This window comes from Corticium candelabrum, chromosome 12 (assembly GCF_963422355.1).
Source record: "Corticium candelabrum chromosome 12, ooCorCand1.1, whole genome shotgun sequence".
NCBI lineage: Eukaryota > Metazoa > Porifera > Homoscleromorpha > Homosclerophorida > Plakinidae > Corticium > Corticium candelabrum.
In genome coordinates, this window is record NC_085096.1 from 4,014,823 (window position 1) to 4,086,911 (window position 72,089).

The window sequence follows — 72,089 nt, forward strand, 5'->3', positions numbered from 1 at the left end:
TGTGTGGCACGCTGTCATAGGCTTCCTGGTAGTCCACCCAAGCCATGCTCAAGCTCTTGTGCGTGGTCTTACAGTCTTAGGTAGGCAGCTCTTTGATCAAGAGCTGATGTGTTGCACCAAAAGATCCCTGTCGACAGCCCTCCTGCTCCGGAACCATGAGGTTTCTCTGAACCCAATGTCCTGCGATCCTCTGCCTGATGACTGAGGTGAGGGTCTTATACATGTAGAAGACAAACAGGCACGTGATAGGCCGGTAATTTTTGGCCTGGTCAGTCTTGTCATTCTTAGAAATCAGAGTGCTTATTTCTTGAGACAGACAACCAGTTCGGTACAGAGTCTGGATTCTGAACCAGCAGGTTGTAGTTACGAGTCAGATCAGTGTAAAAACACGTGATACGCTTGACCCAGAAACCATAAACCTTGTCTGGACCAGAAGACTTCCAGTTCGCCATCCTTTTGAGACACGATGTGACCTCATTGTATGAGATAGGTAACCACTGCTGCTCATCTCTACGTTGCGTCTTGCCATCGGTTTAACGTCTCAGCCAGAAGGCAGACTCATTGTCATGTACCTTAGTTATTTGGATACCACCCCAGTACTGCTCGATCCCCAATCGGATGGTGGGTAAGTGACCTAGATAGTCTGATTAGCCAACTGTCTGTAAAACCCTGCAAAATCTTGTTGAAACAAACCGTTCTGGCGAAGTCTCTTACGATTCTTCTCCAGCCAACTGGTCCGCTCAACCTTGGACTTAAGTTCCATTTTGAACCGATTGATGGTGACCTCACAACTCTCCGAAAAGGAGATGCCTAACGGATGCGGGAGAAGTCAGAGTTCATGTAACATACGAATGCCCGATGAACCCTTTCTAATCTCTAGCAACAGTGAAATCGCATGTTGAAGTGTGAGAATCTCCGTAACTAGCCTTTGTCTCTATGTCGGTGTTTGAGAATTGGTTGACTTCGTCGTCTTTAAACCTCGCCTTTTGGACACTAGCGAAGCATCAGAGTATACCAGGTAACTGATTTCACTCATATCTAGTTTGTCATTCAACGAATTAATGATCGTGTCAAGTTCACCAATAAGTTTCAGGTTTCCACTGTTCACAAAGGTTCTTGGAAGGCGTTGTCTCTCACAGATAGGAAATTGCCTGACTTTCAGCAACTCCTCAAAAACTCTCAACCGAGTACTGGGTCCACAGCAGCATCAATATCAAGCGAAAGACCATCCTCCGTTTGTCAGCAGTCTGGACTGAGTTGAGATTTAGGAGTTTCTATCCTTTCTAGCCGAGAAGCTATACTAGGATGTGTAGTCATCAGATCAGAGCTCACAGAGTCAAAAGGGAATGGTGCTTACCTGATGGCACTGCACTGAAATGAATCCAAAGTGTAATCTACGGATAGGATATCACCACTATCTCTTGCAGATGAGCAGTCCTTAGAGAGAACAGTGACTGACTGAACAAGGGAGCTATCTTCCAAGTGATTAGGAAACTCATAATCCTCTTGCATCATTGACACGACAGGTTTCCCACCACGTGCACCAGGCGCCATCCTGACTGAAGCCATGCAAAGTGACAAATTGTCAAGCAAAGGCGTGACAACTAAACTATCAGCTGATAGAGCAGAAACCACATCCAACGTCGACATCAGCACAACAGGAGAAACAGCAGTAGTAACAGATAAAAAACCTGAGACTGGATTTCCATCTATCCTGTTCGGCCTCGTGTTTAATCTCCTCCAACTCTGATTCAGTTAGACTTCCAGAAGTTAGGAGATATCGCTTCTGGTTTGCCAAACGCTGCTCAAAGACGTCCGTCAGAGAAGGATTTCGCTCACAACACAGCTGATGCATCTGTTTTCTGAAAGAAGAGAACTTGCATGACAACAGATCGTGGTAATAACAAAACATCACTTCCATATTCATTTGTCGCGTCGATTTCCTTCGTTTGTTGCATTGCCGTTCCTGTCAGCCAAAACACAAGATTCGCTAAAGAGGGTAGGCATCACAGTAGCCTCGTCAGGGGGATTTGAAGCCAAATTCAAATCAGACACTGCAAAAGAGATGGTTCGACTGGTCGCCCTACGCCCAGAACTATTCATGGTCTTCCGAACAGTTCCAGTGATTACAGAAGCCAACTTTTCAAACTCTGTCCTGGTTTCACTACAAGGAACGCGCTTCTCAGCCAGCTCTGAGACGAGCGATATAGCTAGACGTCCGTATTCCATCAATATCCGGGACATATTATTATTATTAATATTATTATTATTATTACGTGTAGTTACGCCCCTCAATGATGGGCAAGTGGTACTTTTACCCCCATCTAGGCGCCCACCAGCCCGGCAGGAGAACCCAGCCGGGTGCATGTTTTTGTTTAGTCCACATGGCGATCAATGACTGGCCAATTCGATATAGATTGCAGGCATTACGGTGACCGCGAAAATAGCGTCAGCACGCTATGTGGATATCAATGGCCACCAGGAAAGCACTGAACGTCATCGTCAAAGGACAGTTCGCCAGACCACAGAAACTCCTCAACGACTGAAACGAGTCATAGTCTCATGGATAAAGCTAGAGAAACATGAGAGAGAAAGACAGACAAGTTTCATAATTTACTGTCGTCACTGGGGTTTGAATCCCGAAACCATGGAGTGGCAGCCATTGTCGCTAACCACTAAGTCACGGCGATGACTATTGTTATGTGTGTCGTGCTCAACCAGATTAGTCTGGTTTGTAAAGTCTATTACAAGTACCGAAAGCAAAACCTGCTTCAGAAGTACTCAGACCCTCACGGCTGTCTAGAAAGAAGACATGACTTTACGAAGGATCCGAGTAGATCCCAGAAGCACTGTTTTCTGTAAGTGCTGCAGGTAGTGATGACCTGGAATAATGTCCAGCCACCGTGAAATACCTGCAAGCACTGTGCCAAAAGCTCCCAAGACCACTGGAACCACCACTGCTCGACAATGCCACATGCGGATTTTTTCCACTCGCAATTCGCTGTACTTTGCCAATTTCTCAGCATGTTTCTTGCCAATGTTGCCATCAGCAGGACAGCTGATATCAATAAGAATACAAGAGTTTGTCTTCCTATTTCTTAGGCAGATGTCTGGAAGATTGGCTTTGATCTTCCTGGCAGTGGGGATGGTGGTATTCCAACTCATAGTAATGTTATCTGTCTCCATAATCCTATAAGGATGATGACAGCACCATCAGCTCTCCACCGGAACCCCAAAAGTTGCGAAAAACATCCCAGTATGATGGACGCCACCTGATTGTGTCTATCAGTTTAGTCCGTCGGTGTCAAAGCACTACAGCCTGCCACAATGTGGTTGACTGTTTCCAGGCCTACACAGCACATGCGGCAAGAAGGAATGACATCAAGAGGTTGAATCTTGCCCTCATAGTATCGAGTCCGAAGAGATTGGTATTGAGCAGCAACAACCAGTCCATCAGTTGCAGGAGGAAGATTCGCTGCCTTTAGCCATCTGTAGGTCTCTTTCATGTCCACAGGCGGTTGTTCAGTGAGACGGCGATACTGCTCGTGCATAGGCTTCCCGCGCCAGGACCGCACACAAACAGAACTGCAACACGTACGGTAATGTCCCGCATCTGTTTCAGGCGCTTGTTCGAACCTCCTTCAACCGAGATTGATGCATTCCTGTGTAAGTTGTGCGAGTTGCCGTCCGAAGCAAGACTCCTTTCCAGCTGTGCAGTAAACCGACAAGCCATACGCTTGATCGAGCTTGAAGATTTTCCAGAGTCACACTCCCGTATCATCTGCATGAAAGGATCAGAACTGTTAGCAAGGTAACAGTTCAGCGTCACAATACAAGATTGATATGTCAACTCAATCTGTTGTAACCCCTACGCCATCACTGAAAGGAGCGCACAGTGGGTCAACGTCAGCAGCAGGATGGTGGACACCGTGCATAGAGATGAGCTTTCTGGTCCGTCGATCGAGCTGCTGAAGGTCCGTCCACCCCCAACAAATGATGCCAGAAACGGAAGTGAGAACCAGTAGTGCAAACCCATAGATGGCTAGAATCTTTTTCCGACCATATAACACAGTCCGGAGAACCACCTTCACTCTGCGCAAGTACTCATGACGGAGTCTCTCCCGCATCATGCTGTGCTGAATACCGTTACTCTCATATAAATCCAAGTAATTGTAAATTTGACCCGGCTCCAGACAGTTGATGGTGTCCGTTTTTCCTACCGTTACTTCAGAGTTGTGTCCAGATAGCCTACCGTTGACAAAGTGAGCAACAGCAAATTTGTCCAGACCAAACTTCATCTGGATGTCATCAGAGAAAGTACGAACCGTGTGCAACAACCCATCCAACTGATCAGAGTTTCTGCCATACAGCTTCAGATCATCCATGCAAAGTAGATGACTGATGAGCTGACGTTTGGCAGTCTCACCATGCCCAGTGGTCATCCGGTAGCCGTAACCGGTTCTGTTTAGCTCCTTGCTCAAAGAGATAGAGAGCCATACAGAAGAGAAGTGGAGAAAGTGCGACACCTTGGAAAATACCCTCCTGATCTGCATAAGCCTTGTCTTGATCTTACTATTCCCGCAAGAAAGCACCATTGATGTCCTCCAACTCTTCATCAAACGTGACAGGAACCCACACAAGACTGCACTGACCTTATGCAGATAAATGCATTGGAGCAACCAACTGTGTGGCACGCTGTCATTGGCTTTCTGGTAGTCCACCCAAGCCATGCTCAAGCTCTTCTGCTTGGTTTTACAGTCTTCGGTAAGCAGCTTGTTGATCAACAGCTGATCCTTTGCACCAAAAGATCCCTGTCGACAACCCATCTGCTCTGGAGCCATAAGGTTTCTCTGATCTAAATGCCCTGCAATCCTCTGCCTGATGACTAAAGTGAGCGTCTTATAGAAGACCGACAGACACGTGATAGGCCGGTAAGTTTGGCCTGGTCAGTCTTGTCATTCTTAGGAATCAGAGTGGTTATTCCATGAGACAACCAGTCGGTACAGAGTCAGGATTCTGAACCAGCAGATTGTAGTTACGAGTCAGATCAGTGTGAAGACACGAGATATGCTTGACACAGAAACCATAAACATTGTCTGGACCAGGAAACTTCCAGTTACCCATCCTTTTAAGACACGATGTGACCTCATTGTCTGAGATGAGTCACCAATGCCGCCCATCTTTCCGGTGCGTCTCGCTATCGGTTAAATTATTATTGTTATTCATGTGTCGTGCTCAACCAGATCAGTCTGTTTTCTAAAGTCTATGAAAAGTAACAGAAGCAAACCCTGCTTTAGAAGTACTTAGACCATCACGGCTGTCTAGAAAGAAAACATAACTTCAGGAAGATTCGAGCAGATCCCAGGAGCGCTGTTTTCTGTAAGTGCTGCAGGTTGTGATGACCTACAATAATGTCCACCCTCCGTGCAATACTTGCGTGGACTGTTCCCAAAGCTCCCAAGACCACCGGAACCACAAGTGTTCGACAATGCCACATGCGGCTTATCTCTACTCGTAAGTCGCTGTACTTTGCCAACTTCTCAGCATGTTTCTTGCCAATGTTGCCATCAGCAGGACAGCTGATATCAATAAGAAGACAAATGTTTGTCTTCCTATTTCTGAGACAGATGTCTGGACGATTGGCTTTGATCCGGCAGTGAGGATAATGGTATCCCACATCATAGTAATTTCATCCGTCTCCACATGCTTATCAGGATGATGCCTGTACCATCTGCTCTCCAATGGAACACCAAAACGGCGACAAATATCCCAGTGAATGATGGACGCCACCTGATTGTGTCGATCAGTGTAGTCCGTCGGTGCCAAAGCACTGCAGCCTGCCACAATGTGGTCGACTGTTTCCAGGCCTACACAGGACATGCGGCAAGTAGGATTGACATCACGATGTAGAATCTTGCCCTCATATTACCGAGTCTGAAGAGCTTTGTCTTGAGCAGCAACAACCAGTCCCTCAGTTCCAGCAGGAAGATTCGCAGCCTTTAGCCATCCGTAGGTCTCTTTCATGTTTACAGGCGGTTGCTCAGTGAGACGGCGATAGGGCCCGTGCATAGGCTTCCCGCTCCAGGACCGCACACGAAGAGAACTGCAACACGTACGGTAATGTCCCGCATCTGTTTCAGGCGCTTGTTCGAAGCCACCTTCAACCGAGATTGATGCATTTCTGTGTAAGTTCTGCGACTTGCCGTCCGAAGCAAGACTCCTTCCCAGCTGTGAAGTAAACCGACAAGCCATGCGCTTGATCGAGTGTGAAGATTTTCCAGAGTCACACTCCCGTATCATCTGCATGAAAGGATCAGAACTGTCAGCAAGGTAACAGTTCAGCCTCACAATACAAGATTGATATGTCGACTCAATCTGTTGTAACCCCCTACCCCCATCACTGCAAGAAGCGTACAGTCGGTCAACGTCTGCAGCAGTATGGTGGACACTGTGCATAAATTTGTGGTCCATCGATCGAGCTGCTGCAGGTTCGTCCACCCCCAATGAATGACGCCAAAACCGTAAGTGAGAACCGCTAGTGCAAACCCATTGATGGCTAGAATCTTGTTCCGACCATATAACTCAGTCTGGAGAACCACCCTCACTCTGCGGAAGTACTCACGACCAAGTCTCTCCCGCATCATGCTGTGCTGAATACCGTTACTCTCATCTACACCCAAGTACTTGTAGACTTGACCCGGTTCCAGACAGTTGATGGTAGCCGTTTTTCCTACCGGCACTCCAGAGTTGTGTCCAGATAGCCTGCCGTTGACAAGGTGTGCAACAGCAAATTTGTCCAGACCAAACTTCATCTGGATGTCATCAGAGAAGGTACGAACCGTGTGCAACAACCCATCCAACTGATCAGAGTTTCTGCCATACAGCTTCAGATCATCCATGTAAAGTAGATGACTGATGAGCTCACATTTGGCAGTCTCACCATGCCCAGTGGTCATCCGGTAGCCGTAACCGGCTCTGTTTAGCTTCTTGCTCAGAGAATTGAGAGCCATACAGAAGAGAAGTGGAGAAAGTGAGTCACCTTGGAAAATACCCTCCTGATCTGCATAAGCCTTGTCTTGATCTTACTATTCCCGCAAGAAAGCACCATTGATGTCCTTCAAATCTTCATCACACGTGACAGGAACCCGAACAAGACTGGACTGATCTTATGCAGCTGAATGCATTGGAGCAACCAACTGTGTGGCACACTGTCGTAGGCTTTCTGGTAGTCCACCCAAGCCATGCTCAAGCTCTTCTGCCTGGTGTTAGAGTCTTCGGTAAGCAGCTTGTTGATCAACAGCTGATCCTTTGCACCAAAAGATCCCTGTCGACAACTCTTCTGCTCCGGAGCCTATTATTATTATTATTATTATTATTATTATTACTCTTGTTATTATTATATCGCCGCTGATAGATCAACTTAAATTTTACGGAGGAATATACTGTAAAAATACGTCAATTATTTTTACAAATAGACTAAATTTAGATAGCAACATAAAATAATATAACAACATTTGACAGCTATAGAAGACATAAACATACCAACATCCAATTTTGCTAAGAATGCCTTGACCTGTTCCACCGTTCTCTGTTGGTGAACAAGTGCAACAAGTTGCCTCAAACTTTTCGACAACTTTCTGGTGTCACTTTTCCTGTCTTCTAGTTCCTTGCTGCTCACATGTCTTCCTGAAGACAGCAATGACTTCTGTTTCATCAAGTTCATTAGAGCTGTAATGACTGTGCAGCAATGTAGCTGCTCCTGTCTTGCTTCTATTCTCTTCTGACCCTTGTTGCTCACAACATTGCCTACAACTTGTATTGCAGGAGATCTAGTAGTTTTCTTTGGCTCAGCAGAGTAATCTAAGTCACAAAAGATTTAAAAATATGTTTTAACTGACATATGAATTTTACACCCAAATTAAATTTAACAAACACAACATTAAAAATTGTTATAGTGCAGCGCAAATCAGTTTAGCAAAATTGTCAACGCATGCGCAAAACATTGTTCAACTGTAAAGTAGCTATTAGCCCCAAGGTGAACATCAACATGATGTAACCATTAGAAAATGAAACGTAAAGCATGAAATAAGATGGAAACATTAGTTTACTTATATAAAATGTTATTCTGTTGCTAGTCAATCAGGTTTCTACTCTGAAAAACTCTTATTAGAACCTACCATCCGCATGTTCGCTTTCTTTATGTCCGCTAAAATCTTCATCAGACTGGTTGGTCTGTAGCTCGCCAACTATTTGGTTCAATGCTTTAGTCATTCTGAGCATTTTCCCGAGTTCTTCCTCTTTCACTGCTATCAGTACCTGCCTCTCGAGAATCGAATTTGCAGCAGCCGCCAACTTCACACACAGTCCCAACTGTTCCATGTCATCATCGAGAGAGACATCAGTTACTCTGCCGTGACTGACCAAAGCAACTGCTTGGGTGCCAACAGACAAAGATTTTCCATGTAACACATTGCTGATTGCTAAAACATTAAATATTACTTCGATTAATTAAGTTTCAATTGCAATGTATAGAACACATACATTTAAACAGTTGGTACAAGAAACAGTCAGACCAAAAGTACGCTGGTTATATCTATATGAAGTTTAATGAACCAGTTAAACGTAGTTGAATTCGTCCGGAGATGCGCTGCTGAGCGCACGCACACGGCGGACTCACGAGGGTCTTGCGATAAACGAAGCATGCGCATCGCCAGTGATTATCCGGCCCGCCACAGCGTAGCAAGCGTCCCAGAGCTCGTGTGCTTCGTCTTTTTTCTTTCATGGCAGACGGTGGCAATCAAACGAGAGATTATAAACAAGGCAAGTCCGCACTCGCGACGGAGACAGCCAGGGCCGCTGGATTCATCACTGGCAGACCACCCGCTCAAGATAGCGCAGGTAGATAACTCGGATTTTTCCGCGGTTGAAATCATCTCAATTCCGATTGCTGTTTCTGCCGTTGCGGTGATTTCGCACGTTTTTGGTGCCATGTGATCGCCTATATCCGGGAGAGAATATGGCACACAGCGTGCGACAGCTTAAGTGATTGTAGCGAAGATATTTGTCGCAGCGGTTGAAGCGTATACGGCGTATGAGCAGCTAGCTAATTCAATGAGAACGATGTAGCTGCTGTGGGCGTTAGCGTGTCAAGTGTGGCGCTGATGAAAACAAGCACATTGCGAGAAGCCGAAAATCCTGCCTATGCTAGTTTACCTCGGTATACGCGCGAGCAAGCAGTCCCGGCGTCGGTTTCTCTTGGATGGCAGTGCAACATCACACTGCAGCCTCAGATGACGCTCAGGCTTGGCACTTGGTGCCTAATCAGCAGCTATAGGAGCTGATGACCGAGACGGCGAGTAAGGCGGTCGATAATATTGCGTCGGCTTTTCGGACGCCCGTCTCTGGGACAAACGCAGAAGAAGGTAGTTGTCTACTCAACGTGTCATCACTCGGGGCGTCTTTATTGCTCATGTAGCCGTCTTCCCGAGGTACTCAGCTACTGCATTTTCGTCGAGAGTAATTTGCCAGTCGTACGTTTAGCCAGCGCCTAGGACTTGGATATCTTGCATGGGAGAGTGTTCAGAAGTGTCAGTTATCGTGGGTGCTTGCGTTAGTGTCTGCATAGTAAATTTTCTAGACTGTTGCGTGGCGACCACGTGGCCGGCAGTACAGTCACTGGTGGAAGAGCATTGCATGATACGGGAACGGCATGTTTCCGGACCACCTGTGGAGCGGCTTGGAAGACAGGCAACCATTAGCAGCGGATGACTGCACGTATACTATATGTGTATAGGTAAGTAAAATAGGTGTCATGTACTGAGCGGTAATGTCAGGCGTGAGGCAGGAGCGGCAAACAGTGCCGTTAGCAAGTCATGTTAGTCATTGCGGGGGTTACACAATAAAACACATGGCAGGTATATGCAGAAGAAGAGCAGAGAGGTGACCGGCGGAACCTAACTCAGGTGCGACCTGTCAGCGAAAGGTGAGAGCGGCTATGCTGGTGGCTATTGTGGAAAACCCCGCGGGTGGTTAGCGCAGGGCTAGCGGTAGTCGGGGTTCGAATTAACACAATCAGCAGGCGGTCCCATTCTGTGGCGGGACGACTGGTCCAGGCCGAGGCAGGTTCGGCACTAGTCAGGTTTGCTCACGCAAGATCAGCAAGAGGTCCCTCTGTGTAACGGAACGGATTATCCAGGTCTGGCGCAAGGTTGGTGCCGGTCAGGTTGGTGGAGGAGCAGCCGTGTTCGGTCGTTAGAGAAACGGCGGCACCTCGTCGGAGCGCGCCGTTCTTCTAAGCGAGTTGTTTTTTGCGTACGGCTAAAACATGGTTCATGCGAACCCAAGCTGGAGAGTGTGTGGAGATGGCAGATCTGCTGCCAGAGAGTGCCGAATTGCGACGAATCGACGAGGACGCTCCGCCGGGGAACGTGCGCGTTGGGCGGAGGTAAAATCGCGAAGGCTCTGTGCTTTGCCGCATGTACTACAATAATCGTTGAGAAACATCTCAACAAGCTGAAAATACCTGTTGACGTACCTGCAGCTATTCGTAAGAATAGGAGCTGTCTGATCGACACCAGATTTAGAATAAACGTGCGAGAGAAGCCTTCTCCATGTATAAAAATTAGTCGGGCTTTGTTGGACCGCTGTCGTAGGCTGGGGCAAGAAACTGACCATGCAACCGAAGACTGTGGTCTGTCGATGCGGCGCTGCGGTTCAGTTCGCACGTTGCTCTCAGTCAGGTGCGATTTCTCACTGTATCCTGCGGCGGTGCCCAGGCGGGGTGCCGCTGTGTCGTAGGTGGAACCTGTAATCTTGTAATTGGGCACCATCGTGCTCTTATATGCACGCGTGTGGCACATGCGGAGTGCGGGCCGGTGGCTGCGTGGAAGGAGCGCGGCTAATACGGTAAAAAAGGAGTTTCAAAGCAACAGACAGAAGGGTAGACGAATAGCTGCCCGTGGTGGGGCCTAGTGGCGTTTGAGGCTGATTTGGCGGCGAATGGTTGCCGTGTTTTTGCGTGCTGTGGCCCGCTCGCTGCTCAAACTGGCGGCGGTCGGCCGCCTTCTTCCCTCAATAGCAACGCAGTCAAATGCGTCTGGCTCGTGGGGCCGCTGGGCTGTGCAGGACTATTCATGGGTTCAGCAGCATTGCATTGCTCACATCCTGGGTTAGAGTTCTCATTGCGCCCGGGAATGTGGTCCCGGTGGCGTTACCGGCGATTGTTTTTGGGAGCAGGCTGCGTGGCCATTTACGTTCAGTTTCAGTAGAACGGCGCTTCGGTCATGGCGGAGCGAAGTCCATGCGCGGGCGCAGAACGCAGTCGCGTACGTGGTGTCACGAAACGTGGTAGACTGGTCATTGGTGGTTTGGTTCATTTCTTGACCAAGATTTGCGTCCATTGACACCAGTTGTGGCGACGTCGATATGCGACTCCGACATCGACTGGACGTCGAACTCCTGGAACAATAGGTTTATTGCTTTATTTGGTGGTGGGCTAGCCCAGTTCACGTTGCGTGAATACCATTTAGTGTACTCACAGTATCAAAAATCTTGCAAGCGAACAGGTGTCGCACCAATCGAAATCCCCACATCTGAACGGACTCAATGCTTGTTAGCGGCGGGCCTAGCGGACGAGGGTATCGAGAATTCTACCCGCAAAAATGCCTTTCAGCGGTGCTCCATACTCGCATTTGGCACGGTTTAGAAACCTCCTGTTGCAGTCGTAGCCGCTGTTATTGTACTGGTCTTATGAGGAGTTACACGGTCGACGTAAAGTCCGAAATGGCGGTAGCGATTACCAAACACTCCAGGTGTGTACTGCTGACACTTACAGACCGCTGGGCCCTAAGAGTGGATGAGTTAGACGTGATGATGCTTTGGGCTGATTTTTGTCTTTCTTTGGTTTTCTGCGCACGGGCGAAGTTATGGTACTGTACAGTTCATACCGGCCGGTGAAACGTTGGTTTATCTGACAGTTCGTGTTGTTTCAGTAAATTCCCTCTCAAACCCGTCCCTCATAAGAGTTAGACTCATACAGTCAAAAAATTTCCCCGTTTCGGCAGGGTGTGAATATTCATATCGTGAGGAGGAGTACCGCTTTATGTCCTATTACAGGAATGCTAGTATACCTCGCCCGGCGAGGTTGAGAGGCAGACCCATTATTTCTGTGCTCTGATAAGAAACCTCTGTCTATGCAACGACTTGTCAAGAAATTCCTAGCGGCACTAGAAACCGTGCATTTGTGTCCGGTTACTCAAGGCACAACTTTAGTACTAAAGCGGCAGCCACACCTGTAGAACTGACTCACGATCCAGACACTGGCGAGGTGGAAAAGCGATGTTTGCAAGTGCTACGTAAAACTTGTCGCCAAGATTCTAGCGGCATAATCTCAGTCGTTAGTATCATCCCGCCACAGACGGAGCGATGACAAGTTATCCGAAGACACGGCGGTAGCATGCGTGTTTTTCTACCGAGCGACTAATTGTACAATGTAGTTGCGTGCATGGTTGCTTTCGTACGGGCGTGCTATAAATGCATGCTCACTAGACAGTGACAAGGCACTCACACCTGACAACTAAGCAGTGGTACGTAGCTGAATAGGTCTTTAAAATGTAGATCGTGGAGAATTCCCGTGGTCGCCTTCTTTGTGTGCCGGAATCCGGTCTGAAGTACCGGATTTCCGCCGAACGTCGGTTCTCCTGGACAATAGCCTAAGCTGAGTTCCGCCCACTCGCCACGGACTCGCCTTCATTAAGCAGGCTGGTTCAGTTAAGTGGTCGCGTAAAGTCGAAAAATAAACATCATCACTGAAAAACTGACAAAAGTAAGAATTGAAATGGAGTTTAATGAACCAGTTAAACGTATTTGAATTCGTATGGAGATGCGCTGCTGAGCGCATGCGCACGGCGAACTCATGAAGGTCTAGCAATGAACAGAGCATGCGTATCGCCAGCGACAATCCCGCCCGCTACAGCGCAACAAGTGCCTTAGAGCGCGTATGCTTCGTTTCCCACCTTCCCATCCCGATGTCTGATGAGTTCGTGCTTGGAAGGCTTTTGGTCACCATACAATTTATTCCACTGATGTCTCCGTGCCTATCCACGTGAAAGGTGAGTTGGGCCAGAGTCCGGTCGGAAGTCCCGGATCCGCGCCGAACGTCGGTTCTCCTGAACCGTGGGCTAGGCCGAGCTCCGCCCACTCTCTAAGGCCACGCCTTCATTGTGCAGGCTAGCTCAGAAAGGTGGTCGCGTCGAGTCGGCAAAGAAACATCATCACTAGAAAACTGATGGAGATAAACATGCAATCCTATACCTTACAACTTTAGCCCCAACCCTTACAACTCTAACCATAAAATTTACAAAGTCTAGCCCAACCCTCACAAGTTTAGACCTAACCATGACAACTTTAGACCTAGCCGTTATAGCTTTAGCCCTAACCCTCACAACTTTACACCTAACAATTAAAATTTTAGCCCTACCTTAAAATGTAGCCCCAACAGTCACAACTCTAACTCTAACCTTTATAACTTTGACCCCAACCCTATCAAATCTAACCATAACCCTTCTTAACCCTCACAAATATAACCATAAGCTTCACAACTTTAGCCTTAACACTTCTGAGAATTAGGGCTAAATTTTAGTACAGTTCTGAAACTTGATCCTTTAGCACTCGCGCTAATAGCCACTTGCGTTAAGAGCAAAAGTGACGCCTCATCCGGGCAACCCAAAACCATACTTGTTGACTCCTTACCTTCGTCGGATCCTCAGCGACTTATACTTATCACCAGGTAACTTCGTAGCCAGATATTTCACTGGGCAAACTTTGCCAGACTCGCCCAAAGAAAATGTCTGGCCCCAGCGCAAGGATCTCAGCCCATATATATGCGCATGCGTTTACAGTAATGTGCTGCAGGAAACGTTCATCAAACTGGGACTCAGAAGTCAATCGCTTCTCATGCTCACGCTTGTAACTGCTACAATCATGAATGACTACTACACGGCTGCAGCGCAAATTATGTTTGATATTTCGTCCGCAGCTTCAGCGAGCGTTAGCAGCACAGTTAGAGTGCACGACTACGGGTGTAGACTCTGTTAACGTTGTTATGTCAAACTGACTTGCTCAGTGTTTCAATAATAGCTTGGTCAGTACATGATGCTTCCATCCAATTGTAGTTTAGTAACTGAAATTTGCAAAACTCACTGTTTCGTATAGTACTACTCGACTTAAAAATTACAATGTCAATTAGAAAGGCGAAGGCCTCTTTTACATTTATATGAGCAATCACTCATCAAACGTGCAATCTTAAATGCAATAACAAAGTCAAATAAATTCCGTAAAAATAACCAATAATTTTTGCGTCCTCATATTTTTAAATAAATATTACATCATTCAAATTAATTTTAATAGAGTGAGTCTACACAATGAATGTAATACAAAGTAGAATTCAGTTCAATTGCTAATAAGTCATACATTAAAATCACTACAAAAACAAACAATTAAAAATTTTATTTTAATGATCAGAAATCGTCCATAAAACTATACATCCTATTTCCGTTACGTGAGAACAGTCACTTTCAGTCAATGTGACAAGGCTTACCTATGTTGCATCTCCCAAAATGCACCAAACATTCTACATCTGCACTCTGCCTTCTGAGATATTTCATCTCTGCGAAGTTTTGGCTAAACGTTTCAACTTCTGTCACGAAATTCTGTGCTAGTCTTTGTAGTGGAAGCAGTGACATTTGTCTCATCATCTGATTGATGCCAGTTAGTAAACATCGACTGACTTTCAGCTGTTTTTCAGCTACATACTTCCTATATCTCTCCATAGCCTGTTCAGACATCAATCAAATTGCAATTGTTAAACACCACTACCGAAAAGAGGAAACACTACAGTGCAAACTGACCGCGTACCATTGCTGTCCAGTTTGATTCACGTCTACCATATTAAACAGACGGGACATCTATTTATTAAGGGGTTACGTCAAGTGACTGCTCTGCTGTACTACAATATCTACACTGTAAATAGCGTTTCACGGGTTGGTAATGATATCACTGTTAGAATTTTCTTTGAGACTGTTTTAAAATACATTATTGCATACGCAGTGGCACTGTACAAGTACTTCTACTATGCCTGTAATTTGACTCAAAACAAAAAATCTTCCATCTGAATTATAAATGTTGTGTTCTCAATTCAATATTTCTACCTTAATTATTCAATCTCTCTCTTTGAATCCTGTCCACGCCTACTTACTATAGCTAGGGGCAGGGACAACATGTGCGCGACGTTTGCTCCACCCACTCCGCATAGTTAAGATTCCTCAAAGTCTCAGATAAAATCGTGGACTCGTAAGCAATGATGGATTGAAAATATAGCCCTAAATATTCAACATTAGCACGCTTACAAATACTGCCATACTGTAGTCATTTATTCTTTACCCATTTGCAAACAAATATGACAACACAACAACAATAGACATCCGGTCTATGACATTCCCATTCCGCCCACTTAAGAATACTTTCGCTTTCTCAATCACTTTCGACTTATTACAGACTTTCAATCATAACATCGAATACAATTTCTTTCCTACGACTAGCAAAGACATTGAGGTTGTCAAAGATTAAGCCACTCATAGTCAGTGGTTTCAAAACAGGTAGTGATGAATTAATTAACACATTCTCAAATTGATTACGACATGCTTGCATGCATTTATGCAATAGGGGAATGGCAAATCTACAAAAAACCTACAAAACGTAGGGCAAGAGCTTGCGTACACAGACAAATAGATGTCCACAAATTGTAATCTACGAATCACAGCATGCTGAATGTACTCAAAATATTTGTAGCCCAATTCTATTGTATTTTCTCTACTATTCGGTAGCTCTTACCAAAGTCTATCACAGCAGGTGAGGAAGCAAACATTCAAAGCGATCCAATACACTTCAGTCTTCACAGCTAACTACACAAGTTAGTTTCAAGAGGCGTGAGCAATGCTGGGCAGTCCCCTTTAGCGTGCTTTAGATTAGGGTAAACTCTCCAGGATTGGTTTGCCCCTCAATTGTGTTTGACTGTCAACGGTATCGCCCCAAACAAGTGCACACGGAAGCGATCAAACAAACTTGCATTAGATAGGGCAATGTCTCACCTGTTTGCTCCTCGGCTAGATCCAAGCGAGTAGAACACATGCGCACTTACTTTGTGTTACAAAATGCAATAAGTCGCGTGCAGTGCGAGCTGTGCAACGTGAACAGTATGTAGACTGTATGATGAGCCCCGATGGCAGATCCAGCGGAGAAACAATGTATGACTTCACAAGGTAATATCAATTATGTCGCGGTCAAAGATTATTAAAACTTATGTCAGTTTTGCGAGACGCTGCGATGCATATCTGAGTGTCAATAAAAGATCTAGATCGTGTTGTTCTGTAGATGTGACGTCTAGGCAACACGTAACATGTCAAACTAAAATGTTTTAGGAGTGCTTGGTTCTCAAACAATCCGAGATTAAATATAATAATAATTTTAACGAACCACACTTACAGAAATTGAGAGATAGGCCTACCTTCGTTACAAACATGTTTGCAGCTTTCTTGGTTGACTCGGGATCACACTTTGAAAACTTCATCCACTTCTTCAACTAGTTCTTAAGTAAGGCGATGGATAAACTGACCAGGCTTCTCTGCTGGCTCTGGTCTGCTTTTCCTAAACTTGAGCCGATATCCGTCCTTCGTTAGGTCGTATCTCTTTAAGAGGGCCTCCTTTAATTATTTGTAATCTACGGTTGCCTCTTCCGATAATGGGAATATACGTCTACAGCCTTCCCGGAAAACAAAGCTCTCAAAACGCCAGCCCAACGTTTTTCCTCTCATCCATTCGCCCTAGCAAACCTCGCGAGTCTCAGAAGATAACTATCCAGTTCGTCGTTGCCGTCTTGAGTAGTATGGTACTCTGACGGACGTGTCTAAAATCCTCGCCGCCTCTAGTCCTAACCTATTTATCTCTAGGACGTGTTGTCGGTCTCTCTCTGCTGCCACTATTTGCCTTTCCGCTTCTTCGGCCTTCTCTTCTGGCTCTTTCTGCGGCTTCTTGTTCTTCCATCTTCAATCCTCATTTCTTTTGTCTGTCTTCACTCTCAATCGTTTGTGATCTGTCACGAATTGGCATAAGTCTGCTTCTGTCAAGCACATCTTCTCCCCAATCTCGACTAGCTGCTCCATAACGAATTAATCTACACGCTCACCTCTGAACCGTCTTGCGTCTTCAGTCAGGAGGAGCTGCATGCTTTTCCGCCTGAGCCCCCAATTTTGCGCGCGAAAATTCAAGCGCTTTCATACGCGGAAGACAAGATAGTTCGACCTGTAGAGGTAGTGCTTTATCGTTTTCGAATATATATATTTTGTTTAAATATATGCACACAAATATATATTTACAATAAGTTATCAAACTTCACGCATATGACAGTTAACAGTAACTCTCTCCGTTACTAACAGTCACCCCGACCCCTGTTGCGAAACTCCTTCTACCTCGTCCATCCCTCTCCTCTTCTCTTGCACTCTTCCTTCATCCTGTCTCTTCGCTGACCGGCGAACTGAACTCTCCAAATGGCTGTTTTCCAATAGATATTATAAGCTGCTCCCCTCAATCCCATGTATAGTATCGCAGCTCTTCCCAAACTCCCCAATTAGAGACGTGACACAAATACTTTAATGTAATTTCTTAAATGTTCTGTTGCTGTTACTAAATTTCTCACATTAGCTGTCAGAAAGCAAACTGCAGTAAAGATCCAATCCACTTACTCACTTAGTCCGTCTGTACTCTTAGACAATAAATTTTTCAAAATCTCTAGTAAGCTGGAAGAGGTAATGACGCAATCCATTCAATGTAATCGGATTTAGCTTGCTTTGCATACCCTTTGACAATACCTTATTTGGCAAACAATTGCAGCAATGGGTTGATGACCCTACGTCTTCTCCATATATACTAGACTCGCGAATCCCAATACATTGCTGATTCAGACTGTGACTTCGTGCGCGACGTTGCCATTAGCTGTAGAGCGCAGGAGGACAGACAAGCAACATGGAGTGGGGTGTTCTGTGCACTGTGGGACACCCCATTCATTTCTGGGTATCTATAAGATCATGACCTCATTGAAGCATGTGCACTCCAACTTTTAGCCCTTGACATCTGGTTTGGCTTTAAGAGGTGCAATGCATTTACAAGTTCTTGTAGCTAATGACCTCAAATTTCTTCCCTTGATTAATTAGTTTCATTCTACTTACATTTTTCTTCCAGTTACAGTGTTCGTTATTCATCTGTAAACTAAAAATTGATTAATTAATTAGGTAACCATTGTGTTGTAGTACGTTATCCGTATTCTAGTTTTGTGTTTCACCCCTCTTTTGGATGAGTTAATCGGATTCATTTGGATATTATTATGACAAACTACCATAATGATTGAAGCGAGTCGAAACACCTACACAGAAGGATTTCAATCTCATGGCAATCAAATTCCCGAAACTGTCAGCTACAACAAGAGACTAAGTGAATGAGAATTGATATAGTGAAAGGTTAAGCAGGCACTGTAATGAGAATTTGCCATTTGTGTTACAACTAGTTCTATATATCACACATAAAATTAGACTGTTGTATGTGACTAACTCCTAAAATTGGCACACAAGACCAGCAGTTTGTAAATTGAACATATACACATGAATATGTACGTGGAGATAACAATTGTATTAACTCATTACTAAATCATATTAAATACAAAACATGTGCTAATTTGTTTAATCAAACAAACAGACTGACAAGTAGAAGACAGACAGACTGACAGACAGACAGACAGACAGTACAACCATTGGAAGACAGACAGACAGACAGAAAGACAAACAGACGGACAGAAAGACAGACAGACGGACAGAAAGACAGACAGAGAGACAGACAGACAGACAAACAGACAGAAAGACAAACAGACGGCCAGAAAGGCAGACAGACGGACAGAAAGACAGACAGAGAGACAGACAGACAGACAAACAGACAGAAAGACAGACGGACAGAGAGACAGACAGACACACAAACAGAAACACACAAACAGACACAAAGACAGAGAAACAGACCTGCAAAGACTAAAAGAAACCGAGAAAACCAGCAAAACCGACAATTTGACCATTGTGCGACGTTTTGTCAACACAAAGAACTTATAACACAACTTGCTTCTATCTACTAGCATATACAACACAACTGACAACAATGTTGTATTTAGCCATTTGATCTTCAGTCTAGTGTTTGATAATGCACCTTGAAGGTATCTGCGGAGGAAAATGTCTACACGAAACAATCCAGAACAGTCACGCCTTCAACAAGGCTTGAAATTTAATTATATAATTTCGAAGAACAAGATAAGGATAAACACTAAGTTTCATAAACAGCAAGAAGAGCACACTAAGACAGTGAACTTGTATAAAAAATGCACACTAAAATACGACTGTAACTTTGTATTTTATACTAGGTTCCCTTGAATGTTGTGCTCGAATTTCTCTTTGAGTTCACCCAGCCTTCCAATATTGTCTATTGCTTCCAACAACTTCTCAAGACAAGCTTCCCCACCGTTTCTGCCAATCAATATATCTATAATGTTATCCACAGTTTGACTTGCAATATCAGTTTTGGGCTTGTCGTTCAGGTCATCCTCGGTAACCCCTAGGTACGCTCCTAAAGCTGATGTCCTCTGACCAGCCAGAAGATATACCGTCTGCAGGACATCAACTGAAATTTCAGACCATTTCTTGTAAATTGCACCAAGCTGACCACAATTTGCACTATTTCTCCTGAAATATTACCAATAAATAAATAGATTAATTTAGAGTGGGTGTGTGTATGTATGTATTTAACTGTAACTGCAATTGTCACAATGTATCTGCAAGTTGTGACAACTCGAAGTGAGAAACGTTTTGTCGAGCTTTTAAAATAAATTGATAAAACTCATAAATTATGTACACAAATGAGCTTTTGCTCGTTGTCAAATTGCAGCTGAAATGCAAAGTTAACAAGAACGACAGCACATATACTCAATGTTTATCTCCATCAATTTGTATTCAACTTACATGTGCGCGTGTGTGTGTATAAACATAAATACACATTTATGTGTGTATATAGATAAAAACACACACTTAAAATGTATACTCATGATCACATTTATATATAGAATAACCTAACTTCATAAAATCAACTCTTAAAACTTTAGAGGACCTGGTAAACATACGGAAACAGTAAAACTAATGTACAATGTCAATCCAGACGACAACGTTCTTGTTAAACACAATGACATGAATGCGTTCTATTAATTAAATTGTGTTAGGTCATAGCTTGTTGCCATAGACACGAATACTCTGGGACCTTGGATTTTGGCGCGAGCCTGTACCATATTGTAGTCTGGGTAGTACTGAGTAGAAGACTAAATATACTACACTGGCGACAAGGATTTGATCAAAGGATACATTTGGGTTGTTCGAAAGAATGGGCAGCTATTACCGGTCATCGTTATCTTGGGAAACGTACGAGGAAGGCCTGTAGCAGTTTCTAGTGGCAACCGTTAAAAACGAAGCCAAGGCGCAGAAGAAGGCCTAACGATTGTTGGAAAACACGCATATGGTATTACGTGACCTGTACACCCAGAAAAACCGCAGAGAAAGAATATGCGGAGTTTGTAGGCGCGCTGAAGAGACACTTCCAACATCACATAGTCATCGCCGAACGCTTTAAGTTTCACAGAAGCAACCTGAAACAAGAAGAATCAGTGAAAGAGTTCATAGCAGCTTTGAGGAGGTTGAGTAAACATTTCTAATTTTGCGCTTTTCTTTACAAGCATTGAAAGACCCCCTGGTGTGCAGACTACAAAATGAGGCTATTCAAAGAAAACTGCTAGCAGAAGAAGAACTGTCTCTAGACAAAGCATCTTGATCAAGAATGCTATCTCAATGGAGCTGGCAGCACAGCAAGCGGTGGATTTACAAAAAGCAGTAGGAACCAGACATGAAACATCACTAGACAAACAAACAAACACCATGAGAGTGACACAGAAACCGCCACAGAAGAGTCAGGGAGGAAATCGGGCGAACAGGGAACACCGAAATCAAGTTTCCAATCAAGGATACCTTAACAAGCTGCACCTGACGGACAAGAGTCCCGGAAGTTGTCACTGATGTGATATCAGTATCTCATAAGAGTAGCCACGGAGGTGCATGTCGAGGGGCAGGACGTCACCGCAAGTGCACAGCATGTGTTATAAAGACCATTCTGGTACGCATAGTATCTAGTACGCGTTCTATCGTCACAAATCGCCATTACGCTGTCCTAAGAGTCCCGATGTAGATTTGCGTAAAGTGTGAAACGCCTAGAGCGGACAAGCATGCGCACAAATCTTGACAGTGTCACTTTAATAATTCAGTATGTTTGCTGTCACATATAAATGTAACGATCAATACTAACCTGCTTTGTATCTTTGAATGACATCTGAAACATCTCTTTGTTTCAATTTTTCTAAAGCATTTATTTTAAAGTCAGCAATTACAAACACAATGGAGTTTGCAGTCATTTCTCTTTTAACAATGTCGCTAACTGTTTCTTCTTTCTTTCTCTTTGTTTCCTTGGTTTCCTCCTCAGAGTTGGCAGCAATTTGTTTTAGTAAGGGTCAGATTAGTTACTTTTAGCAACCTTTCTATCAATCTGCAATAGTGAGTAGCCAACTCTTGCAACTAAACAAACAATTCCATTACACATTGCTCAGTGAAAATGATAGGAAGATGTTGTACTTCTGCTCTTTGTAATATCTTCAACTCTGTGTCCTTCTGAATACATCTAATCCCATCAAGCTTGTCCTAACACAAACACATCATATTAAAAAACACTACTAATGACTACTACTGCAGAAATGGACATACTAATACTTACATAGACATCACTTGCAACATTCGTCTCTCTCACTTTCATTCTAGTAGTGAAAAATCATGGTCTGATATTTTCTATGTTCATACATAAACGAGATAAGAATTTGAACTGGTTGGTTAACATGTAGCTACTCTACTGTAATTTGGCTACCATTCGGATGCTCTTACCAAAATTTCTCACATCAGATCATGAAGCAAACCGTAAGAACGATCCAATACACCTGGTCACCTATTCCCAGTCTGCACAACTTCAACTTGAATAGATATTTCCTAGCTAAGAGGCGCGCGATGTTGCAGCAGTCCAAGGCAGTCCCTTTCAGCGTGCTTTTCGATAACGAAGTGGCTAGAGAGCCGGTACCGTTCCCAGATGCGGAGGACTTGGAGTTCCGGTAATTTGCACGTGATCGATGATGTCATGCTAATTAGAAGCGACGAATGGCGGGAAGTCCGACTGATTCCGCATTCTTTTCTGTTGGGAAAAGATTCAACTCACTCGCCGACTTACAAGAGCGATTGTAGGTGTATGAGTCATAAACATACACAAAATTATGGAGAAGAGACTCGAGAAGTGTTGAGGCTGCCCGGAAGCGAATCAATAGTCCCCTTTCTGACGCAATTACATACTACGAGATGACGTATAGCTACATTCACGGAGGCAAAAAATTAGCTGCCCGTTGGAAAAGCAAAGCGGTCTACATCGTAAGTGCAGCTTGTGCGTTAGCAATTGTTTAGGAATCCAAGCACATACACCTTTTACATGGTGATGGGTCAAATTGTGGCCCCAGGCTAAAATAATGTACATACAGTAGTCTCAGATAAAAAGAACTAACTTAAAAAGAAACAGTAATTAACTACGCTCGGCAAATACTGTTATTATATATATATAAATAGTTAATCAGTGAAACCTCTGATGTAGTGTTATATCTGCACAGTACTGTACTACACTATTGAAAATACATAAATATACCCAGTGTACATCATTGCTGCTTTACCGTCTTCATTCTTTCTTCACACTTTCTACAGACAAAAACGTCTTTCAATGAAGCATGTTCAAAATACAGCAAGGCACGGACTGGGTAAAAATGCTAAGATTATCTCATCTATTAGTTTGTATCAGGGTTGCAGCGTAGATGCATTTGGATATTCTATATTCTACAATTCTTAAGCAAATTCGAAATTTAACACATTTAATATCAACTAGTCAACAGTAAAATTAATATCAACAATTGCTGGAGTACAATTTCAGACCTTTGGTTGATTTGTTTTGTAAATTTTAACCGGTAACCTGAAATATATTTCTATATCATATTACATATGATTTTTGTAATTTTATACAACCACAATTCCTACATTTCAAACACACCAAAAATTTCATCATGCTGTTACTTCTGTACCGAAGTGCAAAGAAAAGTTACTTGTGAGTGTTGCCTGACTTGAGTTCAGTATGCAAGCCATAAAAGAGCAACAGGATTTTCCTAAGATGTAGGTTTTATGATCAATTCCATAACAAATCATAATTAAATATTCCTTGTACATACAGTACTAAAATAACTTTAAGGATAAGCAAACACAACAAACTTAAGCTACATTAATTGATACCAGAATTACTTGTTAATGCAAATTTCTCAAATTTTATAACTATATTATATGCACTCAACACAGTTTTTATTTAATTTTCTAATTACATTTTCATTGTGTTTTGTATTTTTTCTTTGTACTTTCCATCAACAGGACTTTTAGGAAAGACTGCCCGTTTGAATTGTCCCTAAGAGCATATGAAGATGGTCAATCACTAGTTGTGCGAAGATTTAAAGAGAGCCATAATCATGAAATATCAAGTAATAATAATTAATTCCTTGTACACGTACATGTACCGTACCAACACATACCGTATTACCTCTAACATAAACACGTCCTTAATTTTTCAAAGGGCCTGATAGATGTGACTTTATTAGATACCAGACTGTGCCTTATGTAATTTTAATGTTGTTTAACTCAACATGGTTACATTAGCAATACAATTTAGCTATCATTTATTACCATCCAATACATTACGTTTGGCTACTGGTAATAGGTATTTGCAAGATGCGTGCTTTTATTGGAGACTGTGCCTTTCATTCTTTGTATGAGGTCCCGTAGCGTGCTTTTATTGGAGACGTAACTGTATTGGAGACCTGTGTTTATGTTAGAGACAATATGGTATTCACCAATATGGTAGCTGCATTAATAATATTAAATAGTATTATTTGAATATCATAAACCTGTACAGGAACTATTCAAACAACTTCCCAGTCAGAGAAAGCTACCATTAGAAGCAAAGGAAGAAGCTGAAAAGCTAATAGAACTAAAAGCAAATAAAATAATGATTCAGAACAAGCTGGCAGAAATGACAGGAAGCGTAGTGCTGCTAAAAGACTTGAGCAATATTAGTACTGGTATGAGAGCAGGAAAGACAAGAAACGATCTAAATACAGCTGTAAAGCAATTGACAGACAAATATGGTACATGGCTGCTATGAACAGCTCTCCTTGAAGTTGCATTTTTTGTACGTTGTGGTGTTTTGCTTGTAGGAGCTAGTGTGAATGTTGTCGTCAGTGACAATAACGTGTTGCAAGGCATCTTCTTTCAGGATGAGGAGATGAAACAGGCGTTTTCAGCATACCAAGAGCTACCATGTATTGATGCGACTTACAAGCTGCTTTAATTGAGATTCCTCTCTATATAATGCTTATAGAAGATGGCAATGGCCATTCTGAAGTGGCTGCTGCATTCTTGTTATTAGAAGAATCCAAGGCATCAATTACATGTGTAGCAAATATTTTCAAAGAAAACAGTCCTGAATGGAAGTCTGTAAGAGTGATAATGGCTGATAAAGACATGACAGAGTAAGATGTTCTTGCTGCCAGTTTCCCTTCTGCTGCTATTTTGATATGCTTATACCACACATTGCGATCGTTTCGAAGAGAGATAACGATGGAGAAGATGGGCATTACCTCTGGCCAGCGAAGCACATACCTTGAAATGGTAGAGCAAATGGCCGATGCTCCAAGTGAAAAAGTACCTGGATCTGTATAGGCAGTTTCAAAATTGTGCTCCTCTGATTGTGTTGAAGTATTTTGATGATCAGTGGCACCCTATTAGAAAGCAGTGGACGATGGGGTTGAAGTATAGCACAGGGAATTTCTTCAACAATACCAACAATAGATTGGAGTTCCTGAATGCAAAGTTAAAATCAGTAATTTCCCGGTGCTCATAACTAGAAACATTCGTTGACAAGTTCTTTCCTATTTTACGAGTGCTTCGATCAGAACGAGACTATCAAGCAAGCCTGTCTACTCTCAAAGTCCCTGTAACATACCATTCTATCACTGATGCAGCACCGATTAACTATATGAAGTATCTTACACCTTATGCCTACAGATTTGTTGCCTAACAGATGGATATGGAAACAAAGGTAGAGCTCGCAAATGATGGCAACCAACATTACCATGTTGCATACAACGATAGTTCAATAGTAGTCACCCCCCTCCCCGCAACATGCCAGTGCATGACTTGGCAGTCAATGAGGTTGCCTTGTCATCATATACTGGCAAATCGATCTGATCTCGGATTAAACATGTTCACTGAAGAACTTTGTGACAGAAGATAGTCTTTAGATTACTACAAATCTAACCACAGAGCATTTTCACCTATTGCTCATCAAAGCCAGTCTACAGCAACCATCGTTAGCTTTGAAACTCCATCAAGAAAAGTACACTCTCAGGTGCGTTGTCAAAGTGATTCTCAACTGTTACATAAATTAGCACGTGTCCGTGTTGTAGTTTGAAAAATTCCATCAGGCTTCACACATTGCTACCAAACTTGCTACTTTAGCTTCAGAAGCATCAGGAGTCAATTTCACCAGCAGATTTAATGTAATGAAAGAGTTGGTTTCTGCTTGGGAAAATGGACAAGAAGTGGAACTGATCAGTGGTAAGATTCTGCTAGCGTTCATGCATATATGCAAACATATCTTTAACATCATACAGCCATATTAATTCTTTTGTGCCAATACATTCAACTGAAGGAGAGAAACATGATGAGGTCTTACAACTACTGCTTAATCTTGACAAACCTTTGACAGGTAATTGTCTGTCAGCATCTACGGATACCTGTGTATCTACATACTTACATACCTACCTACCTACATACTCTTGTTGGAGATACATGTATGGGTTAGGGGCACCAGCCCCTCAAAATCAATAGGGGATCGAACCCGAGTACTTCCGCTGACCTCTGCCTGAGTTGTTTTTAATCAGAACTCCATGTATATTCCTAGGTGTGCACGCTAATTAACTGAAGTATTACTACATGTAGGAAAGATGCACTTACGGTTCCTCAATATGATCCAAGTCAATCCGCATGATGTCCATGCAAAGTCAATCATCGACCTTCATAACAGACGATATTTGGGGGCGGAGCTTCTAGAGCATGCGCAATCTCGAGGGTAACACGCACCTTACGCCGATCTTGCTGTACACGAAGTCCACGTTTCCAGGTCTGCTTCTGAACCGTAGATCATCTTGTCGTTGACCAGGCTTTGTAAGTAAGTTCACTACTTACTATTTCGTGCATCTTGTGAGAGACTTTGCCAGCGTAGTGACGCGTACGAAGCCATTTCTTGAGAACGGCTTCTCGAGGGTAAGAGACTGCAGTTCAAGCTGAAGTCGTCTGATTCACATTCTGAACACATGCACGTGGAGTGGAAAGACAGACTACTCATTGCATAGTGATGGAGGTTTTGTCGGATGAAGATTTTGTGGTAGGGGAAGATTTTGTAGTAGGGAACCCATTCGGGGTAACCGAACGTGCCGCACTGTCACTGTCTGTGTAACTGAAACTAGGACTAATTTTCCCCCATCTAGCAAACTACTTGAACTGTGGAACTGTGAAACTATGTATCTTGTCGAACTAGAGTCAGCAAAAAAGTTTGTCTAGCATATCCAACTCTTCATGGAAGGCGGTGAGCTCATGAGCTTTCACATCACTTGATGTGCCTGGCTTCATTCTTTGTTTGCTATACAGGAAAATTGTCTTGGCTGCTTTGAGTCGAACTCCACACTGTATCAAGTACATTTCTCTACACAAAACCAGTGTAAGACTTGATTTTATCATGAGAATGCCTTTCCTTGCAACCCAGACTCTGCAGATGCAAGGTCTTGCTTGAGAACTCTAATCTTGTTTTGAAGTTCCACTATTTCATTTGCTTGCTGTTGAATTATTGGTCGTAAACCATCAGCTTCAGCGCCTCAGTGACATTTTTGACACTAACATCTTCAATTTTGAGATCACAACTATACACGTCTTGATCAACTGCAGATGAGGTAGAACAACCTCTGCTTTCTGATTTAGACATTACAGCTAAGAATAGTGCGTATGTGTTGTGTTACTTTAGACATAACTGTTGCTGGGACTTGTAGACTGCAGAGGTAATTGTAAACAGACTACAGAGTACGTGTACTGTACTCTGATCCGAGTCAGTGTACCTATCGAGTGCAAGTTATCACAGTAAGAACTTCGACTTGGACAATCACATATATACAGAAGCAAGCTAGACTGCCCAGAAACAACGCGGAACGCCTACATGTCTGGTTACCCGAAATGGGTTCCCAGGTGGCATGATTTCACTCGCCAAAACTAATTCATCTATAGGCAATGAGTAGTCTGTGCTTCCACTTTACGTATATCTGTTCAGAATGTGAATCAGGCTACTTCAGCTTGAACAGCTGTCTCTTACCCTCGAGAAGCCGTACTCAAGAAATGGCTTCGTACGCGTCTCTACGCACGCAAAGTCTCTCACAAGAAGCACGAAATGGTAAGTAGTGAACTTACTTACAAAGTCTAGTCAACGGCAAGATGATCTACGGTTCAGAAAAAGACCCGAAAACGTCGACTTCGTGTACAGCAAGATCGGGGAAAGGTGCGTATTACCCTCGAGATTGCGCATGCTCTAGGAGCTCCTCCCCTGACTGACTGACTGACTGACAAAAATAATCATTACACACAAGCTTTTGTTACATACAAAACACTAAAGTTAAAAATATTATCCATGACAGTTCAAGTCCGTACAATCACAGCAAACTGACTGACTGACTGACAATAATTTGTTAGACACAAACTTCTACGCACAGAACATTAAAAGTTCAAGTCAGTAGAAGCACGGTCTCGGCGCTGATGGACTCACTGATCGAATTGACGAGAGACTACTAGTACATTTTATTAATTCTTTTGTGCCAATAGATTCAACTGAAGGAGAGAAACATGACTACTGCTTAATGTTGATAAACCCTTGACATGTAATTGTCTAACAGATTTTACACATACCTGTGTATCTACCTACCTACCTACCTACCTACCTACCTACACCTACCTACCTACATCTACCTACATACCTACATCATAGTGGTTCACTGGTTTCAGTGGAGACACTTTTATGTAGTGGCTGCTTGCTCTCTATGGGAAGCAAAGCCTGAATTAGAGATGTTTGTAGTACAATGAAGCCTGAGAATATTACAACAGACAATATTGTAAAATATTGTACAACACTGATACATACATTTTTTCTTTGTATTATAGGAGTCTGTGCGACTCCACCAAAAACGTGCAAAATTTACAACAAATCACTCTACTCACAAAACGCTATGAAATCTAATCATGGTGTTACAGACTCAACCAATGGTACCCAAAGCTTATAAACCAACAGTGTCTTATACACGCAGAAATACATATATTTATACATACATGCATGCATGCATACGTATACACTTATACCATAGTCACAAGACGTGCGACCAGTCACAAGTGCTTATTTAGATGGAGTATATGAAGTATTGTACGGCAAGTGTACAAGAAGCTCCGGTTAATATTGCACTCTCACTTATCATATACACATCACATAACCATGGTATAAATTACTTACTATATATGATTAGCATGCTATATGGCTTTAAGTAGCAGCAGGATTTTAGACCTTGATAACAATGCCCCTCATGCTTTAAAAAGCCATATAGCATGCTAATTAAACAATAACCTATACATACATACCATATTTCCTTGAATAATAAACTGTACTCGAATATAACTGAAGGATCTGATCAGTTTGAAATGATGGTAACCCAAGTTTGAACAGTAACCCATGCCTTGGAGCCGAAGACTGGTATCCGACATTGTTCACACTCATTGTATAGTTTGCCATTTGCCAAGAACTGTCTACGAAGAGAAAAAGAGATCTGAAAAATTGAATATTGTGAAGGAAGGTAGAGCATCGTCTCTGAACAATATGGGGCAACAAAATACAAAGTCGACAAACAGAGCCTTCGTCAGTGGATAAAAAGAAATTCGAATGAATCTACATAAAAATGAAAACAAATAAGTGGAAAAGGCATAATACCAGATGTTGAAAAATAGTAAAGAGTGCTTGAATAGTCACCCATTGAGCTAATTAGGTTGAAATAATAGTAACCCACGTGTTAATATTTGAGGAAATATGGCACATATATGCTTGAACACACACACACACACACACACACACACACACACACACACACACACACACACACACACACACACACACACACACACACACACACACACACACACACACACACACACATACACACACACACACACACACACACACACAACATATATACCCTTTACACGCGTGCATACTTGTATACTGTGCAGGCATACGTAATGCACACATACCTACATGTATGCATTAACATATTACCTCTCTTGACACAGACAACAAACCACAATATTGTAAGAAAACTAGGCTAATATGTTCAATACAATTATGTGTGTTGCAGCAGATAATCATTCACTAAAATCAGACAAAACCAACTTTGCAAAGAATAAAGCAGTATGTGCGCCTACTGAAAATATCATTGTTCAGGATAAGATCTCAAAACACTTCTCTTATTGTTGAATGCTAAGTAACATTTATGCTGTTTAATACATTGTGTCCGCTAATGAATAGTTTCTATATTGACAGAGCCAAGAAGTGTTACAGTTAGTGAATCACAACCACTCTCTCATCCATCAGAAACTCTCTCATTCGAAGCAACTACCTCTAACTATGACTAACGAAATTTAAAAAATCTCCAAAGTGAGTTTTAACCAGAGGCATTAATTGCATTGATTTTAATACTCTTCTTACTTACAACCTCATTCAATTTAAGTGATCAGCATATCTGATAGTAGACTCTGTACCTAACAGTTTTACAAGCATCTAAATGCAAGCACCATTCCAGCTAGTTCTGAACTAAATTTTTAGGCACAACAATCAGCATATCAACAGACTGTATATGGAAATACCTACAGAGTAACTATTTAATCAAAAAATAGAATTAAATGACATGTTAGAAAAGATGATTAATTTTGGTGGTGTATGTGCAATGCCGACTTGACTTGTTAATTAAGCATTGCTAGTGTGGAGTTTTCAGTATCAGTGAAACTTGCATCCATACGTTGTAAAAAACAGGGCTCGAAACCTAGGATACCTGCTAGCTTTGCCTGCATAATTAGATGTCCAAGGAGAATATTATATTCCTAGTTGCCTTCACTCTAATGTTGAATTTGGCAATGCAATGAATTTGATCATACCGTTTCTTAAACAATGTACATTACTCACAGAACAAATACCCTTACTCACTGTAACAATGTTACTGAATGACTATTCTGCACATACCCCTGATGCACATAATCACTGAAATACTGTAATATCACTGCTAAGGATGAAAGGAAATCAAATAATACTGTTTCTAGGTATTTTAATGCCTCCTATTCTTCGAAAACGTGGCCGTCCAAAAGGTCATGAATTGACTGTGATTGGTTTACCGGCTAAGAAGCAAGCAAAGTCAGGAAAGTACAACCATTCATTAAGCTACACACATCATTGAAAGAAAGAGGTATTCACATGTCCATTTACTTGCTTATAATTAAGGCCTTGTTCACGAGGTGCTTTTGCATACTTGCAGTCATGTTAGCATGGCTTGTTGATGACAATATAGCAGCTGCTGCACTACAAAATCTCAAGACGCTGATCGATGACTCCGACATCAAAGTTCAGCAAGAAAACATCTATAATGCAGTCCTTGATGACAATGTTGACTTGCACATAATTCGACAGTTTTTCACCGATGATGCCTGGCTACTACTTACAGATGTTGTCAAGCAGAAACGTAAACATTGCAGTTATGTTTGCCAAGTTTGCTTTCACAACTTGGATGAGGAAGCATCAACTTTGTGTGACCATTGCCTCTTTTGGTCCCACATGAGTTGTGTTGGTCTTAAAGAAAGACTTAAATCAAAGTGGTGGTTTTGCTGAAGCTGTCAAAAGACTAGCAAATAAGATAAACTGGATGTAGAGGCAACCGTTGCTATGTAAAATTAGACACGTGTGTGTATAATGTGCAAGCTATGCAGTGTTGTTTGACTATATATTAAGAGCAAGATCTGGCAGAGCAGATGACAGAATCATGTAATGCTATTTTACCAGTATCTTTTCACTGTCTTCAAACCACAGTGACATAAGAACTAAAATGACAATCTACCTACCTATGTATGCACCTGCATACCTACCTAACTATATACCATATAACCGGTTATTACTGCAATTTGAGGATCTAGACAAAAGTTTTAGCTGCGAATTAAATTTCTGCATCCCAACAAGAAAGACAGTTACTGGTACACACATGTACACATGCATGTACATGTATCGCAACATGACTGCTGGGACTCGAAGATAAGCTTAAATATTTGCAAATTCTATTTGTGCACTCCATAAATCTGATTTCTTCGCAGAATACGCAAGAATATCATGATCGCAGAAATAACCAGTTATACAGCACATGCATATAAGATACCTAACTAACTAAAAATCTCTAAAGTAAAGTTCAACAACTACATAGCAATCAATTATTAACTAGCTAATAAAGCCAATATATTTAGCTTAGACAGTCAACACAGTCACTGAATAATTAATTAATTAATTAATTAGTACATTTTTACTACAATCACAGTCATACAACACATCTTCCAACTCTGTCGCACCATGTGACATACATTCCGAAACTTGTTCTTTGTACCCAAATTACGTGAGACTCGGCTTCGGTAGTCACGCAATGAACGCTTCAAAACATAAGTGCTCCTTCTATTGAAAACGACTAGCCTAGCTATGCATGTTCAAGAACGCGTGCACGTACACACCATCACCGCATCCATAACATAATACGAACGATAATGTGACAATGAACCCAGTAAGCACGTTAGCAGAAATCCGGGAGTATGGGTCACGTGCAAATTACCGGCACTCCAAATCCTCCGCATCCGGGGCCGGTACCGGCTCTCTAGCCACTTCGCTTAGAATATACTTCTTTAATTTATCATCACGTGTTAGTTAAACCTAAACAACTTCAACCAAACTACCTTTGAATCAGGTTTCGCAAAGTTGTTTATGCTGCCAACTTGAATGTGTAGTGCTAATGCAGGCACGCGAAGTTCTAAACATGATTAGATCTAAACAACCTTTAAAACTAGATTAGTTGCTAGAGCGGACACGGTCCTATAGATCGTGTGTCTCAAATTCAACTCGACACACTTTCATCCTAATAAACTTGTAGAAAACGCATTGTTATCAACGTGTTGGTAGTGAGAAATCTAGGGTAAATGTACACACACACACACACACACACACACACACACACACACACACACACACACACACACACACACACACACACACACACACACACACACACACACACACACACACACACACACGCACACATCACACAGCAAAAAATGGCAAATGCATAAGGAGCTGCCGTTCATTATGGTTAGGACCCCAGCCAGTTGGCTGAGCTCCTGTGCACTACGCAGGAGCTATAGGCCGCGCTGAGCAATATCCTGAAGCCTGGCCAGGTACTTGCTGAAGCACCAATTGCGACTCCAGCAGTGGTGTTGGCACCCGAAGTCCCACCAGGAGCCCAAACGCTGGTGGATTTTGTCGCAGTGGGGGTCTTTTGCCGCCCTAGTTAATGACCAGGTACTCGTCCATACTCCTGATTTGAGAGAAGCAATTGTGGGTTAGTTTCTTGCCAACGGAAGCTATGTCATAGCTCGCCATCACTGTGACATAAACATGCAACCTTGCAAGTTCCCGGATGCACCAACTCTAGAAGACTCTCTAACCAAATGAACAATCGCAGTACACACACACACTCACACGCACGCACGCACGCACGCACGCACGCATACACAGACACACACACACACAGACACACACACATACATACACAGACAGACAGACAGACAGACAGACAGACAGACAGACAGACAGACAGACAGACAGACAGACAGACAAACAGACAGACAGACAGACACACACACACACACACACACAGACGGACACACACACACACACACACACACACACACACACACACACACACACACACACGCACGCACGCACAGACGGACACACACACACACAAAAACACACACACAAACACACACACACAGAAACACACACACACACACACACACACACACACACACACACACACACACACACACACACACACACACACACACACACACACACACACACACACACACACACACACACACACACATACACACACACACACACACACACACACACACACACACACACACACACACACCGGGAGCTGTATAGATAGTGCATAGGATCACGTCTTTTTCTATTGTCCGCCCCGGATTAGAGCCTAGCTACGCTCGGCAAAATCCCATTTCAACGTGAAGATTGAAGCAACTGATCTTAGCTGTACAAAACTGAACAGTCGAAAAGTTTCAGTTGTTAGATACCTGTAAAGGTGTTAGTTTAGCGGGAAGAGACCATAGACCGTAGAATTCCTTCATGTCCGCCTTCTCTTTCAAAGAGCCGGTTTCTACATAGACACCCAAAACCGTCTTCAGCTGCCCGAATGTCTACATGACAGCCGGTCAGGCCAAACCTCTTGCAGCTGCAGCCAATCAAACAAAAAGCGGACAGACTCCGCGCCGCCAGTTCACATGCGGTAACTCGGGCACTGTTGAATTGATAGATTTTTCTTCCCAGCAGGCCAAGCGTTGCGATGACGACACTTCACTGGCCTCATTTGTCATTACACGGCGCATCTAATCTTCTGCATGATCTAAAGGTTACTCTGCAAGAGACGGAAGGAAAACATTGAGAAACTTCTAATGGTGCCATGGCAGCAGGCTTGGGCGAGGGTGGGGAAATGACGAAGAACTTACTTGGAAATTGTGGCGTGAAGAGAATGAGAGGCTTCACAAGAGCGTCTGCCTGTTAGTTATCATGCAGATGATGAGCAGCTAGCGAGAATGTTGCAAGAAGAGTTTAATCAAGAAACTAGAAATATGTATCTGGTGTGTGTGTGTGTGTGTGTTTGTGTGTGTGTGTGTGTGTGTGCGTGTGTGTGTGTGTGTGTGTGCGTGCGTGGGTATGTGTGCGCGCGATAGCTCAGTTGGTTAGAAAGTCATCTTATGGAGTGTTTACATCCGGACCTTAAAGGCCGCAAGTTTAAGTCAAAGTGATGGCAAGCTATGGCATAATTTCCTTAAGCAAGAAATTAACATACCTTTGCTTCTCTCGACTCATGAGTATAAATGAGTACCTGGTCGTTGACTGGGGTCCTAAACGGCCATCCTCTGTGGCATTACATCAGCAACTGGGGTCATGGTGAGACTTCGGGTGCTCACACCACAGTTGGTTTCACAAGTCGTTGCTCCTGCGAGTGCCTGGCCCGGCTCCAGGAGTTTACTAGCGCAGGCACAGAGTTCCCTGAGTAGCACACAGGGCCCAGCTTAACAGCCGGGGGCGTGACCTCTGACAGGCAGCTCCTGACATTTCTCCTGACATTTAGGATTTAGGATTTTTAAGCGTGTGTGTGCGCGCGTCTGTTTGTGTGCGCGCCTGTGTGTGTGTGTGTGTGTGTGTGTGTGTGTGTGTGTGTGTGTGTGTGTGTGTGTGTGTGTGTGTGTGCGTGCGTGTGTGTCACTGTGTGTGTGTGTGTGTGTGTGCATGTGCGTGTTTATATATATATATATGTGTGTGTGTGTGTGTGTGTGTGTGTGTGTGTGTGTGTGTGTGTGTGTGTGTGTGTGTGTGTGTGTGTGTGTGTGTGTGTGTGTGTGTGTGTGTGTTTATCACTGTGTGTGTGTGTGTGTGTGTGTGGATGCGTGTGCGTGTGTCTATGTTCGTGTGTCTGTGTGTGGGTGTGCCTCCGTGCGTGTGCGTGTGTCTGTGTGCGTGGGCGTGTGTCTGTGTGTGTCAGTGTGCGTGTGATTAAGTGTGTGCTTGCTTGTTTGAAATGTATATTTATATCTACATAGTGAGTAGGGCTGGTACTGCAGCATTGCGCATATAGTATTTATAGCAATAGGAATAAAGTTTTATTACAACTTTCGGTTGCTTTGGACACAGCTCACTCCACTTGGCCAACATACAGAGTCTGTATCAAACAATTGATGACCTCTAACCCAACTACGTAAGATCGGTAGACAATATGGTGCTGGATACAAGCATACTGTATAGAAATTGTTTGGAACTGCAAACGAGCGTATAAGTCCAACACCATGTAGCATTGAGATAAACACATACAATGACTGGTGTAGAGAACAAGACGCTGGAGCCACTAAAGACAGACGCATTGCCATGCAATCTGAAACAGATGTAAAGAACATGATATCAAGAGAGACCATTAATCTATTTCTTGTATTGTTAAGAGATGCCTTTTGAATTGCCATCTCAAGTCAAGTGATTAACCCATCGCCTAACAACAGCATGCAACAGACCTTTTCGAAAGGTCGTAAAACGTAAGGCAGCAATGGTGTGGTACCGTTTGCGTTTGTTGTTCACGGAAACATTTATATATTAGGAGAAATGAATAAATGAATGAATGATATATTTCTTTCGCACCTAGAAGTATCTGGCGTACTCAGTTCCTTGCAGGTAATACACTTCTACATATATTTGCAATTGACTAAAACAAATCGGTTGCTACAGCTCCAAATAACATAATTCAGTAACCAACTACCATCCATAACCAAATACATCCCTAAACTGACATTGATACCGCCGCCCATTCAACAGTAATATTTAATGGATTACACTTACTAGTGTACCGTCCGTTCAGCTGCAGAAAGTCAAATTCATCTAATAAACAAAGCCGTGTTATACTTGCCTCAAGGATACAGATATTCAGTTCAAGTATTTGCAGTGTAGTAGCTATAATGTCAATGTGTATCGCTGTGTGTGTGTGTGTGTGTGTGTGTGTGTGTGTGTGTGTGTGTGTGTGTGTGTGTGTGTGTGTGTGTGTGTGTGTGTGTGTGTGTTAGAACAGGTGAAACTGGAAATATGGCGGAAGAGAATGATCTGGTGAAAAGAGAGGGGAGAGAGGAACGAAGAAGAAATATGGAGAGTGAAGAGATAGCGAAAGAGAGAGTAGAGACGGAGGGAAAGAGATAGTGTGGGAAAAGATAAGAAGGGAGCATGAAGGCCAAGTGACAGTAGACAGGAAGAGAGAAAGAAAGTGGGCGGAAAGAGAGTGCGGAGGGAGGGGAAAAGGAGAGGGAAGAATAGAGGGAGGAGAGAAATAGGGAAGACAGAGAGAGAGAGAGGGAGAGAGAGAGAGAGAGAGAGAGAGAGAGAGAGAGAGAGGGAAAAGGGAGCTGGGGGAGAAAGAGGGATACATGTGCGAGTGAGCGAAAAGGGTAGAAAGAGATAACAGGAGGAGTGGGGATACAGAGAAGGAGCGACAGAGAGTAGAACGGAGGAAGTAGGAAAAGAGGAAAAGGAGAGAGGGGAAGAGGTCGGCAAAAGGAGACACACAGAAGAGGGAGGGACTGAGACTGGGAGAGAGAAGGAAGGGAAAGGATAGAAAGCGAGACAGGGAGGGAGAAAGGAAGGACGAGGGAGAAGGAAGAGAGAGATTACATTTCGCTAACAAATACCCTTGTTACAGTGCACCCTTGTTATACCTGATGCAGCAGCAGTGTCAATATAGTCGTTGCCGGACGTCATGTAAACGTCGTTCAACTGCAGAAAATCGAAGTTATTACGTATTTGGTACTAAATTATAACTTCAACATGAATGAAAAATTTGATAAATTTGTGACGTAGTTAAACGTAGTAGTAACACGGAGATTTGATATATTAAGTGTTTGACATTAATATCATCATATTATAGCTTTATTAATATCTAGGATACTTGGCCCGTCCTTCGTGCTGGCAAGATACTGTATTGTTCTGACGGAAGAGACGCAGTCTGATCGTGTTGACACGTCACGTGCAACCTATGTTGCGAAGTACCGGATGTGCTGAATGAATTCGAATCTTTCTCTTCTCGCTTCTTTTGGTAGAAATCGACACACTCCCCGTGAAGCGCTTAGTCAACAAACCCTGTAGGTTGTATTCGGTCCAAATGCAATCAGAATTTGGAGAGAACTGCAAGCGATATAACAGTAACTTCAATCGGCAAGAGATATTCCATCGCTCGAAGCGTTGCGAAGGACAACGATACTTACATTCTACACGGGACTGGTATGGACGTGTGTTCGATTGAACTGGAGGTTGTAGCGTGTGCTTCGTTGAGAATTTTTATGCAGGGTCGACCCCTCGTAAAGGGACCCTGTACTTAATTTTTATGGAAATCTTCTACTTCGTGTGCCGAGTGTGCGTGCCGATTTCTGTTGCAAACGGACAAAGACGTGGCCGCCAAACGCGAACACACACACACACACACACAATTTGAGCTTGATATATTAGATCATCTCTCTCTCTCTCTCTGCCATAATTCTAAAAATATGGGTTTGCTCTACTTAAGAAGCTGCACCGCTTACAGGGGAACTCTCACCAAATAATGAACGTGTTGAAAGAAAGATTCAAGGCCTAGTATCTTCCTACAGGAAGGTCACGGTCCAGCCAGCCACAGAAGCAGAGAATAGGCCACGAGTTGTTCAGACAATTCCCCGTATGTGGCACAAAGTCTTACTCTCTGTCCTTGTTTGGAAGTAACTACTTTAATTTTAAACTTACCAAGTGCTCCTAACGCACCAAAAAAGGGAAACATGACCCATAAACTAACCTAAGAAAGGTCTTCCTTTGAGGCTCCATAGTGGTATTCACACAGTCGATATTTGCGTGATAAGTTTGTGGTTCCAGTTTGCTTTAGTCAATAAATGACAAATTGACAACATATGTCTCAATTGTTAGCTTGAAAAGTGCACAGGTATCGGTGTTTCTTGCTAACCAGCAATCAGAGTCACGCTCATACTACATTCGGGTACTAAACACGCCCACACTGGTAATTTCAATGCTTTCTATTTCGATACTGTAAACGTCTGCAGTAAACGGTTGCAAATGATTTTGTCTTGAAGTGACAGCTTTCATCTGAGAGATTATTGATATTGGTGAGAACTTTACACACCCTGCAATATCTCAAATCAATCACCATTTGCGCCGTCTTATGCTTCAAAGCAAGCTCGCTTTAACTATGACTATTTGCACCCATTTTCTGTATTATCCGAGCGATTAAAAATAAAAGGAATAATAAATGACTGTCAAAGAAAGTCAGGAGTTCATTAAACATAAATTCACAAAAACAGTAATATTCTCATTTGGAAAGAAGCGAATGGAATGCAAAGCTATTCTTACTTATGTTGATATCAGCATGGCCATGAGGGAAGACATATTGAGATATCTCAAGAGACTGTGAGAATGCTTCTTCGGCTTCTTTCCAGTACTGCAGGATCATATAAATCTCTCCAATAAGATTACAAGCTACACAAATATGCACATACAGAGATATAAGTAATGTCGCTCCACGGATGCTTTCGTAAATACGTGACGCTCATGTACAATGCGAAAAGACTACAGCTGACTAAACGTCTATTGTATATACTACTATTATTATACTCACTCTCCACCATTGCCACTGATACTGGCGCTTGCTGTGCATGTAGTTCACGTAATGTCAACAGGAAAGGTAACATTTCAACCAATTTTTGTTGATTAAATAAGCAGAGTACTGCCTTGGTCAATACTATATCACATTTAAGCAATTGAAATGCGACATAAATTCAATTGTATAATATTTATATACCATCCGTAGTGTCATCGTAAATGAGTGGCATTTGTTGCAAAGTATTCAAACTGTGCTCGTAAAGCTCCATCGCTTTCCTAAAATCGCCCTTTTCTTCGTACAACGATCCGAGATGTACAAGAGTCCTGACAGCTGTACATAAAAGAAAACGCTTATAACATACAGAATGACATTGAAAGTATACAGTATATATTACTGCCCCTTTTGCTTACGCTGAAAGTATCGTGACAATCAGTGGAAAAGCAGTATCGTGGAAATATTAATCATCCGGTAAAACAACATAAAACGGTCATATCCTTCTACGTAACTAATTTTGTACAGAGGTACAAAATAATCTCCTGCTTATTCGCAATTTATGCGACGCTTCGTCCCTAAACCTATCTTTCCCGGGAGGTCTCAAAACACGCAATGCGTGGCCGAGTGCCTCATCACCGACTATATCATGCTGGTGTAATTCTAAGAAGTACTTAAACATGGTCGATGTCACATCGAGCAATGCATAGTCGAGTGCCGTGTCACCCATATTTTCCTAGTCGTGTAATTGTAAGAGGTAAGTGAGGTCCTTGTTGAGTTGATTCATAACGCGCAATGGACAGTCGAGAGCCACCGCACTGACATCACTTCGTTGCACAAGTTCAAGAGGTATTTGAGTGTCTCCATTGCTATATAAACAGTTATGTACAAATATTGCCCCCCCCCCCCACTCATCAGAGAAGACCTTATGAGAAGGATGCAAGCAGACGATTGGTCTGGCCTCGGTACTTGCCGCGAATCTCGAGAGGTTATCCAATGTCTTTGCTGTTGGACTACCGTTCCACTACGACGGCGAGTGCTGGTATTGCGCCCTCCATCTTCCGAAGAGATTATAATGGATCGAGCACATTCCTAAAAATGTGAGTGTTTAGGCGAAATTTAAAAGGCGTACAAATGGGAATACCTATGCTTAGAATGTGGTAGCATCTACGACGTAGACCGCCCGAGAGCAGGACCAAACAGTCACTACGCCAAAATATCCAAAAAGAATCTCAAATACCACATCAGGAACCGATTGGAACGCTTCGATCTCACCGAGGATGAGAAGAGCACGGTCGCAATAAGAATTCGACAGATAGAGAAAACATGGTATAGTCTCTACTAAAGAAAAGTCATCAAATGAGATTATATTCTATCCAAGATATTCCCGTAAATGGGTATTACAGAGCAAACCCGACAATGTGCACCCACCGTCCAAAAGGCTAATTATTTACGGGAAACTATGGATCACTATCGAAGATCTTATCGAAGAATGTTGAAGTTGCCCACCAACTGACCAACGCTCGTCGAAACTTTCTCCGTATCACCTTACCGATACGAAACATGTTTGGGAAGTCTTTTTAATTCTGTCTCGTAGAAGGAGCGCTCTATATTCTCTTCGTTCCAGTCTTTGATATTGTAGGTTACCGGATTGCTGTTTTGTGTTTTGACGATCTCGAAGACTTCTTCGGTCCAATTGGATGTGTATCCAATTTCAAAGACCGTCTTCTTATGAAAATACGAACACGATCACTGATTCTCAATCTTAAAGTTTTTACGAATACTTCATTACCATAAAGATGATTCCACACGAGGAGTTTTTTTCTGCCTTTGGTGGGTGTCATTCGTATAGATCTATGATAGGAGGTATTGTATTGTTTCAACAGGGTATTCAAACCGTCGATATATCTGTAGGTGTTGTTGGCCGAGAAATACTTCCATATCCTTGTTTTCAAGGACCGATTAAATCTTTCTAAAACCACCGGTTTACTTTATTGTAAGTCGAATACCTGTAAATATTTTTTCTTTTTAACCAGCGATCCATGGTTCTATTGTAAAACTCACCACCATGATTTAACCACTAGTTCGTAGGCCTCTCGTCTATCGTATCCAATGCTTCCACGATAACTTTCCCCGTTCTATCGCAAACAGAAATTGAGCACACAAACTTGCTAAAGACACGTCAATGACATTGAGAAGAAACGTGACTCCGTAGTTGTATTTTGAAAGAGACTGCATGTCGGCCAAATCTGCAGACCACGCATTATCCACACCTCCCACCCTGACGCGTCTCGTCGGAAAATGTCGAAGAGATCTTCGGCGAGTTGATCTGTCCGCACTACTCTTTTAACCTTTTTTATCCTTCTTTACTTTTCTACAACCTCCACCAACAGTGCCTGATAACCTCAGGCAAGCGCCAGCGTTGACAATGCCTAAACCGAACAGACTTTTATCAAACCCAAAAAACCCTTTGGCTTAACTCGTAGATATAAATCTGGATTTCTTAGCTCCACATACCGGACATACGAGGTTATGGCTATCCTTTTGTTCCTGTTCTTGATATCGTTATTGATATCCTGTAGCATACGGGAGTTATAAACGATACCTTTATCCGTCTCTTGCATATAGTGATAGATCATTCTTGAAGGTCGCATACTAAACCTATCAAAATATTCTATGCCTCTTTCCCCGTTGTAGATGGCCTCCCAATGGATAGCACACCATCAAAAAGTAATCTTCCAGATTGATGACGAGACCTTCGTCGCTTTTAGGATTAGCTGGCATAGTATCTCTGCTATAGGTTAATCTGTCGTTGGCTACACTGTAATTTCTCAATGTCCTGTCGATCTGTATATTGATCAACGGCTTGCAATTAGAGTTAGATATTTCCTCGTCCTTGTAACACCAGACGATCCTTTGCCGCGGTACCAGCCAATCTCAATACAGCGCCAACATTGCGCGGTAATCCGGCTCCAAAACTTTTATCTATGAGAGGAGCTGCTAGACTACCGTAAAATATTCCTATCAATGGTCCCAACCCGCCCTGCTTCGTACGACGACGCTTCTCACCACACCCGGCTTTCTTTCCACTACCAGAGATAGCTTTCTGTATTGTGCTAGATGCTAGAGACCTAGAGTGCTCAGTACTTTAGAACAGTGTTCGATGATATAGAGAATTTATTTTAGCAATGATAGCACCAATGGCTCCACCACTTTATGCTATCTGTGTCTTGGATGGCTTCAACTAGATATTCCGACAAGCGGTCTTTGAATTTTTAATCTGGTTTTTCTTTATAATATCTTTTTTTTCTTTAAGTGATAACAAATTTCGATTGCGCTGTTGACCTTTCAATTTACTAGAGGTGATCTCAATAAGCCTTTCGATTGCAGTCAGGACATCTATCACAAGTTTGGAAGGTAATGGATGATTATAGACGCCAACATCTTTAGGTCTAGAGGAAAACAAATGGGGGAAAAGCTAACCCACTCGTGCAAGAAGTATTGGCTTCTTAAAAGCCATTCAGACGTGGGGCCGGCAAAAAGTATTAGCTTCCTATAAGCCTTACAAAGGTGGCCCAGAACCGGCACTATAGATATTGCTTAGATCAAATAAAAATAGACAGCACTTTAAAAGTGAGGTAAACTTTGCCAATTTTCTCACAACGTCGTTACCAACTGTTTGAAAATTGTTTGCTAAATCGTAACAAGCATAAAATAATCGGTCAAGCCTAGCGTTTGCTAAATTGCGTGCTACAACTATAGGGCGCGTTCAATTTGCAGTTCTAGAGCTGAAAATGAGGGTCTGTTGGAACTGTTGGAACTGACAGAGCCAGAACTAAATCAAACGAAAATCTGCTTTGTGAACCAGAATTCCTAACCGAAACAATGTCAACGCCTATTATCGCGTAGCCAGACCATTTCCCGCCAAGTCATACAACACTTACAGTACAGGGCTTCATCAACTACCGATCCATCGACCACAGTACCAGAGCGACTGCAGTTCTAGAATGCAATTGACCTTGTGACGAACACCAATCTCCATCTAACGGAGCGATAAAGTGCACTAAAATATCAATACCTGTTGTCTGCAAATAGTGCGCCCTTATTTTCTTCTCGGGGGAAGTTTTCAGAAAAGAGGCGTTTTCGGCACTGGTGTTAAATGTAGCCTCGGACTTTCAGACTAGAGATAGCGGCGTCAGTTCTAGCAGGTCCAGCTACTTGGACGGAAGTGTCGGAAACATTTCGAATAGTACTAGAACTAAATCGAACACGACTTCAAGCAGTTTTAGAACTGCCAAAACTGCAAATCGAACGCGCCCATGGTTTTCATTGGCAACTGTAGTTTTACTTATTTAGAACTGTTCTAAATTGTAGAACTAACGCAGAAATTGCACCGTACTGTTGATGTCCGAGGAACGCAAAGCCCAAGCACAGATTAATGCTACGAGTAGAAATATTACATACTTGAAAGGCTATACTCTAAGAACAGAAGTTGATAGCATTGAGCATCAACCCATTTCATATTCCGTCTGGCCATGCTGGACTGCGCTAAGACCATGTTGTGTATACCTTATCTAAAGGATGGGCGTAGCGTCCAGTCCGACCATGCGCTGCAGTCCGACCATGCACTGCAGTCCGACAATGCTTGGCCGGCTTTCCATGCCTATGCTTATAGCATGTACACGCACCGTTTCAATGACGATGCATGTTTATCCATCAATCATACGCGTGCGTGTAGCATCAATAACGGGGGTCATGTCATATTAAACACGATCCGATCCCGCGACTGTGGGACACGGATCAGAAGTAATCCCAATACTATAGCCAATTCTTTTTCAAAGTTCTATAATCGCACCAAAATTTTTTCAAAATGCATTTACATGCTTCAACCAATCTTGTTCACGAACGAACATAAAATCAAAAAATCAGAATATAACATCTTTTAGAGGAGGAAATAGAAAAAAACTTAGAGAGACTAAAAATATATAGAAAGAGAAAATGAGAAAAACCAAGAAAGACGAAAATGAAACGGAGAAATGAAATAACTCTACAAATTACTTCGAACCAGGGGCATCTATATTCCTTTAATAAAATAGATCCTTCAACCCTAGGCTAAAAGGATAGAAATAGTTGCTGAAGACGCCACATGTCATTTGATGGAGGAAATTTCTTCCAATCCCCTTTTTGTCTTTCTAGAAGAGGCCAATCAAATGTGATTTCATATCTTACTTCCACTGGTAAACGGATCTCCTGGACGTTTGATAGCTTTACATAGTCTGAGACATTCGAATAGAGCTTCTTCCGCTTCACTCAAGCGATTCAGTTTCACATAACACGCTCCAAGATAATTGCAAACTAAATAAACAGTTAAATACATATAATTACCTGCTAAAATGCCAATTTCATAAACTGTGCTCATGCGTTCACTCTAAAATCAGATATACATGAGAACGATAAAATGACAAGGAAACAAAAAAAAATACTTAAAAATTAAAATATTGAGTAAACAAATTATTTTTGATAGAGTGTAATGAATTGATGTCTATTCTGTATCTACTATTCACCGGTTATCATAGGCTCGGAGTTTGGTAAGACTTCAGTTAGTATATGACGTGCTTTCCACAGCAAAGATTCCATGGTAGAAAATTTGCTTTGCTTGTACAAACAAATAGCAAGGCTGTTTAGCGCTGCATATCAAAAAAAATAGATGATATGTTCAATTGAAATAACAGTAAAATGTTATACCAGCAGCGTTGAGGATGTGTCCTGGTGCAGTTTGTTCTAGAATAAGCACACGTTGTCTATACATCTCCTCTGCCTCTCTCAAATTGCCTGTCTCCTGATAGAACGATCCGACGGTTTTATAAGCTGCACATGAAATGTGTATAATAAGTAGAACCACAGACAAACACACACACCCACACACACACACACACACACACACACACACACACACACACACACACACACACATTCACAAGCACAGGCGCACGACAAACCGCATGCACACAACAAGCACAGGAAATATGCGACATAACTCGCTAACATCTTTTTCTTGGGATTTTGCGCTGGATTTACAACATTTTCTGCTCCCTTACACGACGCGGTGAACCACTGATTGCGGTGTTATAGCGAGAGAACTTGTTTCCACAACGGGGTATATCCTCTGGTTATATTTTGGATGGGGTGTCTGGTGTCATTTTGTCTAGCTTCCGAGGCAGAAGATTTACCCGAATAAAGAAAGATACCAACGCGGTTTGTGTTCCTGAATTTGGCTTTGTTGCTACTTCTTCACAGCCGGAAAATGCGCCACACACGTTACTAGGTACGCCTTAGGTTTGGAGAAGGTAGGAATCAGTACAGTTTTGTTCGTCAATTTTGTTTCCACGTTTGATGCAGAGCCACTTTCTAAAGCTATTTATACTATGTACTTGTTACGATACAATACCTCAACAAAAGACATGCCGGATAAGCACGTCCACCTGATTTTATGGTATGCTACGATTGATCAAACTTCAGCGGCAGCAAGTGGTTTACCGCAGAAATGGCAAAGTTTCTTTCTCCTGCGACGTGCCTATAGCACTCCGAATGTTGTTGCGCGGCGATTTGTTCAAAATTCGCCGTTGCCGTCCATTTCTGATAAACGTCGTGGCGCTTGTTGCCGCTCAACTGAACGGTACACATGGTGAACTAGACTTTAGGGTTATCAATAACTGCTGTGACGATGTCCTAGTTTCATGCGAATATTTCCTTATTAGCCATTTGAGATGTGTTCAAACCTGAAGGTGGACATTTCTATCGCTTACTGGAACCACGTCGTTCGTAATCCGCCATTCTATTGCCTAGGAATATGTTTGCTATTACTTGGGACTGTCCATAAGTGATCTCACTGTGTCTCATAGTACAGTATCTAATCACAGCAAACATTAAAAAATGAACAACGGCTGTAAAAAGTATGTCTTATAGCATTACTACTTGGTTCTCCATTCTATAGTGAGGCATAGCTTTGTACATAAACCGATTCAAACAATTCCACCAAGGAACATGTCTCAAACAGAACACTATAGCTAGCAATGTCTATAGAACTCTCGAGGAATTGTAATGTCAGGACTTGCAAATATATCGCCATTTGAAGTCCATACTCACGTTATTATTAAAGCGTTATTTTAGCAAGGACCAGTTTTAAAAACAGTAGCAAACAAATAACCGAAATACACGTACTCCGTTCTAGATATGTGCAATTTATAGATAACCACACGTACATTTTACATTAAGTATTACTAAACCCATAGGTCTCAATAACAAGTAAAAGTATGATCAAGGGCAGACCATGACCAATGTTTGAGTGCGCACACACCTAAATTTGCAAAAATTGATACCAATGATGTTGATATCTCGCATAAAAACGGTACACTAGAAATTAAATTTGACCAAGAAAGAAGCTAAATCTGCCCACTGACAACCGCACGGACCACTAATGCGTCTTGTACTGTATCATATAGTGCATTTCGTCTAATTAGAAACCGCACCAGTGAAACCTGTAAAGAAGCTAGATTTATGTTACGGAGACTGACGTTCAATGCGCGCCTCAAATATTTCGAGGGGCCTGTGACTTTCCGGACGCTAGCATTATGTCTTCTATTTTTACTGTACAACGACCTAAAGTTAGAAGATAAAATGGTATCATTGAGCAGACTAGGCAACGTCGACACTGCATTTTGAAAACAATACCCCATCCTCTTTTTCGATAGAAGTGACTGACGACTGATGGGTAACTGTAGATTGCTTGCTTGTGGAAATCCTTGATTCAGCGACGTCAAAGTGAGGGAGAACAATAATGAGTGAGAGGGGGGGGGGGTTATATGTTCAGACTACATTCGTAGCGTACGTCCAGGTAACGGTTACTATTTTTAAATAAATTCAATCGATCGCTATCCGGTTGCCAGTGTAAACAGGATTTCAGAATTTAAGTGTTCATTGTAAATTAACTCATTAACCTGCACTTCGCCGGAAAAGATTAATAGCACCAATTTCCATTATGCAACTCAGTAATTGGCCGGAGAAAACACAAACTCCTAAATAATTTTTTCCAGGTAAACGTGAGCAAACCTTTTGTCCAATTTGCAAAAAGTCGAATATAGTCAACACAAACACACACACACACACACACACACACACACACACACACACAAACACACACACACACACACACACACACACACACACACACACACACACAACACACACACACACACACACACACACACACACAAAAAAAACACACACACAAACACACACACAACGTTACAGGCTGACAAAAAGATGAGACTTTTATAGATATAGAGAAGATATCTACATATACAATAAAAAATTACATTTGGTGCCCACCCACATACAAAAGGATCGGTCATTGTCTGAAAACCGCAGCTTATACATCACAGATTTATAGCAAAATCGCATCGATTTAGTCAAGAATGCTAAACGCGTTCTTGATCGTTTACATGTCCTTCAAAACCACAATCTAAATTATAACACCAATCTCACCTGTGCTCATATTTATACTTCCTGTCGGCACTACCGCTCTAAATATCTCAAGTGACTCTAAAAAGGCTGCTTCTGCTTTTCTTGGTTGCTTCAGCTTCCAATAACATACTCCAATATTTAGAGAAACTAAGAAAAAGATAGTAGAGCAAACGTATTTAGAAATTGCCAAACAGTGAAAGAGTCATGCTCAAATGTTTGCGTTTGCGCATGCAATTAGCAGTAAGCAGAAATAACAAAGATCAAATAGCAATCTGTTACGTGTGCTGAAAGAACAATAAAAGTAAAACAGTTACACGTTTTCAACTGCAGCTATAAAATGGAAATAGAGTAAAAGCCTTCGCTCGTTCTCACCTAAAGCCATAACTTGTGACATTGGAGATTGCCTTCGACTGCAAGTATCACGAATTTCAAGAAACATAGGCAAGCATACAGCAAACTGCTTTTGCTTAAATAGGCAAAATGCAAGCCCTCTCAACGCTACACAACATTGCACTGTACAACCACGTTATCAGATGTCACATTTGATAAACTATACAATACCTGGAACACGGTATGGAGGTTCACCTACCATTTTTGCAGAAATAGACAAACTGCTTCTGAACGAGTCTTCAGACTTCGCCCAGTTGCCTGCCTTGTCAGAGGCCGCACCAAGGTAGTAGTGAGCTGCTCATCGAACACATAATTATATGTAAAAATACTTTGACGCTGCATTACATGTACCTTCCGCTAGAAGTTCTTGAAGTTGACAACTATACGATTGATGTACCTTAATCGATTCTTCAAAATAAGGGACTGACTCTTGCAGCATTTTGTCAGCACAATAACATATCCCTAGTGTGTTCAATGCTATGGCAATGACATTGCAAAATGCAAATATATATTTGTCTCGTACAAAATTCCATTGGAAGTGACTCACCAGTACAAAGATTGACAACTGTACAGGGTAGAGTTTTCTTCAATATTTCAACACTTCGTTTACACTGATTAATGGCTTTGGTAGTTCTCCCAGATAACTGATCGCATTTAGCTAATTGTACGTTCAACATGGCTAAAATTCTAATCAAAGACAAAATGAATTGTATTTCAATGTGCACTAATTCTGCGCTACCAACACATGGTCAGGATCGAGGCTTGACTCGAGAATGAACAAAGATTGCTCTGTGGATGTAACGGCTTTACAAACGTTACCCAAATTTAGGTCACAAAGGCCCAATAATTGAAGAACTATACAAAAATAAAAAAATTAATTAAAATACTTGCAACGCAATTATTCCAACCATAAAGCTTGCATATGTAAAGTGTGTGAGTGCGTGTGTCAAAACAAGTAAATCGGGAGTTGTATTGAAATGTTCTTACAAATCACTCACTCTGAGCAATAACAACATGATCAGCAGATAGCACATTTTTGGCAATATCCAGACACTTTTCTAGAGCCTCTTGGGCGCGAATAAAATTACGCGAACAGATTAGACTCTCTCCAGCAAACAGCATTGCTAAATGATTCACAACAACGTAACACCACTCACTGGAAAATCACAATGTCTAACCTACCGAAAAGAACATAAGGCTCCTTTCCTTCAATAAGCTGCGCTTCATCAATAACTTGTTGAAGGAGTTGACAGGTAAATTGAATCTGACCAGTGTGCTGATAAATCAAGGCCAAATTGGCCTTCGCTGTAAAGCAAAGCCAGTTAGTGTGGAAAAAGTTTCTTTTTATAATTTACCCTGAATGGCAGCTACAGCTGGAACGATTTGTCGCGATTCCGAAATACGAATAATATGTAAATACATGCGTTTTGCATCGTCGAACTGAAGTGACAGCCTATAGGCATTGGCCGAACCGAGAAGCACTAAACACACAGACACATGTTGCAATTGAAAAGATCAGCTGGCAACTTAAGCATTGAAGTATAACATTGTTTAACAACTATTTTATGTCGACATACGGATGCATCTAAACAAGAAATATAATTATTTATGGTGCAATGAGAAGTGTAAAATATATATAAAAAGTAAAACATGTCTCCTGATACACAGCTTATTTTAATAAGGTTAAACGATACCACTAGTTAATTTAAAATAATATAAGAAATCATCTTTTTTAACTATCAAAAGAAAATCAGTTTTAAAGAAAGTTTCGTCGGTATATATACAGAATGATAAAATAGTCTACGGGGCAAGTCTGAGAATCGGCTCAAAACCGATTTACGTACTAACTTTCTTCCAACAAGCTGAGACTAAAATATTTATAAATTGACTTAACTACAACTACGAACGCTGTTGTTGGCCTTTCGTCAAGTGTGAGGGAGACCCTTAGCAAACCGATTCCTCCTCCTTTTACAACGAGGCGTTACTATAGCAATTATTAGAGAATTAGCTATTTCCCTTACGTAATTAATGTATTTCGCTGGATAAACTGTGTCATACGCTTTGCGAGCCATTCTTCCATCAAGCAAGGTTGTGTTACAGCGTATAAGTCCAGAATGATAATACTAGCGCGAGTTAGGTCAATCAGCCATCGCTGAACGTTCTTCCGTGATGAAGCAGGGTGCGTTTACCGTAGGCTCTTCTCGTAGTAGGAAGGTGCCACGACGTGACTTTGACTTGAGCAAGTGTATCTGTCACATTTCAGAGCGAGAGAAGGGTGAGTTGACGCGATATTCAGACTACTTGGTCTCCCCTTGTGAATGTAGCTGAAATTCGTAGTGATGATGTTTGGGATTTTCAACAGTCAGCTCAGGTGAGTACAGCACATGGATTTTATCACAGACTTTGTTCCCAAACATACACTCACAAGAAGACCCTTCAACGAATTCAAAGATAAAAGAATTCTCGAACTCATGCTAGTTTCACCGATAGTGATAACGAATGTCCTTTTGATGGACTGAAAGCGTCGGTAGTTACTGTTTCAGAATCATCTACTCCAAGTAGAGTGACAAAGAAGCATGGTTATAAAAATCGATGTCATTGCTTCTCTTTTGCAAAAAACGCCGAAAGAAGGTATGGAATAGAAAGAAAAGAAAACGATCTTCTTCTTGTTCTACTACTGTTAAGGCAGCAAAAGGAATTCGAGAGGCAGCAATGGCATGAAACGACGAGACAATGTTGATGGAGATACTGGGCGGACCAGACGCCATTGCTGCAAAAGTTCAGCATCACCGTTCTTTTGCTATGCTGCTTATACAAACCAAAGAATGATACAGAAGCTATTGTAATTGAGAAAGGCGTTTCAAAAGAGAATGATGTGTTTAGATCAGAGAGCAGTCCGCGTCAGCTTGCCTTTCAGCAACTAGCAGCTGAAATTCAACAAGACATTGTTGAGAACGCTGAGTCTGCTGCAGCAATAAATATCAGTGATCCAAAAAGCCGGTATGTGATTCAACTTGAAAGTGAAGGTATCAATGCACCTAATTATCATGTTGGACATCTAAAAGTGAGGCTTCAGCAATCAATCCATAGTAAGAACCGTTTTATCAGGAGATCAGTGAGAGAACAAGAACTGCTATTTCTGCCGAACTGATGTTCTTCTGCATGCTGCATGTTCAAGTTTGCAGATAGAGGACTTCCTATCCAGTCAATACAGTGCTGACGACACCACTGTCAATGAGTCTTCGAGTCAAGCCCCACATCATCAAACCTGTCAGGAACTGCATAATGCAGCTATGTTTCTTCGCGAAGTCATTTTGTCAATGGACAACGAAGATCTCCCCAGTGCCGTCGTTAGCAGAGGATTTGTCTCCTGAAAACGTAGATACTCCAGCACCATTGTAGAACGTTTTGGTGTGGTTGCTTGGTGGCTGTCCTGATGGCAAAACTATATCTCAATAAATAATCAGCGATCCACAACTACAGATTTGTGTCACCGGCATGCCATGCTTTAATTAATACAAGATATGATTTATTGTACAACAAATAGACGCATTCGAAGTTGCAAACAATTAGCTCTACAACTAACTGTGTGTCATTTGAGCAGGTTTTAACTCTTCTGAATAGATTTGGGCATGGCAGCTTTAGTTCAAAATTACTGGAATATAAAACATCTCTTGCAGAACAGCTAGTCAGACAAAGTGAAAATGGAAAGAGCTCCTAGCAACATTGTTTCCGATACTTCAGTAATATTTTGCTGGGACAACAATGATTTTATAGAGTCAACATTTTCTGGAAAGGAACAACCCAATGCACAAATAACATTATTCTGCAACGTAGAGTTTGCAAACAATCAGTAGTAAAGCCTTTCAATACAAGAAACAAACAAAACAAGCGTAGGTCTTTAGAAACGTTTGCTTATATAACCTTTTGAGTACAGTATTGTAATCCGATGTGGTCCTCCTTCTGCAACTATAACAGACAACCTAAGATTCCCAATCAAATTTTTGTTAGATGCATTCAAGAAGGAGCTGTTGTGGTTTCTCTTTCGACTTAACAGTCAGCACAGTCTGCTGTTAAGCAGACAAGCAAAACATAGGCAAATAGTGCCTGTGCCTGGCTGGTCAGGCTTTAAAGGGTAACTGCAACGCAAAAATCAAAAATTCTTTATGTTGAAAATTGATATTTCTAGCTACACACATGACAGGAAAAACAGTTTAGATTTTAAGTTGAGTCTTTCTTTAGATATAGCAGGTCAAAGTTGCTTCTCGTTCTTCGAGTTTCGGTAATGGGCGTGGTGTTGTGTAAACGTAAAAAAAGAGGGGAGCCTCCACGCTGGCGTGTATTGTAAACAGAAGATCTGTGGCAAAAGAATGGTTCGGTATTGCGTGGCTGCAGGTTGCACCAATTCGCGCAAATCCTACGCAAGCGTGCTTCGATTTCCGAAGATCCCCAAGCTAAGAAATGAGTGGGAATTGCAAATAGCGAGGACAATTGCAGAGACGTTTGTGGCCTCCGGGAAACTACTACTGAGTACGTCGTGTCCTACTGAGTGGACAGGAGTCTGCAGTAGCCACTTTTAGCATGATTGAATCAAGATACGTACAGCAAGGTCTATTCAAAAACTTGGTTTGGGTTGTAGAAAAGCGAAATTGAGGCCACCATTTTCCAACTACCTGCCTCCACACTTCAAGGTCGTAGCACACTGAAACTTTCGCAAAAGTAAAAGAGAGCCGTATTTGAGAAGCGGGAAGGAAAGGAAGACTCTTGCGCAGAACTAAAAGTACTGCAAATAGCTAGGGGAGGTCAGACTCCTGACTACTATATATATATATATATATATATATATATATATATATATATATATATATATATATATATGTATATATATATATATATATATATATATATATATATATATGGTGTCAGTTCTTCTTGCCTTTATTGAAGCAACACGGGAGGGTGATTGCCTTTTGCATATTCACTGTGTGCGACAAATACTAACTTGGTTGCATATGATAAAGTCGATTGATCACGGTACCTGTCTTGTATAAATCGGTGAGAAATTGTTATTTGCCACAAACACCGTAATGCTTTCCAGCAACCGATGCAAGGAGAATTGTGTGTGCAACGTAGTCAGTCAACTTGATTTTCACACATTACAGTAGATAAGTGCATCGAACCGACAATGAATCGGGATAGCAAGACCAAGGGTGTCATTGTTGGAATAAGCCTGCGCGCAGGTGTAGTTCAGACATGGATTGTAACGGCATGCGAGAGAGAATCTATAGCTGGAGGTTGGAACAATTTAGCATTGTCTCGACATGCTGACTCCCGAACAGTGCATGGCAGATCCAGCAGGCACAAGGAGTTATCAGCATAACGCCTGCTACGAGACGAAGAAGATGTTGGAAAAATAATAACTGTTGTTGAGCCACGGCTGAACCCAATCATTGAACGAGAGTCTGATTGTCTAGTTAAAACATGGCATCTGGTGTTAAGGCTTGTGAAGAGATTCAGCCAAATTTTCTAAGGGCATATTCCAAGAAAGACATAGCACTTGACAGCTTTATTGCTGATCGTTTGCAAGCCTCGATAGTACCCTCTTTTGTTCCTATACCTCCAATAAATTGGGCGAAATTTCTCTTTAAACATAATTTATGTAAAGACAAAGATAGCAAGACAGATGTTGTACTGAAAGCTGATCGAGCAAACTCTGCACGCTTACTGGTTGTGGCAACAAATGAGATCAGTTAGATTGCGAAAGATGCTTACGTACTCTCTTTGTCCTATTACATAGTCTTTGGCCAATGCAGATGGAACTCTGCTAGAAACCATAAAGACGCGGCGACTTCTTGATATAGTAGAGACTGAAACACCTCCTGTTCAATATGTGCCAGCATAAAACAGTTTGAGTAGAATGGTATGGCTTTATTGCAAGGACTTTCTCCTCTTCCTTGCAATTCTTCATTTGCTGATTTGGCAGAACAAGTCATTGCTCGCACTACATTTGTGTTTAGGTCTGGAACCTGTCGTGTTAAATTTGTTGTCGACCAATATTCAGCAGTTTCTATCAAAGCTTGTGAACGATCTAGACGGTCACGTGACGACTCTTTGCGAATGATAATCCTTCATAGCAAGCAATTGATTCCAAAGCAACGAAAGAAATATTTGTCAAATGGTGAGAACTTGACAGATTTAGCTGCCTTTCTTTGTCAGGAATAGAAAAACCGAGATACGCCAAAGCTTTGCTAAACAAATAAATTTACAATACTTTATGATCAGCCTGATACCATATGGCCAGCAATGATAGAGAATCAATGATATCACTGAAGGTTGAAAGCTTGTCAGGATGCACCCATGAAGACGCAGATACCCGAATTCTGCTCAATGCACAGCATGCAGCTGTCCATTGCACGCCTAATACTGACATCATAATCAGGTCTCCAGATATTGATGTTGCCATCCTGTGTCTCGTGTTTACTAATAGGAAAGTCTTCTTTAAGACTGGGACAAAGCAACGTTCTCGCCTGATACTTATGTACTCCTATCTTAGCCAGACTTAAGAATGATGTGTGTCTTCTTTGTGACTACACGCGTTTACAGGTAGTAACTCAACTGGTGCTTTCGTAGGGAAAGGAAAGCAATTAGCAAAAAAACTGATATTGAAATCCCCTACACACATGCAGAGACTACGCGTCAGTTGGGTCAGTTTTTTCAAGCAGCCCAGCAGCTGCAGGAAGTCTGTGAAGTATTCAATTTTGCTCTATACGAAAGCCAGCATACGTCTGTAAACAAAGTGCGGTCCACCTTGTTTTGTAATGGATCCGAGCAGTGCTATCAGATTCCTCCAATCAAGGATGCTCTTAAGAAGCATGTAGCTACGGTATGCTACCAAGCAGCAATTTGGAGACGAGCCTTGTTCCGCCACCGTGATACGCCAAGTCCACATTCAAGGCTGAATTTTGAAGGAGGGTGAGCTATATGTGCATTGGATGTCGCAGTTGCCAGCACCAAGAGAACTATTAGATTATATTTCTTGTGCTCGTAAGTAAGTTGGCAGCTGAACAACTACCAAATACTCTTGTTTCAAAATCCATCTCCCTTGTACTGATTGCTGTGCTTGACTTAATTCCTTCTCCCTCTCCCTCCTCCCTCTTCCTCTCCCTTCCCCTCTCTCTCCCTCTCCCTCTCTCTCTCTCAATCTGTGTGTGTGTGTGTGTGTGTGTGTGTGTGTGTGTGTGTGTGTGTGTGTGTGTGTGTGTGTGTGTGTGTGTGTGCGCGCGCGCGCGCGCGCGTTGTGTGTGAACAGTTCTTACATTGTTGATTCATGTTTAAATTTTGAATTATAATGTAAACGTAGAAACAATGGTCTCTGTCTGTAATTTAGTGTGTGCAACTTTTGCCTAACATTAGAGAGCTATAGTAGCAGTTATGGTGTTAATAGATATAAGCATATTCTGTACTTGTTCTAAGCATTAAAATATTGAAAAAATAACAGTGCTTGACCAAATGCATGTCATTCGTCAGTGTTCGTTTGGGACTCCGAGGACAATGGCTACAACGTTAGTTTCTACTGACAGATGTGTGGCGTCCGCAATGGATCTGCCTTGAGTAATTATGCATGCGATCACAACAAGTAAGACTAGTTACTAATTAAGTCACTCCGAGGATAACTGCGTTAAAGGACAGCACGTGTTGCTGCAGTAACCGTCGTGCTCGCGCAGAGTAACTAGCCGTTCAGTTCCTCTACATCTGATTGAAGGCCAAGATATGCAACAATGGTGATCCTAAGGTGTAAACTGCATGTATCAGCCTCAGATTGTTGGAAGACAGTTAAAACACAACTTGTAGACTAAAACGAAATCTACCAGTAATTTAGTTAATTAGTAGATGGAAACTATAACAAAACGTTTCGGTAATACTAATTTATTTACATAGAATTTTTTCTATCTAAACTTTTTTCTTGTTACTATAGATAACGCTATAACCAGTTGCGATAAAGCAGCTAAAACCCTTTAATCTGCTCATGATCTAGAAAACATTGAAACTCTGGCAGCCATCACACATACGCGGGTGCGCGCGTTCGCGCCCATACACACAAACACACACACACACACACACACACACACACACACACACACACACACACACACACACACACACACACACACAACATCAACTGTAAATGGAATAAATTTAATGTTTATGCATTAGCAGCAAGCAGAATAGAGATGATGTCATCTTCATTAAAAAACTTGAGATCTACAAAAAATATATATGTTTATATTACCTACATATGCATTCTGCCACTGGAAATATTAATAGATATAGAAGCAACAATAAATTTGTGATTATCTTTTATCAGAAATTTCTCAAACAATCTAGTTTTCCTTCCACGCACTTCTGTTTGCATAGTAGATTTTCTGTATTAGCACAGCAATAGGCTTAAATACTCTAATCTGCTTCGACATTTGGCTCGAGTGTCCAACCGGTAATGCGGAGAAGAAAGATCCGGCTGGAGACATCCTCCATTCTATGGAACCCGTCGACTCCCTAATATCTATGTTTGCGCTTTTATAAAAAAAAAGGATTACCAAAACTAGCACTATAACCCGTAAAATACGGTTTTAGTCAATATTGCTGTCGGAGACAACTTAGGTCGTAGAGAGCAACATTATTCCATGTATATAAGCACCCATAATATAGCAAAAATGCCGTCATTAAATATGCAGCTTGTTCATACACGTTTGTACATTAAATATGCGCAATGACCAAATAGCGTTTCAACACAATTTTCCTTTGAACTATCAATTGCTAGACTAGCTTATAGATTGTAGTATTAGCGTGAAGGTAATATAGAAACATTGCTTCTGTATCTAACATTATTTATGAACGCCAGATGTCGCACTAAATTCTATATGATCAGAAATCTATATATTCCGTACTTCCACAATCCTTTGCCTACAGCCAGATAAAGCTTTAAGACAACTGTTTAAGAATATAGAAACTTTCCAGAATTAAATCTTCCAAGCGTTTTAGAACGAAAATGTATGAAAATCAGACACGATAACCAAAATTAATAAAAAGACGTCACAAATCAAAATGAAAATGCTGCAACACCATGCTGAACTCAGAAATAAATCAAAATTAGCTTACCATTTAAATACGTCGTTAAAAATTTCTTGGTGTCTTTAAATAATAAATTGTTTAGCAAATCAATTGCTTTTGAGTAGAATGTTTGCGCATCAGATGGTTTCATAATAAGCATATATGACAATCCCATTAAATAGACAGCTAAGAAACAGCATCTTGTAGAAATACTTTTGACCTCTCCCTCTATTGCAAATAAATATATGCACGTACTTGTAATATATCTGCCAACATTGGTATCCTTGTTTTCGTGTTCAGCTACAGTCCAGTCAGCTGCCGTCAAATCACTGCATAATGCCTTCATCATTTCAAAGGTTTTCTCACACAAAAGAAATAAGACATCATAGTGACCAGCCACCATCGCAGTAGCACAAGCTTGTAATAACAGATCCAAACACTCTTCACTGTCACAGCTTGTCGCTATGATCCTATTAGCAACGCTGTAAATATGAGGAATGAGTTCCACAAACACACGGTCTTTAAAACTACTAATAGTATCTTGGTCGTTTGGAAAGATCTTTAACAAATACCGAGCCAGACGAGTCAGTTTATCACGCAAACAATCAGGTTGTCCCATGAGGCGTTGCCACACCGTTTGCTGTACGAGAGCGTGAACATCGCACGCATTCATTTCAACTGAGCTGATAAGAGTGTGAGATAACAACTCTCTTCGACACTCACTAAAGTTATCAGACGCATCTCCGTCATCTGCTGGAAAAGCCATTGCCTGCAGAATTCTAACTGGAATGTTTCTGGATGACAGCAAAGAAGTAAACTCTAAAACTGTCATGGCATTAGGACAATTTAGACATACAGACTCAATATCAAATTGCCATGTCAAATAGACATGGTTTGCCTCCTTCATCCAGTATTGAGCAAGCAGAAGACTTTCGTGGTCGATGGCATTGTTAGTGACCTGATAAATCATTTGAGATGGAAGCTTCATTAGTTGGTTGGGTGTGTTTACACGAATCGCGGCCAAAGAAGATCTCAAGTGACTAACATGAAAATACTGTAGGAGTTTATCAATGTCTAATGATGTTGCTTTCATTTCCTTTTCTTGACTTTTCAACTTTTCATAATAGTCACAACATGACATGCTTGTTTGTCGTATGAATGTTCCTATGTGTGCAATGGCTAATGGCAATCCGTTGATCAAATGACTTGTTACCAATTTTCTTGCATATTGCAATTCATCTTCATCAATTGGACGAGCTATATTAGCCCAACCAAACAATGCAGACAAAGCATTGTCACATGAGAGATAGTCGAGTGTAATGACACAGTCAGCTCTTTGCAACAACGAGTGATCTGCACAACAACGAGTTGTAACCAATATGTGAAGATTTGACGATTCAGAAGGTAAAATCCGTAAAAACAAATCAAAGTCGTTCACGTTATCATATATCAAAAGCACTTTAGATTTGTGATGAATGTGATAAAGGAAGATGTTGTTCATTTGGTCAAGATTGCCACTGTACTGTTGACCTTGAAGTTTACACAACTGCAACAGCAAGGTTAGATACACAATATGCATGTAACTTAAAATAATCTATTCACTCAATACAAAATAGCAATTTTTAAAGGAGCACTCTCGCCAAATACAAAAACTTGTTGAAAGAAAGATGCAAGGCCTGGTATCTTCCTGCAGGAAACCTACGGTCCAGACAGCCACAGAAGCACAGAATCGGCCAAAATTCGTTCAGATGATTCCCCGTATGTACACAAAGTCTTACTCTCTCAAAGTAAATATTTTAGTTTAACCATACCGAGTGCTCCTAACGCACACAAAATTCAGCGGGACATGATCTGTGAACTAATCTAAGAAGGGTCTCCTTCCGAGGTTGCATTGCCACAGTCAATACTTGCGTGATAACTATGGGGTCCCAGTTTGTTTTAGTCAATAAACCAAGATTTGACACCATATGTCTCACAATCCTTACCTTGAAATGTGCACAGATATCGGTCTTCCTTGCTAACCAACAATCAGAGCTACGCTCATGCCACATACGGGTACTAAACACGCATACGCAGGTAATTTCAATGCTCTCGTTCTTCGTTACGGTAAAATTCTGCAGTAAACGGTTGCAAAGGGTTGTGTCATGAAGTGACAGCTTTGATCTGAGAGATAGCTGTTTTTGGTGAGAGTTCTCCTTTAGATTAAATTAAATTGGTAACTACCATGCATACATGCAATTAGCCGAAAATCTGCATCTAGAGTACTGGTAACTTGGCACAATGGATTGGTTGCGGCTGTTAATATCAAAATGTGTGTGAGTGTGTGGTCTTGCATGGCAAAAGAGCAGCTTTATTGGCTCTTCGTGCTTGCACACATGTACCACATCAGAGAAAGAATTTGCGCCAGCTGGAGACATGCTGCTCTTTCAACAATGGCAACACCTTTGACGAAAACGTCGATGCCTCCTATTAGGACATGGTGCGAATGACCAAACTCTTCGGAAAGTCCCATGTGCATTCTGAATCAGTGTGAACAGGTTTTAGTTAATTCTACTTAAAGAAGAGTCTCCTCCTTGGTCTCAAATGTCCTTGAGTCAAGGACGTTTTAGTGTGACGAGCCATAATTAACATCTGATATGCACAATCCTTATCCTGACACGTGGGTCCAGTTTACAAAGCATGTTGCTGCATGTAAGAATACAAGCTCGTACAAAGATCACCTCATACGGTCAAAGAATGCAAGAGCTTTTTCGACTTTAAACTGCCTGAATGTTTGTTTGCTGCTTGAGCTTGATCTTTTAGCGCAAATCGTAAAATATTGCAAAGAATTAGGAACTCACGTTCTCTATCAGAGATGTTTCAAGCATTGCCCAAGATTCTGCATTAAAAAGGATCACACCGTCACTGTACACGTCCTTGAACGTGACAGCAAAACGAGCAGCAAGTGAAGACTTGCCAATGCCTCCGTGGCCACGAATAACCTAAATAGGAACATAGTCATGTTATATTTATAATTAGTAACACACGACACGATTGATCTCAATACCAGCAAGCGAAACGTAACTGCCGGTGATACGGACAAGAATCGAATGTCTTCTCCTAGCAACTGCCTTCTCATCTCGTTCAGCTCGTCGTCGCGACCATAAAATCTTTTGTCATCCCGAAGATTGTGAGGAAAGATGCATTCTGGAAACATTACATAGACATAAAATTTTGTCAAAGTGCGAGACTTGCGTTTCACTGTCACTTACTTGTTTTGTCAACAACTGCTGTTCTCTGTAACTCTGCAACTTTAGATCTCACATCATCCAAATTGCATCTTGTTCCACATGCACAGTACCAATCGTGCAACATCTTGTTTGCTCTTTCTCTTGTTGTGGGTATGTCTCTTTCAATACAATCCATATGCTCTACATTCACATCGAGAAGTTGACCTAACATTCGCCATTTAGATCCCACTGATTTCGATAACTCAAACAATTGATATTCAATAGACCCTACAATAACAAATAGAACCAGAATTTCTACATTCCGAATATTTACAAATTTTAACTGCTACCGTTTTCATTTGGGCTATATTCTCGAGCAACTCTCTCCACCACCTCTTCTCCAAAGACCTCCTCTCCATGCAGACGGCATTTTGCATCTAGCAAAGACTCACACAGCAGCCTAATGGTCGCTCGCTTGCCATGTTCTTTAAGCCATCTTTCTAACATGATTCCTGATTGATCAGTCAGGCGGTGTGCATAATCATGTACAATGCATGCAATATCGTTAGATTGAAATGAAGTAGGACGAAGACAGCGAGCTACATCTTTCCATTGAGGCTCAATTCGTCTGGACAGATGTCGTAGCTGGGCAATGCTCGGACATCTATCGCAATCTAAATGAATATCAAAAATCATTAAATCAAGGATATTCAAGTTTTGCTCTAAGACAAACCTATTAAAGAAAGCAACATTTCTTCAGACTGCCTCGCACTACAAATAGTATCAAACGCAATATCAGATTAGACATTTACACGCAAAGAAAGCCACCAATTTTGTTACAACTGAAAGTGATCACATAATCAGATGACTATTAATCAGAGTTGAAGCACTGTACTTGCAATAACGATAGCGCTTAGAGAAAATGTTTCTGAGTAACCTCAGCGTGGTCTAATTAATATAGTGTCCATCTACTGTAGCATAATAATATTTTGATCTTTTGGTGCAAAGGATCAGCTGTTGAACAACAAGCTGCTTACTGAAGACTGTAAGACCAGACAAATAGAGCTGAATCGTGGCATGGGTGGACTACAAGAAAGCGTATGACAGAGTGCCACACAGTTCGTTGCTCCAATGCCTTCAGATACAGAATAAAAGTCCAGTCTTGTGCAAGTTCCTGTCACGTGTGATGAAGAGTTGAAGGACATCGATGGCGTTTTCTTGCGGGAACAGTACGATCAAGACAAGGCTTATGCAGATCAGTAAGGGGTATTTTCCAATGTGACTCGCTTTCTTCACTTCTCTTCTGTATAGCTGTCAATTCTGAGTAAGAATTTGAACAGAACCGGTTACGGCTACCGGATGACCACTGGGCATGGTGAGACTGCCAAACGTCAGGTCATCATTCAAATACTTTACATGGATGATCTCAAGCTGTATGGCAGAAACTCTGATCAGTTGGATGGGTTGTTGCACACGCTGCGTACCTTCTGTGATGACATCCAGATGAAGATTGGTCTAGACCAAATATGCTGTTACACACTTTGTCAACAGCAGGCTATCTGGGCACAACTCTGGAGTGACGGTACGAAAAACGGACAGTATCACTGTCTGGAACCGGGTCAAGTCTACAAGTACTTGGGTTTAGATGACTGTAACGATATTAAGCACAGCATGATGCGGGAGAGACTCCGTCGTGCGTACTTCCGCAGAGTAAAGGTGGTTCTCCGGACTGAGTTGTATGGTCGGAACAAGATTCTAGCCATCAATGGGTTTGCGCTACCGGTTCCAACTTACAGTTTAAGCGTCATTCCTTGGGGGTGCACGGACCTGTAGTAGCTCAATTGATGGACCAGAGAGATCCTCTCTATGAGCGGTGTCCACCATCCTTCTGCAGACGTTGACCGACTGTACGCTCCAGCAGTGATGGGGTAGGGGTTACAACAGATTGAGTCGACACATCAATCTTCTATTGTAAGGCTAAACTGATACATTGCTGACAGTTCTGATCCTTTCATACAGATAATACGGAAGTGTGACTCTGGAAAATCTTCACACTCGATCAAGTGCATGGCTTGTCGCTTTATTGCACAGCTGTGGAGGAGTCTTGCTTCGGGCAAGTCGCAGAACTTACACAGGAATGCATCCATCTCGATTGAAGGTGGCTTCGAGCAGCACATGAAACATCTACGAGACATAACCGTACGTGTTTAGTTCTCTTCCTGTGCGGTCCTGGAGCAGGAAGCCTATGCACGGGCAGTATCGCCGACTCACTTAGCAACCACCTGTGGACATGGAAAAGACCTACGGATGGCTAAAGGCAGCGAAACTTCCAGCTGCAACTGAGGAAAAGGGTGTTGCTGCTCAATACCAATTGCACGCTCTTCGGACTTGGTACTATGAGCACAACATTCTACATCGTGATGTTAGTTCTACTTACTGCACGTGCAGTGTAGGCCTGCACACAGTCGACCACATTGTGGCAGGCTGTAGTGCTTTGGCACCGATGGACTACACTGATCGACACAATCAGGTGGCCTTCATCACTCACTGAGATGTTTGTCGCCATTTTTGGGGGGTTTCAGTGGAGAGAAGATGGTACCGCCATCATCCTGATAGGTTTGTGGAGACGGATGACATTACTATGATCTGAGATACCACCATCCCCACTGCCCAAAAGATCAAAGTCAATCGTCCAGACATCTGTCTCAGAAATATGAAGACAAACACTTGTCTTCTTATTGATATCAGGCTGTCCTGATGATGGCATCATTGGCAGGAAACATGCTGAGAAGTTGGCGAAGCACGGCGACTTGCGAGTAGAGAAAAGCCGCATGTGGCATTGTGGAACACTGGTGATTCTGGTGGTCTTGGGAACATTGGTCATAGTGAACGCAGGTATTGCACGGTGGCTGGACATTATTCCAGGTCATAAAAACCTGCAGCATTTACAGAAAACAGTGCTTCTGGGATCTACTCGGATCCTTCGTAAAGTCATGCCTTCTTTCTAGAAGCGCCGTGATGGTCTAAGTACTTCTGAAGCAGGGTTTGCTTCCGGTACTTCTAATAGACTTTACGAACCAGACTGATCTGATTGAGCACGTCATTCCATAGTAAGTCTTTGTTTTGTATTCACTTAAGTTAACCTAAAAAGTTTATTAGTAAAAAAGTTAACCTAAAAATAGCTATTAATTAATCAACCTAATATAATATCACAGAATATATTACATTTGAAGCAAAAATAAGATTTATGCAGTATTACCTGCTTGCTTTGATATCACCTTGCCAACCAACATTTTCATCTAAAGAAAAATGAGCAAATTGTATTAACGCTTAAAAGGTCTTTGTTTTTTGTTAATTACATAGATAATTTACATCTAAGAGTATTGGCTAGCTTACCTGTTTGCTTGCTGGTTGATTTACCCATCGTGCTTTGCAAATGTTGACACGTCTGTGTGAACGTGTTGAGTTCTCTTTTCATCTCTTCAGAATCATCTCTTCTCATAATCTTTTGCGTCAGTAATAGCTTCCTTCTGAACAAGCCACTCATTGCAGTTATGACATACTGACAACTTTGAAGCTGTGAATCTTTGACTCTAGCCTTTGCGTATCTAGTTGCCCTACTGCTTTTTAATACTGGAGGTGGCGTAACAGTATGACTTGCTAATTTACTCGGCAAATAGCTGGCACCAATTACTGGTTGGTGTTTGAAACCAATATTTCTCGATTGCCTCATATTTTCCAACAGCCTATTAATGTCACGTCTTATGCTGTCTTGCTCTTTCGACATCAGGAACTCTTCTGATGACAGAAATGCCTTCCTTCTGACCAAGTCCACTGCAGCTAAAATGATTTCAGAGCTGTTTGCAAGCAGTTTTCGCGCAGTCATTCTTTTCTCGTAAGTTTTATACATTACATGCTCCGACGATGCAGGCATAACAAACGATCCTATATTATAACACACAAACTTCTTCAGATAACTTGAGAAATGGTACATGTAACATTGAAAGCAAATAGATTGAGTATTTAATTCGTTTCATCGTAGCAACGCTTTAGACGTGCAATCTACATTCATATTATAAAGCCGTCGTGTGTGTGTGTGTGTGTGTGTGTGTGTGTGTGTGTGTGTGTGTGTGTGTGTGTGTGTGTGTGAGTGTGTGTGTGTGTGTGTGTGTGTGTGTGTGTGTGTATGTGTGTTCAGAGTAAAATTTTAACCGGTGCGACGGAGAGCCGGTCGAACAGTCGTTCATCTGCTCTTCTACCCTGGCAAAGTCTGCAGCCATTAGTGCAAAGTGGGTCCCATCTCGAAGAGTCGAGCCCTACGTGGAATCTCGCGACAACGTGACCGCGGTGCGACTTCGAAGTTTGACATATACAATCACAATGCACATGCCAGGAGAGATGGCCTATTTCCTGCCAATTGAAACTACCTGTTCCATGCCTGGGTTCCGCTTTAGCGAAGGATCGCGTGTATTCCCTACCACAATCACATTCTCTACCAAAAAGGCACTGGTGTAGACACAGTGTATACGTGTCTCAATCTTAGTAACGCCAGACTGCTATGCTCTCCTACAACATAAATTTTCTGCGTACTGCGGTACTGTAGCGTGTATAGTCGGGCCTGGTACAGTAGTGTCAAATGTGTGGATGTCAGCTATATTCTATTAACCTAAAGGTCATGTAAATAATACGGCAATAGTCCAACTTCATGCTAATCTATTCTCTATCTCCACAGGCTATACAAAGGAGAGCCGTGTGTGTATGTGTTTGTGTGTGTGTGTGTGTGTGTGTGTGTGTGTGTGTGTGTATGTGTGTGTGTGTGTGTGTGTGTGTGTGTGTGTGTGTGTGTGTGTGTGTGTGTGTGTGACATGGGCGTGACAGGCCCGTAGGTTGGGAGAGATAGGGGTCCGGAAGAAACGTCCTTTTAGCTGTGAAGATCCTCGTTCGATCCAAAGTCACTTGTTCTATTTTGGACTCCTTCAAATCTACTGTGAGGCAGAAGTGGATTGAGAAAAATTGTATTAAGCTTTTTCCTATAGAAGTTGCTGTTCTGTAATTTCCGCAAACTATATGTATACTCTACAAACTAAAAGACCTCGTAACGGTTTTGTGACTTCATTGGTTCACATTGAAGGCGAACTCCAACGGAAATATAAATTGATCTCAAAATGTAGGCTTTATCATAAAACTTCGTGCTGCGGTACTGTCAGGCAAGCAGTCGCTTTGGCAGCGGAGAAAGTGTGCGTTAGGTACGGGACATGCGCCATGCTCATACGTCTTTGGCGCTAAGCTCAGCCTACACTAAATGAATTGCCTGCGTACTCAGTTATAATGTCGGCAAACTCCACGAAAACAAAACGAGCATAGCAAATATAAAAAGATGTTGTGTTTTAAGGCATTACAAGAGCTCTCTATAACGAAAGTAGGATGATAGACGCTCTTTCTCCCGGCAGACTTGACCCTCTCCTTTCACAGAAGATGAGGCTAGGGCAATAAAACTTACGATTCATAAGCGTTAGCCTTCGTTCTATTAATCTAGAATGAGAAATAGTCAGAGGGTTTAAATATGAGGTTCTCTTGTAGAAAACTGAATAAGCGAGCATGCCCTTTGCAAACAGTGGCTGGAGAAAGTGTTGCAGGTGCAGAATGGCTTTGATTGAGCCGTAGAGACTTTTATCAGAGCGTAATGATGTACACTATGTAGCTAGCACTCTAGTACGTAAGATGTTTACACCCTGCACAGTGTATAGACTCGTGAAAATGGCAATATACAGCCCCTTCCTCATTCCCGGATATTCAATCCTCTATCGCGTCTCATGGGTAGTCTTGCTCAGCCAAGTCCTAACTCCGCACTCAACATTTCAGCCAAATGTTGATGGCGGAGTTAGAGTCTAGCTATGTGAAACTATCTCATGAGGCATCTATAAAATGCTGATCGCCAAAGCTGAGTACACCGGATTGCTACCTAAATTTGACGTAGACGTGGGACTATAGAAAAACAAGAAGGGCTTACCCGCCTACGCAGATTTCTCGAAGAAATCGTCAACGCTTCTGTGACATACTTGAACCATGGGCGTGTTTCTACTCGTAGATCAATAGAACGAGGGCAGACGCTAATTACCGTTGAGATATATTCAGCTAGATTCATCTTCTGTGAGAGAAGGTCAAGTCTGATGAAAGAACATGGCGTTTAGCATTCTACTTTCGCTACAAAAAGCTCTTCTAAGGACTTAAAACACAAGATCCCTCTATAGTTACAATTCCCATTTAGTTCTGGTGCAGTTTGCTGGCAAGATAACGGAGTTACGCAAGCATTCATTTGGTGTAGGCGAAGCGTCAAGACGTATGAGCCTGGCGTATAATCTGTACCTAACCAGCGTTTTCTCCGGTACAAAAGTGACTGTTTGAATGAAAGTAGCGCAGCAAGAAATTTCACAATAAAGCTTACATTTTAAGATCAGGTTGTATTTCCGTTGGAGTTCCCTTTAATTAATCTATTAGGCACCCCCACTTTAACCCTAGGCTACGGCCATGAGAAAGAAGTCTGTTTAGATTTCCATTCGATCGACCGCAGTTGAGAGAGTGCATTCTACTTTTTAAGCTAAAAAGAGAGGCAGTCAGACCACATTCCATAGTCTATGATTAGATCGTTTTCAGTCGGACAGTTTGAGAAAGATTTCAAAGCAGAGCTACTGGACGGGTTAAGGTAAAATGTAAGTTGACATCTAAGTTGAAATATACAGATGGATAAAATTGAAATGTCGTCAAGTTGTTACAAGCTACCAAATTTAATATAGCAAACCATAAGAAAGGTATGTGAAACGCTTTTCAACCATGACCATACCTGCATCCAATTGTGCTATAAAAGCCTTGATCTGATCCACTGTATTTTGATACTCATCAAGTGCAATCAGTTGCTTCAGGCTTTCTGACAACTTGTTAATGTCGAATTTTATGTCTTCTCGCATCTTGGTGCTCAGACAAATTCCTGACATCAACATTAGCTTCTTGTCCGTCAAATTCATTGCAGCTGCAATAACTACAGAGCTATGCAACAGCTGTTGTCTTGCTGCTATTCCCTTCTTAGCCTTCTTGCATGAAACATTGTCTACAACCTCTAAAACAGAGACTCCAGTAACCTTCTTTGCTACAGCAGGGTAATCTAATACGCAAACAGGATTAGAAAAATAACACCTTTATTGACACATCGAATTTTGTATTCAAATCAACTTCAAACATATAGCATCAAAGCCTGCATGTCACTGCAGCACATATTTGTCTAGCGTTAACCTCAACGAACAGGCAAACATCACAAATAGCCAAACTGTTAGCACCTAGAGCAAATATTAATATGTTGTACCCTTTAAAACATATAGAAGCGTGAAACAGAGATAACAGCAATCTCTTTTACCTGTAAGTCAGTCACGCTGAAGTCTTAATTAAGACAGATTTGCGAACGTGTTTTTCTGTCTGTTCAGAATGGACGCCTACACGTGCACCGCTGAACCAATCATAGGATTTGGGATGGTATTTCAACTTGGTCGATATGCATGAGCTTAGTAACTACACTCGGCCATCAGGCTTTAGATTATGAAACTATATACACGTTAAAGTATCCAGGACGCTATATCCAGGACGCTATATCCCGGTCTTAGTTAATAGTATCCTGTTTCATAATGTGAGGTCAAAATGATCATTGATGAGTCAGTCTGTTTCCTTGAAGAAAACTGATCGTGCATGCATGTGCAGGTGACTGTATGATTAAAGTCACTGTACTGTTATTTCAAAAATATTTTTTGGCTCAGAAATTTCATATCTGATTGTCACTTGATATGTAATAATTCAATTTCCTAGCTCAAGGAATGAGCACATCAGCTAGTCTTTCTATATAACCTCCATTACGACCTACCATTCATGAGTTGTTCTTCTGTTTGTGTATTAATATGAACAGAATGGCTGGTAAACATCTGTAGCTCACTAGCCATACCACTCAATGTTTCAATCATTTTGAGCATCTTCCTGCGTTTCTCCTGTTTGTCTGTCACCAGTACCTGTCTTTCCAGAATGGAGTTCACCGCAGACGCCAATTTCACACATAATCCCAGCTCTCCTTTGCCATCATCAACAACAACATCAGCTACTCTACCGTGACTGACTAAAGCAACTGCTTGAGTGCCAACAGACAACATATTGCTGATTGCTAAGAAAGAAAGACAACAGTAAGTCTCGTTTGCAAATATATATATATAAGTGCGGAGACAAGAATAATACTCTAGAACAAGCTGGTACAAGAAACAATAAGACCACAAATAGGTTATGCTTGTAAGTCGAGAGAACTACTTAGTACCCAATTTAGTAAGTTGGACAATACAAAATCTTGTTTCCAGCACCAATTAGCACCACTACACACTGTTACTACAATAAATATGACTTCATATTACAGTCTCCATCAGAAAGACATAAGCCTCTGATACGTACTTGGGTAAATGTAAAACCAACCACTCTTCCAACTGTGCCATGTAAGATACAAAACAAGCCAAACTTTATTCTGTAAAAATTGTCAATGACGTTAGTGTCTTCACTGCTTCCACAAAATATCCCATATTAAACTGATTTTAGATATGTCTACATCATAAATGAAGCATCAGTATGATTGAGCTCAAATGCTAGTGCAGTAAATCAATTAAAATTTATTCAAAAACAAACCAACCATAGAAATCAAATGCTTTCCATTGTCTGCCTACAAAATTTTTCATCCTGAATCACCCATTCCCATTACGTGAGGGCACATACATTCAGTCAATGTGGTGAGGCTTACCTTTGTTACATGTCTTGAGATTCAGTAAGCATTCCACATCTGCACTTTGTCTCCTCAAAATTTTCATCTCTGTAAAGTTTTGTCTAAACGTTTCAACCTCTGCCATAAAATCTTGTGCTTGTCTTTGTACTGGAGGCAGCTGCCTTTGTCTCATCATCTCACAGATGCCAGTTAGTAAACATCTACTGACTTTCAGTTGTTTCTCAGCTACATACTTTCGATGCCTCTTCATACTAAAGCGTTCAGACATCAATCTAAATCAAAATTGACAAATGCAAATTCTAAACATCACTACCCAAAATATCTTAATGTTACAGTGTTTCATTAAGATTGCTAAAATTTTATGAATGTATAAATAGTGCTACTAATATATACCGTTAAATACCTACTCAGAGCTTTTCAACGATATCTCCAATTGAAATGTGTAGTAGATTCCTAGAATGTGAATCCAAAAATTACAATTATTTCATCCACCTAAACGTTGTGTTCTCAATTGAAGTCTCCTAGCAAGTCTGTATGTATTGTTGATGCCTTTTCTTTTAGTCATCTCCATGCTTAATTAATTATTTCTCTCATATCAGCTAGGGGACACGGTTTACAACTTAAGTTGGATGCTTTCTTCACTCGTGGGGCATAGACGTGAGATTCCTGATGTTACAGATGTAATCAAGGCGCTCAGCACTACTGGGTGCATGCAATGATGCAATGAAAATTTAGCCATAATTAGCATAATACCTCCGTGCTATTCTGCACGCCTAAGCATAGTCATTGGTTCTCACCCCATTTAATTAGAGGTATGCCTAAACGACAACAGTAAACAACTAATCTACAAAATCCAGTCCCCCACGTACAAATTAGCATACTTTCTCTTTCTCAATACCCCAACATAAAATACTTTCGCTTTCTCAATCACTTCGACTTATTACAAAGCTTAGAGCCAAACACAAAATAAATTCTGTTGCAACGAGTAATTATCTAGCAAAGACGTTGATGTTGCCATTAACTAGAATAGTGACCGAGTGGTTTACATAAAGCAACTAACTGAACTTGCGTAATTGCTACGAGCAGCTTGCATTCATGAATCTAGACGTATTGGAGTACACAAACAAACATACAGAGACCTTGAGTACACACAAAAAAAGAAGTTTTCCACAAACCCTAGTCTAGAATTACGGCATGCTAAAGGTGTAGTGTAGACGCATTTCTGGTATCTACAGCTAGTCTACTGTAATTTGTCTAACGATACGTGGCCCTTACCAAAATCTCTGACAGCAGATCAAGAAGCAAATCGTAACAACGATCCAATCCACTTAGTAAGTCTGGTATTCGGACTCTGCACAACTCACTTTCAAAGAGCGCGAGGTCTTGCGGCAATCCAAGGCAGTCCCTTTAGCGTGCTTTTCGATTACTCAGGAAGAAGGTAAACTTTAGCTTGAGATGGTCAATTATCTTCATAGCTCTAGACGGGAACGGCTCCGTCATAGGAGCCTAATGGGCCAGAAAAAATCGACCATGGCGGATGATTCAGTTCGATTTCAGGTGAGATGACCTCAAGTTTCCTACTCTCTTGCAAAGGCAGCTGAATGAATCGCATCAAAACGTGTTTTCCGCGACGACTGCAATGGTTTTAACCACTGTTATCTCGTCTATAGCTGTAGGGATTAGTAGACAATGAGACGCTTTGTACATGAAGCTTGAATATCTCGTCTAGCAGTGCAAAACTCAACAGTGAACAGGTTTTTTTAGTTTGAACCGTTGATTTCGATACCTGTAAACGTCGTAGTTTAGCTAGACAGACGCCACACCGTACACTTCGTCCATTTCTTCATGTCTGCCTTCTCTTTCACAGAGCCAGTCTCTTCACACAGCACCGTCTTCAGCTGCTCGGATGTCTAGAAGACAGCCAATCAAGCTGGACCCGTTGGAGCTGCAGCCAGTCAAACAAACAGCAGACAGACTCCGCGCCGACAGTTCACATACGGGTAACTTGGACACCTTTGATGATTTTCTTTCCAGCAGCCAAGGGCTGCGATGACGACATTTCACTCGTCTCACATGTAGGCTGACGGCACATCTAACCTTCGGGATGATTTACAAATTTTTTCTGATAACGAGCCGGAAGAAAATAGAGGGAAACAGATTGCTGCAAGAGAAGGCGTGGGCGCGGTTGGTAACTCTTGAAATTTGTGTCGTGAGGAGAATGAGCCTGTACAGCAACGTTTACCTGGTAGCAGATGATGAGCAGCTGGCGAGAATTTTGCAAGAAGAGTTTGATCTAGAGGGTAAAACCGTATCTTGTGTGTGTGTGTGTGTGTGTGTGTGTGTGTGTGTGTGTGTGTGTGTGTGTGTGTGTGTGTGTTTGCGTATTTGTATGTTTGTGTATTCATATGGTTAATCAGGCTGGTAGCATTGTGCAAATACGTTCATTCCTGCGTAGTTGCTTGTTTTTAAAGCCATAGTCTGCCATCTCAATGTATTTTCAACACGACTGCAGTATCTGGGTTTGAACATGATGTCTTGTGACTACTTCAGCAACTTCTATACTGTACCAATTGGTTTAAATGGAGGCTCTGCGGCAAGGAAGAAAGAGGCAAGTGGTGGGCCGACAGCATCCAGTCAGCAACATACTGTTTACCACTCTTGGTGGTGCCAAGAGGGTTGAGAGAAACTCGTAGTGTCGGTAGTGTTGGCTTCTATCCTATCTATGGTTGGCAGAAGAAGCAGCTGCCAGCCGTGGTGTTACCTACAGTTTACAAGATGTTTTAAAGGGATACTGGAGCCTCTCTATATTTCTTTCAACATGATTGTAGCAATAAGAAGAGACTTGGAGCCTTTCTTTGTATTCTAGGTAGCGGAGTTAAACTCAACCAATACTGCAAAGCAGCAGTTACCATATTGATTTAATAGCATATGCAACAATTAACAGGAAAATAGATTTGTATGGGCAATTGTATGAGTTACTGTTGTACTACAGTTTCTCATTATGAGCTACATTTCCCTGTCCATGTAATTAGAGTTCATTCTAAGGTGTCTGTTTATAGCCATTGAAAGTAACTTAAGTGAGATATATTGAAGCATAACGTTCAACAGGCATTGATGTTTGTTGTGTTTACTA

General features: G+C 41.9%; 1 protein-coding gene, 1 long non-coding RNA gene and 1 pseudogene across 2 annotated transcripts in view; 2 read left to right on the plus strand and 1 right to left on the minus strand.

Annotated features, from left to right (window-relative positions):
- The first annotated feature begins 22,232 nt into the window (after positions 1 to 22,232).
- LOC134187593 (zinc finger SWIM domain-containing protein 3-like) lies at positions 22,233 to 31,314 on the plus strand (annotated as a pseudogene).
- Positions 31,315 to 35,980: 4,666 nt separating this feature from the next.
- LOC134188226 (nephrocystin-3-like) lies at positions 35,981 to 48,312 on the minus strand. Its single transcript, XM_062656422.1, has 12 exons — positions 48,194 to 48,312; positions 48,014 to 48,136; positions 47,825 to 47,950; positions 47,474 to 47,599; positions 44,675 to 44,797; positions 44,494 to 44,616; positions 44,159 to 44,284; positions 39,137 to 39,268; positions 38,954 to 39,076; positions 38,689 to 38,814; positions 37,014 to 37,071; positions 35,981 to 36,189 (listed from the first exon to the last, which is right to left on the minus strand). The coding sequence occupies exons 1-11, from the start codon at positions 48,279 to 48,281 to the stop codon at positions 37,031 to 37,033; spliced, it is 1,257 nt and encodes a 418-aa protein (XP_062512406.1). The 5' UTR covers positions 48,282 to 48,312; the 3' UTR covers positions 35,981 to 36,189; positions 37,014 to 37,030.
- Positions 48,313 to 70,372: 22,060 nt separating this feature from the next.
- Positions 70,373 to 72,089, plus strand: part of LOC134188353 (uncharacterized) — a 2,920-nt gene continuing 1,203 nt past the window's right edge. The window contains exons 1-3 of the long non-coding RNA XR_009971312.1: positions 70,373 to 70,513; positions 70,824 to 70,956; positions 71,036 to 71,256. This is a non-coding gene — a long non-coding RNA (uncharacterized LOC134188353). The remainder of the gene's footprint in view (positions 70,514 to 70,823; positions 70,957 to 71,035; positions 71,257 to 72,089) is intronic.

Coding starts and splice junctions, on each gene's coding strand:
- LOC134188226 (XM_062656422.1), bottom strand. CDS start 48,281: ATGCTGCAAGAGTCAGTCCCTTATTTTGAAGAATCGATTAAGGTACAT. Junction 39,269..44,158: donor AGATCCGTTTACCAGTGGAA/GTAAGATATGAA, acceptor TTTTATGTACAG/CTGTCAGGACTCTTGTACAT. Junction 38,815..38,953: donor ATCAGTGGCAATGGTGGAGA/GTGAGTATAATA, acceptor ATATTTGTGTAG/CTTGTAATCTTATTGGAGAG.